General features: G+C 40.2%; 5 non-coding genes across 5 annotated transcripts; 4 read left to right on the top strand and 1 right to left on the bottom strand.

The window, feature by feature from the left end:
• The first annotated feature begins 62,026 nt into the window (after window positions 1-62,026).
• On the top strand, window positions 62,027-62,190 carry LOC135012189 (U1 spliceosomal RNA). The gene has a single exon (XR_010211194.1). It is a non-coding gene; the product is annotated as a U1 spliceosomal RNA (small nuclear RNA).
• Window positions 62,191-62,249: 59 nt separating this feature from the next.
• LOC135012490 (U5 spliceosomal RNA) lies at window positions 62,250-62,366 on the top strand. The gene has a single exon (XR_010211440.1). It is a non-coding gene; the product is annotated as a U5 spliceosomal RNA (small nuclear RNA).
• Window positions 62,367-62,640: 274 nt separating this feature from the next.
• On the top strand, window positions 62,641-62,756 carry LOC135012472 (U5 spliceosomal RNA). Its single transcript, XR_010211423.1, has one exon. It is a non-coding gene; the product is annotated as a U5 spliceosomal RNA (small nuclear RNA).
• Window positions 62,757-63,031: 275 nt separating this feature from the next.
• On the top strand, window positions 63,032-63,147 carry LOC135012484 (U5 spliceosomal RNA). Its single transcript, XR_010211434.1, has one exon. It is a non-coding gene; the product is annotated as a U5 spliceosomal RNA (small nuclear RNA).
• Window positions 63,148-68,529: 5,382 nt separating this feature from the next.
• On the bottom strand, window positions 68,530-68,603 carry TRNAN-AUU (transfer RNA asparagine (anticodon AUU)). Its single transcript has one exon. It is a non-coding gene; the product is annotated as a tRNA-Asn (tRNA).
• Window positions 68,604-71,538: the final 2,935 nt, after the last annotated feature.

Below are 71,538 nucleotides of genomic sequence, written 5' to 3'. Positions count from 1 at the left end.
CTTTCGTTTGGGAGAAAAATGCAAAAGTACAATGCTGCTTTTCCTTGCCGATATCTCTCTTTTGCAAAGAGATAGGCATTGGAAAATTCAGGGCTATTACGTGTAGATGAAGCACTAACAGGAGGCTTTAAAATTTTCATTCTAGTGTCCTTCGTTTGGGAGAAAAATGCAAAGGTACAATACAGCTTTTCCTTGCCAATATCTCTCTTTTGCAAAGAGCTAGGCATTGGAAAATTCAGGGCTATTACGTGTAGATGAAGCACTAACAGGAGGCTTTAAAATTTTCATTCTAGTGTCTTTCGTTTGGGAGAAAAATGCAAAGGTACAATACAGCATTTCCTTGCCGATATCTCTCTTTTGCAAAGAGATAGGCATTGGAAAATTCAGGGCTATTACGTGTAGATGAAGCACTAAAAGGAGGCTTTAAAATTTTCATTCTAGTGTCTTTCGTTTGGGAGAAAAATGCAAAAGTACAATGCAGCTTTTCCTTGCCGATATCTCTCTTTTGCAAAGAGATAGGCATTGGAAAATTCAGGGCTATAACGTGTAGATGAAGCACTAACAGGAGGCTTTAAAATTTTCATTCTAGTGTCTTTCGTTTGGGAGAAAAATTTAAAAGTACAATGCAGCTTTTCCTTGCCGATATCTCTCTTTTGCAAAGAGATAGGCATGAGAAAATTCAGGGCTATAACGTGTATATGAAGCACTAACAGGAGGCTTTAAAATTTTCATTCTAGTGTCTTTCGTTTGGGAGAAAAATGCAAAGGTACAATACAGCTTTTCCTTGCCGATATCTCTCTTTTGCTAAGAGATAGGCATTGGAAAATTCAGGGCTATAACGTGTAGATGAAGCACTAACAGGAGGCTTTAAAATTTTAATTCTAGTGTCCTTCGTTTGGGAGAAAAATGCAAAGGTACAATACAGCTTTTCCTTGCCGATATCTCTCTTTTGCAAAGAGATAGGCATTGGAAAATTCAGGGCTATAACGTGTAGATGAAGCACTAATAGGAGGCTTTAAAATTTTCATTCTAGTGTCCTTCGTTTGGGAGAAAAATGCAAAGGTACAATACAGCTTTTCCTTGCCGATATCTCTCTTTTGCAAAGAGATAGGCATTGGAAAATTCAGGGCTATAACGTGTAGATGAAGCACTAACAGGAGGCTTTAAAATTTTCATTCTAGTGTCTTTCGTTTGGGAGAAAAATGCAAAGGTACAATACAGCTTTTCCTTGCCGATATCTCTCTTTTGCAAAGAGCTAGGCATTGGAAAATTCAGGGCTATAACGTGTAGATGAAGCACTAACAGTAGACTTTAAAATTTTCATTCTAGTGTCTTTCGTTTGGGAGAAAAATGCAAAGGTACAATACAGCTTTTCCTTGCCAATATCTCTCTTTTGCAAAGAGCTAGGCATTGGAAAATTCAGGGCTATAACGTGTAGATGAAGCACTAACAGGAGGCTTTAAAATTTTCATTCTAGTGTCTTTCGTTTGGGAGAAAAATGCAAAGGTACAATACAGTTTTTCCTTGCCGATATCTCTCTTTTGCAAAGAGATAGGCATTGGAAAATTCAGGGCTATAACGTTTAGATGAAGCACTAACAGGATGCTTTAAAATTTTCATTCTAGTGTCTTTCGTTTGGGAGAAAAATGCAAAGGTACAATACAGCTTTTCCTTGCCGATATCTCTCTTTTGCAAAGAGATAGGCATTTGAAAATTCAGGGCTATAACGTGTAGATGAAGCACTAACAGGAGGCTTTAAAATTTTCATTCTAGTGTCCTTCGTTTGGGAGAAAAATGCAAAGGTACATTACAGCTTTTCCTTGCCGATATCTCTCTTTTGCAAAGAGATAGGCATTGGAAAATTCAGGGCTATAACGTGTAGATGAAGCACTAACAGGAGGCTTTAAAATTTTCATTCTAGTGTCTTTCGTTTGGGAGAAAAATGCAAAGGTACAATACAGCTTTTCCTTGCCAATATCTCTCTTTTGCAAAGAGCTAGGCATTGGAAAATTCAGGGCTATAACGTGTAGATGAAGCACTAACAGGAGGCTTTAAAATTTTCATTCTAGTGTCTTTCGTTTGGGAGAAAAATGCAAAGGTACAATACAGCATTTCCTTGCCGATATCTCTCTTTTGCAAAGAGATAGGCATTGGAAAATTCAGGGCTATTACGTGTAGATGAAGCACTAAAAGGAGGCTTTAAAATTTTCATTCTAGTGTCTTTCGTTTGGGAGAAAAATGTAAAAGTACAATGCAGCTTTTCCTTGCCGATATCTCTCTTTTGCAAAGAGATAGGCATTGGAAAATTCAGGGCTATTACGTGTAGATGAAGCACTAAAAGGAGGCTTTAAAATTTTCATTCTAGTGTCCTTCGTTTGGGAGAAAAATGCAAAGGTACAATACAGCTTTTCCTTGCCGATATCTCTCTTTTGCAAAGAGATAGGCATTGGAAAATTCAGGGCTATAACGTGTAGATGAAGCACTAATAGGAGGCTTTAAAATTTTCATTCTAGTGTCCTTCGTTTGGGAGAAAAATGCAAAGGTACAATACAGCTTTTCCTTGCCGATATCTCTCTTTTGCAAAGAGATAGGCATTGGAAAATTCAGGGCTATAACGTGTAGATGAAGCACTAACAGGAGGCTTTAAAATTTTCATTCTAGTGTCTTTCGTTTGGGAGAAAAATGCAAAGGTACAATACAGCATTTCCTTGCCGATATCTCTCTTTTGCAAAGAGATAGGCATTGGAAAATTCAGGGCTATTACGTGTAGATGAAGCACTAAAAGGAGGCTTTAAAATTTTCATTCTAGTGTCTTTCGTTTGGGAGAAAAATGTAAAAGTACAATGCAGTTTTTCCTTGCCGATATCTCTCTTTTGCAAAGAGATAGGCATTGGAAAATTCAGGGCTATAACGTGTAGATGAAGCACTAATAGGAGGCTTTAAAATTTTCATTCTAGTGTCCTTCGTTTGGGAGAAAAATGCAAAGGTACAATACAGCTTTTACTTGCCGATATCTCTCTTTTGCAAAAAGATAGGCATTGGAAAATTCAGGGCTATAACGTGTAGATGAAGCACTAACAGGAGGCTTTAAAATTTTCATTCTAGTGTCTTTCGTTTGGGAGAAAAATGCAAAGGTACAATACAGCTTTTCCTTGCCGATATCTCTCTTTTGCAAAGAGATAGGCATTGGAAAATTCAGGGCTATAACGTGTAGATGAAGCACTAACAGGAGGCTTTAAAATTTTCATTCTAGTGTCTTTCGTTTGGGAGAAAAATGCAAAGGTACAATACAGCATTTCCTTGCCGATATCTCTCTTTTGCAAAGAGATAGGCATTGGAAAATTCAGGGCTATTACGTGTAGATGAAGCACTAAAAGGAGGCTTTAAAATTTTCATTCTAGTGTCTTTCGTTTGGGAGAAAAATGTAAAAGTACAATGCAGCTTTTCCTTGCCGATATCTCTCTTTTGCAAAGAGATAGGCATTGGAAAATTCAGGGCTATAACGTGTAGATGAAGCACTAACAGGAGGCTTTAAAATTTTCATTCTAGTGTCTTTCGTTTGGGAGAAAAATGCAAAGGTACAATACAGTTTTTCCTTGCCGATATCTCTCTTTTGCAAAGAGATAGGCATTGGAAAATTCAGGGCTATAACGTGTAGATGAAGCACTAATAGGAGGCTTTAAAATTTTCATTCTAGTGTCTTTCGTTTGGGAGAAAAATGCAAAGGTACAATACAGCTTTTCCTTGCCGATATCTCTCTTTTGCAAAGAGATAGGCATTGGAAAATTCAGGGCTATAACGTGTAGATGAAGCACTAACAGGAGGCTTTAAAATTTTCATTCTAGTGTCTTTCGTTTGGGAGAAAAATGCAAAGGTACAATACAGCTTTTCCTTGCCGATATCTCTCTTTTGCAAAGAGATAGGCATGAGAAAATTCAGGGCTATAACGTGTATATGAAGCACTAACAGGAGGCTTTAAAATTTTCATTCTAGTGTCTTTCGTTTGGGAGAAAAATGCAAAGGTACAATACAGCTTTTCCTTGCCGATATCTCTCTTTTGCTAAGAGAGGCATTGGAAAATTCAGGGCTATAACGTGTAGATGAAGCACTAACAGGAGGCTTTAAAATTTTCATTCTAGTGTCCTTCGTTTGGGAGAAAAATGCAAAGGTACAATACAGCTTTTCCTTGCCGATATCTCTCTTTTGCATAGAGATAGGCATTGGAAAATTCAGGGCTATAACGTGTAGATGAAGCACTAATAGGAGGCTTTAAAATTTTCATTCTAGTGTCCTTCGTTTGGGAGAAAAATGCAAAGGTACAATACAGCTTTTCCTTGCCGATATCTCTCTTTTGCAAAGAGATAGGCATTGGAAAATTCAGGGCTATAACGTGTAGATGAAGCACTAACAGGAGGCTTTAAAATTTTCATTCTAGTGTCTTTCGTTTGGGAGAAAAATGCAAAGGTACAATACAGCTTTTCCTTGCCGATATCTCTCTTTTGCAAAGAGCTAGGCATTGGAAAATTCAGGGCTATAACGTGTAGATGAAGCACTAACAGTAGACTTTAAAATTTTCATTCTAGTGTCTTTCGTTTGGGAGAAAAATGCAAAGGTACAATACAGCTTTTCCTTGCCAATATCTCTCTTTTGCAAAGAGCTAGGCATTGGAAAATTCAGGGCTATAACGTGTAGATGAAGCACTAACAGGAGGCTTTAAAATTTTCATTCTAGTGTCTTTCGTTTGGGAGAAAAATGCAAAGGTACAATACAGTTTTTCCTTGCCGATATCTCTCTTTTGCAAAGAGATAGGCATTGGAAAATTCAGGGCTATAACGTTTAGATGAAGCACTAACAGGAGGCTTTAAAATTTTCATTCTAGTGTCTTTCGTTTGGGAGAAAAATGCAAAGGTACAATACAGCTTTTCCTTGCCGATATCTCTCTTTTGCAAAGAGATAGGCATTTGAAAATTCAGGGCTATAACGTGTAGATGAAGCACTAACAGGAGGCTTTAAAATTTTCATTCTAGTGTCCTTCGTTTGGGAGAAAAATGCAAAGGTACATTACAGCTTTTCCTTGCCGATATCTCTCTTTTGCAAAGAGATAGGCATTGGAAAATTCAGGGCTATAACGTGTAGATGAAGCACTAACAGGAGGCTTTAAAATTTTCATTCTAGTGTCTTTCGTTTGGGAGAAAAATGCAAAGGTACAATACAGCTTTTCCTTGCCAATATCTCTCTTTTGCAAAGAGCTAGGCATTGGAAAATTCAGGGCTATAACGTGTAGATGAAGCACTAACAGGAGGCTTTAAAATTTTCATTCTAGTGTCTTTCGTTTGGGAGAAAAATGCAAAGGTACAACACAGCATTTCCTTGCCGATATCTCTCTTTTGCAAAGAGATAGGCATTGGAAAATTCAGGGCTATTACGTGTAGATGAAGCACTAAAAGGAGGCTTTAAAATTTTCATTCTAGTGTCTTTCGTTTGGGAGAAAAATGTAAAAGTACAATGCAGCTTTTCCTTGCCGATATCTCTCTTTTGCAAAGAGATAGGCATTGGAAAATTCAGGGCTATAACGTGTAGATGAAGCACTAACAGGGGGCTTTAACATTTTCATTCTAGTGTCTTTCGTTTGGGAGAAAAATGCAAAGGTACAATACAGTTTTTCCTTGCCGATATCTCTCTTTTGCAAAGAGATAGGCATTGGAAAATTCAGGGCTATAACGTGTAGATGAAGCACTAATAGGAGGCTTTAAAATTTTCATTCTAGTGTCCTTCGTTTGGGAGAAAAATGCAAAGGTACAATACAGCTTTTCCTTGCCGATATCTCTCTTTTGCAAAAAGATAGGCATTGGAAAATTCAGGGCTATAACGTGTAGATGAAGCACTAACAGGAGGCTTTAAAATTTTCATTCTAGTGTCTTTCGTTTGGGAGAAAAATGCAAAGGTACAATACAGCTTTTCCTTGCCGATATCTCTCTTTTGCAAAGAGATAGGCATTGGAAAATTCAGGGCTATAACGTGTAGATGAAGCACTAACAGGAGGCTTTAAAATTTTCATTCTAGTGTCTTTCGTTTGGGAGAAAAATGCAAAGGTACAATACAGCTTTTCCTTGCCGATATCTCTCTTTTGCAAAGAGATAGGCATTGGAAAATTCAGGGCTATAACGTGTAGATGAAGCACTAACAGGAGGCTTTAAAATTTTCATTCTAGTGTCTTTCGTTTGGGAGAAAAATGCAAAAGTACAATGCTGCTTTTCCTTGCCGATATCTCTCTTTTGCAAAGAGATAGGCATTGGAAAATGCAGGGCTATAACATGTAGATGAAGCACTAACAGGAGGCTTTAAAATTTTCATTCTAGTGTCTTTCGTTTGGGAGAAAAATGCAAAAGTACAATGCTGCTTTTCCTTGCCGATATCTCTCTTTTGCAAAGAGATAGGCATTGGAAAATGCAGGGCTATAACGTGCAGATGAAGCACTAACAGGAGGCTTTAAAATTTTCATTCTAGTGTCTTTCGTTTGGGAGAAAAATGCAAAGGTACAATACAGCTTTTCCTTGCCAATATCTCTCTTTTGCAAAGAGCTAGGCATTGGAAAATGCAGGGCTATAACGTGTAGATGAAGCACTAACAGGAGGCTTTACAATTTTCATTCTAGTGTCTTTCGTTTGGGAGAAAAATGCAAAGGTACAATGCTGCTTTTCCTTGCCGATATCTCTCTTTTGCAAAGAGATAGGCATTGGAAAATGCAGGGCTATAACGTGTAGATGAAGCACTAACAGGAGGCTTTTAAATTTTCATTCTAGTGTCCTTCGTTTGGGAGAAAAATGCAAAGGTACAATACAGCTTTTCCTTGCCGATATCTCTCTTTTGCAAAGAGATAGGCATTGGAAAATTCAGGGCTATAACGTGTAGATGAAGCACTAACAGGAGGCTTTAAAATTTTCATTCTAGTGTCTTTCGTTTGGGAGAAAAATGCAAAGGTACAATACAGCTTTTCCTTGCCAATATCTCTCTTTTGCAAAGAGCTAGGCATTGGAAAATTCAGGGCTATAACGTGTAGATGAAGCACTAACAGGAGGCTTTAAAATTTTCATTCTAGTGTCTTTCGTTTGGGAGAAAAATGCAAAAGTACAATGCAGCTTTTCCTTGCCGATATCTCTCTTTTGCAAAGAGATAGGCATTGGAAAATGCAGGGCTATAACGTGTAGATGAAGCACTAACAGTAGGCTTTAAAAATTTCATTCTAGTGTCTTTCGTTTGGGAGAAAAATGCAAAGGTACAATACAGCTTTTCCTTGCCGATATCTCTCTTTTGCAAAGAGATAGGCATTGGAAAATTCAGGGCTATAACGAGTAGATGAAGCACTAACAGGAGGCTTTAAAATTTTCATTCTAGTGTCTTTCGTTTGGGAGAAAAATGCAAAGGTACAATACAGTTTTTCCTTGCCGATATCTCTCTTTTGCAAAGAGATAGGCATTGGAAAATTCAGGGCTATAACGTGTAGATGAAGCACTAATAGGAGGCTTTAAAATTTTCATTCTAGTGTCCTTCGTTTGGGAGAAAAATGCAAAGGTACAATACAGCTTTTCCTTGCCGATATCTCTCTTTTGCAAAGAGATTGGCATTGGAAAATTCAGGGCTATAACGTGTAGATGAAGCACTAACAGGAGGCTTTAAAATTTTCATTCTAGTGTCTTTCGTTTGGGAGAAACATGCAAAGGTACAATACAGCTTTTCCTTGCCGATATCTCTCTTTTGCAAAGAGATAGGCATTGGAAAATTCAGGGCTATAACGTGTAGATGAAGCACTAACAGGAGGCTTTAAAATTTTCATTCTAGTGTCTTTCGTTTGGGAGAAAAATGCAAAGGTACAATACAGCTTTTCCTTGCCGATATCTCTCTTTTGCAAAGAGATAGGCATTGGAAAATTCAGGGCTATAACGTGTAGATGAAGCACTAACAGGAGGCTTTAAAATTTTCATTCTAGTGTCTTTCGTTTGGGAGAAAAATGCAAAGGTACAATACAGCATTTCCTTGCCGATATCTCTCTTTTGCAAAGAGATAGGCATTGGAAAATTCAGGGCTATTACGTGTAGATGAAGCACTAAAAGGAGGCTTTAAAATTTTCATTCTAGTGTCTTTCGTTTGGGAGAAAAATGTAAAAGTACAATGCAGCTTTTCCTTGCCGATATCTCTCTTTTGCAAAGAGATAGGCATTGGAAAATTCAGGGCTATAACGTGTAGATGAAGCACTAACAGGAGGCTTTAAAATTTTCATTCTAGTGTCTTTCGTTTGGGAGAAAAATGTAAAAGTACAATGCAGCTTTTCCTTGCCGATATCTCTCTTTTGCAAAGAGATAGGCATTGGAAAATTCAGGGCTATAACGTGTATATGAAGCACTAACAGGAAGCTTTAAAATTTTCATTCTAGTGTCTTTCGTTTGGGAGAAAAATGCAAAGGTACAATACAGCTTTTCCTTGCCGATATCTCTCTTTTGCTAAGAGATAGGCATTGGAAAATTCAGGGCTATAACGTGTAGATGAAGCACTAAAAGGAGGCTTTAAAATTTTCATTCTAGTGTCCTTCGTTTGGGAGAAAAATGCAAAGGTACAATACAGCTTTTCCTTGCCGATATCTCTCTTTTGCAAAGAGATAGGCATTGGAAAATTCAGGGCTATAACGTGTAGATGAAGCACTAACAGGAGGCTTTAAAATTTTCATTCTAGTGTCTTTCGTTTGGGAGAAAAATGCAAAGGTACAATACAGCATTTCCTTGCCGATATCTCTCTTTTGCAAAGAGATAGGCATTGGAAAATTCAGGGGTATTACGTGTAGATGAAGCACTAAAAGGAGGCTTTAAAATTTTCATTCTAGTGTCTTTCGTTTGGGAGAAAAATGTAAAAGTACAATGCAGCTTTTCCTTGCCGATATCTCTCTTTTGCAAAGAGATAGGCATTGGAAAATTCAGGGCTATAACGTGTAGATGAAGCACTAACAGGAGGCTTTAAAATTTTCATTCTAGTGTCTTTCGTTTGGGAGAAAAATGCAAAGGTACAATACAGCATTTCCTTGCCGATATCTCTCTTTTGCAAAGAGATAGGCATTGGAAAATTCAGGGGTATTACGTGTAGATGAAGCACTAAAAGGAGGCTTTAAAATTTTCATTCTAGTGTCTTTCGTTTGGGAGAAAAATGTAAAAGTACAATGCAGCTTTTCCTTGCCGATATCTCTCTTTTGCAAAGAGATAGGCATTGGAAAATTCAGGGCTATAACGTGTAGATGAAGCACTAACAGGAGGCTTTAAAATTTTCATTCTAGTGTCTTTCGTTTGGGAGAAAAATTTAAAAGTACAATGCAGCTTTTCCTTGCCGATATCTCTCTTTTGCAAAGAGATAGGCATTGGAAAATTCAGGGCTATAACGTGTAGATGAAGCACTAACAGGAGGCTTTAAAATTTTCATTCTAGTGTCTTTCGTTTGGGAGAAAAATGTAAAAGTACAATGCAGCTTTTCCTTGCCGATATCTCTCTTTTGCAAAGAGATAGGCATTGGAAAATTCAGGGCTATAACGTGTATATGAAGCACTAACAGGAAGCTTTAAAATTTTCATTCTAGTGTCTTTCGTTTGGGAGAAAAATGCAAAGGTACAATACAGCTTTTCCTTGCCGATCTCTCTCTTTTGCTAAGAGATAGGCATTGGAAAATTCAGGGCTATAACGTGTAGATGAAGCACTAAAAGGAGGCTTTAAAATTTTCATTCTAGTGTCCTTCGTTTGGGAGAAAAATGCAAAGGTACAATACAGCTTTTCCTTGCCGATATCTCTCTTTTGCAAAGAGATAGGCATTGGAAAATTCAGGGCTATAACGTGTAGATGAAGCACTAACAGGAGGCTTTAAAATTTTCATTCTAGTGTCTTTCGTTTGGGAGAAAAATGCAAAGGTACAATACAGCATTTCCTTGCCGATATCTCTCTTTTGCAAAGAGATAGGCATTGGAAAATTCAGGGGTATTACGTGTAGATGAAGCACTAAAAGGAGGCTTTAAAATTTTCATTCTAGTGTCTTTCGTTTGGGAGAAAAATGTAAAAGTACAATGCAGCTTTTCCTTGCCGATATCTCTCTTTTGCAAAGAGATAGGCATTGGAAAATTCAGGGCTATAACGTGTAGATGAAGCACTAACAGGAGGCTTTAAAATTTTCATTCTAGTGTCTTTCGTTTGGGAGAAAAATGTAAAAGTACAATGCAGCTTTTCCTTGCCGATATCTCTCTTTTGCAAAGAGATAGGCATTGGAAAATTCAGGGCTATAACGTGTAGATGAAGCACTAACAGGAGGCTTTAAAATTTTCATTCTAGTGTCTTTCGTTTGGGAGAAAAATGCAAAGGTACAATACAGCTTTTCCTTGCCGATATCTCTCTTTTGCAAAGAGATAGGCATTGGAAAATTCAGGGCTATAACGTGTAGATGAAGCACTAACAGGAGGCTTTAAAATTTTCATTCTAGTGTCTTTCGTTTGGGAGAAAAATGCAAAGGTACAATACAGCTTTTCCTTGCCGATATCTCTCTTTTGCAAAGAGCTAGGCATTTGAAAATTCAGGGCTATAACGTGTAGATGAAGCACTAACAGTAGACTTTAAAATTTTCATTCTAGTGTCTTTCGTTTGGGAGAAAAATGCAAAGGTACAATACAGCTTTTCCTTGCCGATATCTCTCTTTTGCTAAGAGATAGGCATTGGAAAATTCAGGGCTATAACGTGTAGATGAAGCACTAAAAGGAGGCTTTAAAATTTTCATTCTAGTGTCCTTCGTTTGGGAGAAAAATGCAAAGGTACAATACAGCTTTTCCTTGCCGATATCTCTCTTTTGCAAAGAGGTAGGCATTGGAAAATTCAGGGCTATAACGTGTAGATGAAGCACTAACAGGAGGCTTTAAAATTTTCATTCTAGTGTCCTTCGTTTGGGAGAAAAATGCAAAGGTACAATACAGCTTTTCCTTGCCAATATCTCTCTGTTGCAAAGAGCTAGGCATTGGAAAATTCAGGGCTATAACGTGTAGATGAAGCACTAACAGGAGGCTTTAAAATTTTCATTCTAGTGTCTTTCGTTTGGGAGAAAAATGCAAAGGTACAATACAGCATTTCCTTGCCGATATCTCTCTTTTGCAAAGAGATAGGCATTGGAAAATTCAGGGCTATTACGTGTAGATGAAGCACTAAAAGGAGGCTTTAAAATTTTCATTCTAGTGTCTTTCGTTTGGGAGAAAAATGTAAAAGTACAATGCAGCTTTTCCTTGCCGATAACTCTCTTTTGCAAAGAGATAGGCATTGGAAAATTCAGGGCTATAACGTGTAGATGAAGCACTAACAGGAGGCTTTAAAATTTTCATTCTAGTGTCTTTCGTTTGGGAGAAAAATGTAAAAGTACAATGCAGCTTTTCCTTGCCGATATCTCTCTTTTGCAAAGAGATAGGCATTGGAAAATTCAGGGCTATAACGTGTATATGAAGCACTAACAGGAGGCTTTAAAATTTTCATTCTAGTGTCTTTCGTTTGGGAGAAAAATGCAAAGGTACAATACAGCTTTTCCTTGCCGATATCTCTCTTTTGCTAAGAGATAGGCATTGGAAAATTCAGGGCTATAACGTGTAGATGAAGCACTAAAAGGAGGCTTTAAAATTTTCATTCTAGTGTCCTTCCTTTGGGAGAAAAATGCAAAGGTACAATACAGCTTTTCCTTGCCGATATCTCTCTTTTGCAAAGAGATAGGCATTGGAAAATTCAGGGCTATAACGTGTAGATGAAGCACTAATAGGAGGCTTTAAAATTTTCATTCTAGTGTCCTTCGTTTGGGAGAAAAATGCAAAGGTACAATACAGCTTTTCCTTGCCGATATCTCTCTTTTGCAAAGAGATAGGCATTGGAAAATTCAGGGCTATAACGTGTAGATGAAGCACTAACAGGAGGCTTTAAAATTTTCATTCTAGTGTCTTTCGTTTGGGAGAAAAATGCAAAGGTACAATACAGCTTTTCCTTGCCGATATCTCTCTTTTGCAAAGAGCTAGGCATTGGAAAATTCAGGGCTATAACGTGTAGATGAAGCACTAACAGTAGACTTTAAAATTTTCATTCTAGTGTCTTTCGTTTGGGAGAAAAATGCAAAGGTACAATACAGCTTTTCCTTGCCAATATCTCTCTTTTGCAAAGAGCTAGGCATTGGAAAATTCAGGGCTATAACGTGGAGATGAAGCACTAACAGGAGGCTTTAAAATTTTCATTCTAGTGTCTTTCGTTTGGGAGAAAAATGCAAAGGTACAATACAGTTTTTCCTTGCCGATATCTCTCTTTTGCAAAGAGATAGGCATTGGAAAATTCAGGGCTATAACGTGTAGATGAAGCACTAACAGGAGGCTTTAAAATTTTCATTCTAGTGTCTTTCGTTTGGGAGAAAAATGCAAAAGTACAATGCTGCTTTTCCTTGCCGATATCTCTCTTTTGCAAAGAGATAGGCATTGGAAAATGCAGGGCTATAACGTGTATATGAAGCACTAACAGGAGGCTTTAAAATTTTCATTCTAGTGTCTTTCGTTTGGGAGAAAAATGCAAAGGTACAATACAGCTTTTCCTTGCCGATATCTCTCTTTTGCTAAGAGATAGGCATTGGAAAATTCAGGGCTATAACGTGTAGATGAAGCACTAAAAGGAGGCTTTAAAATTTTCATTCTAGTGTCCTTCGTTTGGGAGAAAAATGCAAAGGTACAATACAGTTTTTCCTTGCCGATATCTCTCTTTTGCAAAGAGATAGGCATTGGAAAATTCAGGGCTATAACGTGTAGATGAAGCACTAATAGGAGGCTTTAAAATTTTCATTCTAGTGTCTTTCGTTTGGGAGAAAAATGCAAAGGTACAATACAGCTTTTCCTTGCCGATATCTCTCTTTTGCAAAGAGATAGGCATTGGAAAATTCAGGGCTATAACGTGTAGATGAAGCACTAACAGGAGGCTTTAAAATTTTCATTCTAGTGTCTTTCGTTTGGGAGAAAAATGCAAAGGTACAATACAGCTTTTCCTTGCCGATATCTCTCTTTTGCAAAGAGATAGGCATGAGAAAATTCAGGGCTATAACGTGTATATGAAGCACTAACAGGAGGCTTTAAAATTTTCATTCTAGTGTCTTTCGTTTGGGAGAAAAATGCAAAGGTACAATACAGCTTTTCCTTGCCGATATCTCTCTTTTGCTAAGAGAGGCATTGGAAAATTCAGGGCTATAACGTGTAGATGAAGCACTAACAGGAGGCTTTAAAATTTTCATTCTAGTGTCCTTCGTTTGGGAGAAAAATGCAAAGGTACAATACAGCTTTTCCTTGCCGATATCTCTCTTTTGCATAGAGATAGGCATTGGAAAATTCAGGGCTATAACGTGTAGATGAAGCACTAATAGGAGGCTATAAAATTTTCATTCTAGTGTCCTTCGTTTGGGAGAAAAATGCAAAGGTACAATACAGCTTTTCCTTGCCGATATCTCTCTTTTGCAAAGAGATAGGCATTGGAAAATTCAGGGCTATAACGTGTAGATGAAGCACTAACAGGAGGCTTTAAAATTTTCATTCTAGTGTCTTTCGTTTGGGAGAAAAATGCAAAGGTACAATACAGCTTTTCCTTGCCGATATCTCTCTTTTGCAAAGAGCTAGGCATTGGAAAATTCAGGGCTATAACGTGTAGATGAAGCACTAACAGTAGACTTTAAAATTTTCATTCTAGTGTCTTTCGTTTGGGAGAAAAATGCAAAGGTACAATACAGCTTTTCCTTGCCAATATCTCTCTTTTGCAAAGAGCTAGGCATTGGAAAATTCAGGGCTATAACGTGTAGATGAAGCACTAACAGGAGGCTTTAAAATTTTCATTCTAGTGTCTTTCGTTTGGGAGAAAAATGCAAAGGTACAATACAGTTTTTCCTTGCCGATATCTCTCTTTTGCAAAGAGATAGGCATTGGAAAATTCAGGGCTATAACGTTTAGATGAAGCACTAACAGGAGGCTTTAAAATTTTCATTCTAGTGTCTTTCGTTTGGGAGAAAAATGCAAAGGTACAATACAGCTTTTCCTTGCCGATATCTCTCTTTTGCAAAGAGATAGGCATTTGAAAATTCAGGGCTATAACGTGTAGATGAAGCACTAACAGGAGGCTTTAAAATTTTCATTCTAGTGTCCTTCGTTTGGGAGAAAAATGCAAAGGTACATTACAGCTTTTCCTTGCCGATATCTCTCTTTTGCAAAGAGATAGGCATTGGAAAATTCAGGGCTATAACGTGTAGATGAAGCACTAACAGGAGGCTTTAAAATTTTCATTCTAGTGTCCTTCGTTTGGGAGAAAAATGCAAAGGTACATTACAGCTTTTCCTTGCCGATATCTCTCTTTTGCAAAGAGATAGGCATTGGAAAATTCAGGGCTATAACGTGTAGATGAAGCACTAACAGGAGGCTTTAAAATTTTCATTCTAGTGTCTTTCGTTTGGGAGAAAAATGCAAAGGTACAATACAGCTTTTCCTTGCCAATATCTCTCTTTTGCAAAGAGCTAGGCATTGGAAAATTCAGGGCTATAACGTGTAGATGAAGCACTAACAGGAGGCTTTAAAATTTTCATTCTAGTGTCTTTCGTTTGGGAGAAAAATGCAAAGGTACAACACAGCATTTCCTTGCCGATATCTCTCTTTTGCAAAGAGATAGGCATTGGAAAATTCAGGGCTATTACGTGTAGATGAAGCACTAAAAGGAGGCTTTAAAATTTTAATTCTAGTGTCTTTCGTTTGGGAGAAAAATGTAAAAGTACAATGCAGCTTTTCCTTGCCGATATCTCTCTTTTGCAAAGAGATAGGCATTGGAAAATTCAGGGCTATAACGTGTAGATGAAGCACTAACAGGAGGCTTTAACATTTTCATTCTAGTGTCTTTCGTTTGGGAGAAAAATGCAAAGGTACAATACAGTTTTTCCTTGCCGATATCTCTCTTTTGCAAAGAGATAGGCATTGGAAAATTCAGGGCTATAACGTGTAGATGAAGCACTAATAGGAGGCTTTAAAATTTTCATTCTAGTGTCCTTCGTTTGGGAGAAAAATGCAAAGGTACAATACAGCTTTTCCTTGCCGATATCTCTCTTTTGCAAAAAGATAGGCATTGGAAAATTCAGGGCTATAACGTGTAGATGAAGCACTAACAGGAGGCTTTAAAATTTTCATTCTAGTGTCTTTCGTTTGGGAGAAAAATGCAAAGGTACAATACAGCTTTTCCTTGCCGATATCTCTCTTTTGCAAAGAGATAGGCATTGGAAAATTCAGGGCTATAACGTGTAGATGAAGCACTAACAGGAGGCTTTAAAATTTTCATTCTAGTGTCTTTCGTTTGGGAGAAAAATGCAAAGGTACAATACAGCTTTTCCTTGCCGATATCTCTCTTTTGCAAAGAGATAGGCATTGGAAAATTCAGGGCTATAACGTGTAGATGAAGCACTAACAGGAGGCTTTAAAATTTTCATTCTAGTGTCTTTCGTTTGGGAGAAAAATGCAAAAGTACAATGCTGCTTTTCCTTGCCGATATCTCTCTTTTGCAAAGAGATAGGCATTGGAAAATGCAGGGCTATAACATGTAGATGAAGCACTAACAGGAGGCTTTAAAATTTTCATTCTAGTGTCTTTCGTTTGGGAGAAAAATGCAAAAGTACAATGCTGCTTTTCCTTGCCGATATCTCTCTTTTGCAAAGAGATAGGCATTGGAAAATGCAGGGCTATAACGTGCAGATGAAGCACTAACAGGAGGCTTTAAAATTTTCATTCTAGTGTCTTTCGTTTGGGAGAAAAATGCAAAGGTACAATACAGCTTTTCCTTGCCAATATCTCTCTTTTGCAAAGAGCTAGGCATTGGAAAATGCAGGGCTATAACGTGTAGATGAAGCACTAACAGGAGGCTTTACAATTTTCATTCTAGTGTCTTTCGTTTGGGAGAAAAATGCAAAGGTACAATGCTGCTTTTCCTTGCCGATATCTCTCTTTTGCAAAGAGATAGGCATTGGAAAATGCAGGGCTATAACGTGTAAATGAAGCACTAACAGGAGGCTTTTAAATTTTCATTCTAGTGTCCTTCGTTTGGGAGAAAAATGCAAAGGTACAATACAGCTTTTCCTTGCCGATATCTCTCTTTTGCAAAGAGATAGGCATTGGAAAATTCAGGGCTATAACGTGTAGATGAAGCACTAACAGGAGGCTTTAAAATTTTCATTCTAGTGTCTTTCGTTTGGGAGAAAAATGCAAAGGTACAATACAGCTTTTCCTTGCCAATATCTCTCTTTTGCAAAGAGCTAGGCATTGGAAAATTCAGGGCTATAACGTGTAGATGAAGCACTAACAGGAGGCTTTAAAATTTTCATTCTAGTGTCTTTCGTTTGGGAGAAAAATGCAAAAGTACAATGCAGCTTTTCCTTGCCGATATCTCTCTTTTGCAAAGAGATAGGCATTGGAAAATTCAGGGCTATAACGTGTAGATGAAGCACTAATAGGAGGCTTTAAAATTTTCATTCTAGTGTCCTTCGTTTGGGAGAAAAATGCAAAGGTACAATACAGCTTTTCCTTGCCGATATCTCTCTTTTGCAAAGAGATTGGCATTGGAAAATTCAGGGCTATAACGTGTAGATGAAGCACTAACAGGAGGCTTTAAAATTTTCATTCTAGTGTCTTTCGTTTGGGAGAAACATGCAAAGGTACAATACAGCTTTTCCTTGCCGATATCTCTCTTTTGCAAAGAGATAGGCATTGGAAAATTCAGGGCTATAACGTGTAGATGAAGCACTAACAGGAGGCTTTAAAATTTTCATTCTAGTGTCTTTCGTTTGGGAGAAAAATGCAAAGGTACAATACAGCTTTTCCTTGCCGATATCTCTCTTTTGCAAAGAGATAGGCATTGGAAAATTCAGGGCTATAACGTGTAGATGAAGCACTAACAGGAGGCTTTAAAATTTTCATTCTAGTGTCTTTCGTTTGGGAGAAAAATGCAAAGGTACAATACAGCATTTCCTTGCCGATATCTCTCTTTTGCAAAGAGATAGGCATTGGAAAATTCAGGGCTATTACGTGTAGATGAAGCACTAAAAGGAGGCTTTAAAATTTTCATTCTAGTGTCTTTCGTTTGGGAGAAAAATGTAAAAGTACAATGCAGCTTTTCCTTGCCGATATCTCTCTTTTGCAAAGAGATAGGCATTGGAAAATTCAGGGCTATAACGTGTAGATGAAGCACTAACAGGAGGCTTTAAAATTTTCATTCTAGTGTCTTTCGTTTGGGAGAAAAATGTAAAAGTACAATGCAGCTTTTCCTTGCCGATATCTCTCTTTTGCAAAGAGATAGGCATTGGAAAATTCAGGGCTATAACGTGTATATGAAGCACTAACAGGAAGCTTTAAAATTTTCATTCTAGTGTCTTTCGTTTGGGAGAAAAATGCAAAGGTACAATACAGCTTTTCCTTGCCGATATCTCTCTTTTGCTAAGAGATAGGCATTGGAAAATTCAGGGCTATAACGTGTAGATGAAGCACTAAAAGGAGGCTTTAAAATTTTCATTCTAGTGTCCTTCGTTTGGGAGAAAAATGCAAAGGTACAATACAGCTTTTCCTTGCCGATATCTCTCTTTTGCAAAGAGATAGGCATTGGAAAATTCAGGGCTATAACGTGTAGATGAAGCACTAACAGGAGGCTTTAAAATTTTCATTCTAGTGTCTTTCGTTTGGGAGAAAAATGCAAAGGTACAATACAGCATTTCCTTGCCGATATCTCTCTTTTGCAAAGAGATAGGCATTGGAAAATTCAGGGGTATTACGTGTAGATGAAGCACTAAAAGGAGGCTTTAAAATTTTCATTCTAGTGTCTTTCGTTTGGGAGAAAAATGTAAAAGTACAATGCAGCTTTTCCTTGCCGATATCTCTCTTTTGCAAAGAGATAGGCATTGGAAAATTCAGGGCTATAACGTGTAGATGAAGCACTAACAGGAGGCTTTAAAATTTTCATTCTAGTGTCTTTCGTTTGGGAGAAAAATGCAAAGGTACAATACAGCATTTCCTTGCCGATATCTCTCTTTTGCAAAGAGATAGGCATTGGAAAATTCAGGGGTATTACGTGTAGATGAAGCACTAAAAGGAGGCTTTAAAATTTTCATTCTAGTGTCTTTCGTTTGGGAGAAAAATGTAAAAGTACAATGCAGCTTTTCCTTGCCGATATCTCTCTTTTGCAAAGAGATAGGCATTGGAAAATTCAGGGCTATAACGTGTAGATGAAGCACTAACAGGAGGCTTTAAAATTTTCATTCTAGTGTCTTTCGTTTGGGAGAAAAATTTAAAAGTACAATGCAGCTTTTCCTTGCCGATATCTCTCTTTTGCAAAGAGATAGGCATTGGAAAATTCAGGGCTATAACGTGTAGATGAAGCACTAACAGGAGGCTTTAAAATTTTCATTCTAGTGTCTTTCGTTTGGGAGAAAAATGCAAAGGTACAATACAGCTTTTCCTTGCCGATATCTCTCTTTTGCAAAGAGATAGGCATTGGAAAATTCAGGGCTATAACGTGTAGATGAAGCACTAACAGGAGGCTTTAAAATTTTCATTCTAGTGTCTTTCGTTTGGGAGAAAAATGCAAAGGTACAATACAGCATTTCCTTGCCGATATCTCTCTTTTGCAAAGAGATAGGCATTGGAAAATTCAGGGCTATTACGTGTAGATGAAGCACTAAAAGTAGGCTTTAAAATTTTCATTCTAGTGTCTTTCGTTTGGGAGAAAAATGTAAAAGTACAATGCAGCTTTTCCTTGCCGATATCTCTCTTTTGCAAAGAGATAGGCATTGGAAAATTCAGGGCTATAACGTGTAGATGAAGCACTAACAGGAGGCTTTAAAATTTTCATTCTAGTGTCTTTCGTTTGGGAGAAAAATGTAAAAGTACAATGCAGCTTTTCCTTGCCGATATCTCTCTTTTGCAAAGAGATAGGCATTGGAAAATTCAGGGCTATAACGTGTATATGAAGCACTAACAGGAAGCTTTAAAATTTTCATTCTAGTGTCTTTCGTTTGGGAGAAAAATGCAAAGGTACAATACAGCTTTTCCTTGCCGATATCTCTCTTTTGCTAAGAGATAGGCATTGGAAAATTCAGGGCTATAACGTGTAGATGAAGCACTAAAAGGAGGCTTTAAAATTTTCATTCTAGTGTCCTTCGTTTGGGAGAAAAATGCAAAGGTACAATACAGCTTTTCCTTGCCGATATCTCTCTTTTGCAAAGAGATAGGCATTGGAAAATTCAGGGCTATAACGTGTAGATGAAGCACTAACAGGAGGCTTTAAAATTTTCATTCTAGTGTCTTTCGTTTGGGAGAAAAATGCAAAGGTACAATACAGCATTTCCTTGCCGATATCTCTCTTTTGCAAAGAGATAGGCATTGGAAAATTCAGGGGTATTACGTGTAGATGAAGCACTAAAAGGAGGCTTTAAAATTTTCATTCTAGTGTCTTTCGTTTGGGAGAAAAATGTAAAAGTACAATGCAGCTTTTCCTTGCCGATATCTCTCTTTTGCAAAGAGATAGGCATTGGAAAATTCAGGGCTATAACGTGTAGATGAAGCACTAACAGGAGGCTTTAAAATTTTCATTCTAGTGTCTTTCGTTTGGGAGAAAAATGTAAAAGTACAATGCAGCTTTTCCTTGCCGATATCTCTCTTTTGCAAAGAGATAGGCATTGGAAAATTCAGGGCTATAACGTGTAGATGAAGCACTAACAGGAGGCTTTAAAATTTTCATTCTAGTGTCTTTCGTTTGGGAGAAAAATGCAAAGGTACAATACAGCTTTCTCTATCGTCCTAGTGGATGCTGGGGTTCATGAAAGGACCATGGGGAATAGCGGCTCCGCAGGAGACAGGGCACAAAAAGTAAAGCTTTTCCGATCAGGTGGTGTGCACTGGCTCCTCCCCCTATGACCCTCCTCCAGACTCCAGTTAGATTTTTGTGCCCGGCCGAGAAGGGTGCAATCTAGGTGGCTCTCCTAAAGAGCTGCTTAGAGAAAGTTTAGCTAGGTTTTTTATGTTACAGTGATTCCTGCTGGCAACAGGATCACTGCAGCGAGGGACTGAGGGGAGAAGGAGTCAACTCACCTGCGTGCAGGATGGATTGGCTTCTTGGCTACTGGACATCAAGCTCCAGAGGGACGATCACAGGTACAGCCTGGATGGTCACCGGAGCCGCGCCGCCGGCCCCCTTGCAGATGCTGAAGACAGAAGAGGTCCAGAATCGGCGGCTGAAGACTCCTGCAGTCTTCTAAAGGTAGCGCACAGCACTGCAGCTGTGCGCCATTTTCCTCTCAGCACACTTCACACGGCAGTCACTGAGGGTGCAGGGCGCTGGGAGGGGGGCGCCCTGGGAGGCAAAATGAGTACCTATAAAGGCTAAAAATACCTCACATATAGCCCTAGAGGCTATATGGAGATATTTAACCCCTGCCTGATTTCTCAAAATAGCGGGAGACGAGCCCGCCGGAAAAGGGGCGGGGCCTATCTCCTCAGCACACGGCGCCATTTCCTCTCACAGCTCCGCTGGTCAGGACGGCTCCCAGGTCTCTCCCCTGCACTGCACTACAGAAACAGGGTAAAACAGAGAGGGGGGGCAAATTTATGGCGATATTTTTATATAACAAAGCAGCTATAGGGGAGCACTTATTATAAGGCTATCCCTGATATATATATAGCGCTTTTGGTGTGTGCTGGCAAACTCTCCCTCTGTCTCCCCAAAGGGCTAGTGGGTCCTGTCTTCATTAGGAGCATTCCCTGTGTGTCTGCTGTGTGTCGGTACGTGTGTGTCGACATGTATGAGGACGATATTGGTGTGGAGGCGGAGCAATTGCCAAATATGGGGATGTCACCTCCTAGGGGGTCGACACCAGAATGGATGCCTTTATTTATGGAACTACGGGATAGTGTCAACACGCTAAAGCAGTCGTTTGACGACATGAGACGGCCGGACAATCAATTAGTGCCTGTCCAGGCGACTCAAACACCGTCAGGGGCTGTGAAACGCCCTTTGCCTCAGTCGGTCGACACAGACCCAGACACAGGCGATGACTCCAGTGGTGACGGTGACGAATCAACCGTATTTTCCAGTAGGGCCACACGTTATATGATTTTGGCAATGAAGGAGGCGTTACATTTAGCTGATACTACAGGTACCACTAAACAGGGTATTATGTGGGGTATGAAAAAACTACCTATAGTTTTTCCTGAATCAGAAGAACTAAATGACGTGTGTAATGAAGCGTGGGTTGCCCCTGATAAAAAGCTGATAATTTCAAAGAAATTATTGGCATTATACCCTTTCCCGCCAGAGGTTAGGGAGCGCTGGGAAACACCTCCTAGGGTGGACAAGGCGCTAACACGCTTATCTAAACAAGTGGCGTTACCCTCTCCTGAGACGGCCGCACTTAAAGATCCATCAGATAGGAGGATGGAAAATATCCAAAAAAGTATATACACACATGCAGGTGTTATACTACGACCAGCTGTAGCAACTGCCTGGATGGGCAGTGCGGGGGTAGTTTGGTCAGAATCCCTGATTGAAAATATTGATACCCTGGACAGGGACAATATTCTACTGTCGTTAGAACAAATAAAGGATGCATTTCTTTATATGCGTGATGCACAGAGGGATATATGCACACTGGCATCACGGGTAAGTGCTATGTCCATTTCGGCCAGAAGAGCTTTATGGACGCGACAGTGGACAGGCGATGCGGATTCAAAACGGCATATGGAAGTTTTGCCGTATAAGGGGGAGGAGTTATTTGGAGTCGGTCTATCAGATTTGGTGGCCACGGCTACAGCCGGGAAATCCACCTTTCTACCTCAAGTCACTCCCCAACAGAAAAAGGCACCGACTTTTCAACCGCAGCCCTTTCGTTCCTTTAAAAATAAGAGAGCAAAGGGCTATTCATATTTGCCACGAGGCAAAGGTCGAGGGAAGAGACAGCAACACGCAGCTCCTTCCCAGGATCAGAAGCCCTCCCCGGCTTCTACAAAAGCCTCAGCATGACGCTGGGGCTTCTCAAGCGGACTCGGGGACGGTGGGCGGTCGTCTCAAAAATTACAGCGCGCAGTGGGCTCACTCGCAAGTAGATCCCTGGATCCTGCAGATAATATCTCAGGGATACAGGTTGGAATTAGAGACAGATCCACCTCGCCGTTTCCTGAGGTCTGCTTTACCAACGTCCCCCTCCGAAAGGGAGACGGTGTTGGAAGCCATTCACAAGCTGTACTCTCAGCAGGTGATAGTCAAGGTACCTCTTCTGCAACAAGGGAAGGGGTATTATTCCACTCTTTTTGTGGTACCGAAGCCGGATGGCTCGGTAAGGCCTATTCTAAATCTGAAGTCCTTGAACCTGTACATAAAGAAGTTCAAGTTCAAAATGGAGTCACTCAGAGCAGTGATAGCGAACCTGGAAGAGGGGAACTTTATGGTATCCTTGGACATCAAGGATGCGTATCTCCACGTTCCAATTTACCCCTCACACCAGGGGTACCTCAGGTTCGTTGTACAAAACTGTCACTATCAGTTTCAGACGCTGCCGTTCGGATTGTCCACGGCACCTCGGATCTTTACAAAGGTAATGGCCGAGATGATGATTCTTCTTCGAAGAAAAGGCGTATTAATTATCCCATACTTGGACGATCTCCTAATAAGGGCGAGGTCCAGAGAACAGCTAGGGATGGGATTAGCACTGTCTCAAGAAGTGCTAAAACAGCACGGGTGGATTCTGAATATTCCAAAATCCCAGTTAATGCCGACAACTCGTCTGCTGTTCCTAGGGATGATTCTGGACACGGTTCAGAAAAAGGTTTTTCTCCCGGAGGAAAAAGCCAAGGAGTTATCCGAGCTTGTCAGGAACCTCCTAAAACCAGGAAAGGTGTCTGTACATCAATGCACAAGAGTCCTGGGAAAAATGGTGGCTTCTTACGAAGCGATTCCATTCGGCAGATTCCACGCAAGAATTTTCCAAAGGGATCTGTTGGACAAATGGTCAGGGTCGCATCTTCAGATGCACCTACGGATAACCCTGTCTCCAAGGACAAGGGTGTCTCTTCTGTGGTGGTTGCAGAGTGCTCATCTATTGGAGGGCCGCAGATTCGGCATACAGGATTGGATCCTGGTGACCACGGACGCCAGCCTGAGAGGCTGGGGACCAGTCACACAAGGAAGAAACTTCCAGGGAGTATGGACGAGCCTGGAAACGTCTCTTCACATAAACATTCTGGAACTAAGAGCAATATACAATGCTCTAAACCAGGCAGAACCTCTGCTTCAGGGAAAACCGGTATTGATCCAGTCGGACAACATCACGGCAGTCGCCCATGTGAACAGACAGGGCGGCACAAGAAGCAGGAGGGCAATGGCAGAAGCTGCAAGGATTCTTCGCTGGGCAGAGAATCATGTGATAGCACTGTCAGCAGTGTTCATCCCGGGAGTGGACAACTGGGAAGCAGACTTCCTCAGCAGACACGATCTTCACCCGGGAGAGTGGGGACTTCATCCAGAAGTCTTCCACATGCTGGTAACCCGTTGGGAAAGACCAATGGTGGACATGATGGCGTCTCGCCTCAACAAAAAACTGGACAGGTATTGCGCCAGGTCAAGAGATCCGCAGGCAATAGCTGTGGACGCGCTGGTAACGCCTTGGGTGTACCAGTCGGTGTATGTGTTTCCTCCTCTGCCTCTCATACCAAAAGTATTGAGAATTATACGGCAAAGAGGCGTAAGAACGATACTAGTGGTTCCGGATTGGCCAAGGAGGACTTGGTACCCGGAACTTCAAGAGATGATCACGGAAGATCCGTGGCCTCTACCTATAAGGAGGGACTTGCTTCAGCAGGGTCCCTGTCTGTTTCAAGACTTACCGCGGCTGCGTTTGACGGCATGGCGGTTGAACGCCGGATCCTAAAGGAAAGAGGCATGCCGGAAGAAGTCATTCCTACTTTGATTAAAGCAAGGAAGGAAGTAACCGTGCAACATTATCACCGAATTTGGCGAAAATATGTTGCGTGGTGCGAAGATCGGAGTGCTCCGACGGAGGAATTTCAACTGGGTCGATTCCTACATTTCCTGCAATCAGGATTGTCAATGGGTCTCAAATTGGGATCTATTAAGGTTCAAATTTCGGCCCTGTCGATTTTCTTTTCAAAAAGAATTGGCTTCAGTCCCTGAAGTCCAGACCTTTGTTAAGGGAGTGCTGCATATACAGCCTCCTGTGGTGCCTCCAGTGGCACCGTGGGATCTAAATGTGGTTTTGGACTTCCTAAAATCTCATTGGTTTGAACCACTAAAAAAGGTGGATTTGAAATATCTCACATGGAAAGTGACCATGCTTCTAGCCCTGGCTTCTGCCAGGAGAGTGTCAGAATTGGCAGCTTTATCTTACAAAAGCCCATATCTGATTTTCCATTCGGACAGGCAAAACTGCGAACTCGTCCGCATTTTCTCCCTAAGGTGGTGTCAGCATTTCATCTGAACCAGCCTATTGTAGTGCCTGCGGCTACACGTGACTTGGAGGACTCCAAGTTACTGGACGTTGTCAGAGCATTAAAAATATATATTGCAAGGACAGCTGGAGTCAGAAAATCTGACTCGTTGTTTATATTGTATGCACCCAACAAGATGGGTGCTCCTGCGTCTAAGCAGACGATTGCTCGTTGGATCTGTAGCACAATCCAACTTGCACATTCTGTGGCAGGCTTGCCACAGCCTAAATCTGTAAAGGCCCACTCCACAAGGAAGGTGGGCTCATCTTGGGCGGCTGCCCGAGGGGTCTCGGCATTACAACTTTGCCGAGCAGCTACGTGGTCAGGGGAGAACACGTTTGTAAAATTTTACAAATTTGATACTCTGGCTAAGGAGGACCTGGAGTTCTCTCATTCGGTGCTGCAGAGTCATCCGCACTCTCCCGCCCGTTTGGGAGCTTTGGTATAATCCCCATGGTCCTTTCAGGAACCCCAGCATCCACTAGGACGATAGAGAAAATAAGATTTTACTTACCGATAAATCTATTTCTCGGAGTCCGTAGTGGATGCTGGGCGCCCATCCCAAGTGCGGATTATCTGCATAAGTTGTACATAGTTATTGTTAACTAATTCGGGTTATTGTTAAAGGAAGCCATCTTTCAGAGGCTCCGCTGTTATCATACTGTTAACTGGGTTTAGATCACAAGTTGTACGGTGTGATTGGTGTGGCTGGTATGAGTCTTACCCGGGATTCAAAATCCTCCCTTATTGTGTACGCTCGTCCGGGCACAGTACCTAACTGGAGTCTGGAGGAGGGTCATAGGGGGAGGAGCCAGTGCACACCACCTGATCGGAAAAGCTTTACTTTTTGTGCCCTGTCTCCTGCGGAGCCGCTATTCCCCATGGTCCTTTCAGGAACCCCAGCATCCACTACGGACTCCGAGAAATAGATTTATCGGTAAGTAAAATCTTATTTTTCCTTGCCGATATCTCTCTTTTGCAAAGAGATAGGCATTGGAAAATTCAGGGCTATAACGTGTAGATGAAGCACTAACAGGAGGCTTTAAAATTTTCATTCTAGTGTCTTTCGTTTGGGAGAAAAATGCAAAGGTACAATACAGCTTTTCCTTGCCGATATCTCTCTTTTGCAAAGAGCTAGGCATTTGAAAATTCAGGGCTATAACGTGTAGATGAAGCACTAACAGTAGACTTTAAAATTTTCATTCTAGTGTCTTTCGTTTGGGAGAAAAATGCAAAGGTACAATACAGCTTTTCCTTGCCGATATCTCTCTTTTGCTAAGAGATAGGCATTGGAAAATTCAGGGCTATAACGTGTAGATGAAGCACTAAAAGGAGGCTTTAAAATTTTCATTCTAGTGTCCTTCGTTTGGGAGAAAAATGCAAAGGTACAATACAGCTTTTCCTTGCCGATATCTCTCTTTTGCAAAGAGGTAGGCATTGGAAAATTCAGGGCTATAACGTGTAGATGAAGCACTAACAGGAGGCTTTAAAATTTTCATTCTAGTGTCCTTCGTTTGGGAGAAAAATGCAAAGGTACAATACAGCTTTTCCTTGCCAATATCTCTCTGTTGCAAAGAGCTAGGCATTGGAAAATTCAGGGCTATAACGTGTAGATGAAGCACTAACAGGAGGCTTTAAAATTTTCATTCTAGTGTCTTTCGTTTGGGAGAAAAATGCAAAGGTACAATACAGCATTTCCTTGCCGATATCTCTCTTTTGCAAAGAGATAGGCATTGGAAAATTCAGGGCTATTACGTGTAGATGAAGCACTAAAAGGAGGCTTTAAAATTTTCATTCTAGTGTCTTTCGTTTGGGAGAAAAATGTAAAAGTACAATGCAGCTTTTCCTTGCCGATAACTCTCTTTTGCAAAGAGATAGGCATTGGAAAATTCAGGGCTATAACGTGTAGATGAAGCACTAACAGGAGGCTTTAAAATTTTCATTCTAGTGTCTTTCGTTTGGGAGAAAAATGTAAAAGTACAATGCAGCTTTTCCTTGCCGATATCTCTCTTTTGCAAAGAGATAGGCATTGGAAAATTCAGGGCTATAACGTGTATATGAAGCACTAACAGGAGGCTTTAAAATTTTCATTCTAGTGTCTTTCGTTTGGGAGAAAAATGCAAAGGTACAATACAGCTTTTCCTTGCCGATATCTCTCTTTTGCTAAGAGATAGGCATTGGAAAATTCAGGGCTATAACGTGTAGATGAAGCACTAAAAGGAGGCTTTAAAATTTTCATTCTAGTGTCCTTCCTTTGGGAGAAAAATGCAAAGGTACAATACAGCTTTTCCTTGCCGATATCTCTCTTTTGCAAAGAGATAGGCATTGGAAAATTCAGGGCTATAACGTGTAGATGAAGCACTAATAGGAGGCTTTAAAATTTTCATTCTAGTGTCCTTCGTTTGGGAGAAAAATGCAAAGGTACAATACAGCTTTTCCTTGCCGATATCTCTCTTTTGCAAAGAGATAGGCATTGGAAAATTCAGGGCTATAACGTGTAGATGAAGCACTAACAGGAGGCTTTAAAATTTTCATTCTAGTGTCTTTCGTTTGGGAGAAAAATGCAAAGGTACAATACAGCTTTTCCTTGCCGATATCTCTCTTTTGCAAAGAGCTAGGCATTGGAAAATTCAGGGCTATAACGTGTAGATGAAGCACTAACAGTAGACTTTAAAATTTTCATTCTAGTGTCTTTCGTTTGGGAGAAAAATGCAAAGGTACAATACAGCTTTTCCTTGCCAATATCTCTCTTTTGCAAAGAGCTAGGCATTGGAAAATTCAGGGCTATAACGTGGAGATGAAGCACTAACAGGAGGCTTTAAAATTTTCATTCTAGTGTCTTTCGTTTGGGAGAAAAATGCAAAGGTACAATACAGTTTTTCCTTGCCGATATCTCTCTTTTGCAAAGAGATAGGCATTGGAAAATTCAGGGCTATAACGTGTAGATTAAGCACTAACAGGAGGCTTTAAAATTTTCATTCTAGTGTCTTTCGTTTGGGAGAAAAATGCAAAAGTACAATGCTGCTTTTCCTTGCCGATATCTCTCTTTTGCAAAGAGATAGGCATTGGAAAATGCAGGGCTATAACGTGTATATGAAGCACTAACAGGAGGCTTTAAAATTTTCATTCTAGTGTCTTTCGTTTGGGAGAAAAATGCAAAGGTACAATACAGCTTTTCCTTGCCGATATCTCTCTTTTGCTAAGAGATAGGCATTGGAAAATTCAGGGCTATAACGTGTAGATGAAGCACTAAAAGGAGGCTTTAAAATTTTCATTCTAGTGTCCTTCGTTTGGGAGAAAAATGCAAAGGTACAATACAGCTTTTCCTTGCCGATATCTCTCTTTTGCAAAGAGATAGGCATTGGAAAATTCAGGGCTATAACGTGTAGATGAAGCACTAACAGGAGGCTTTAAAATTTTCATTCTAGTGTCTTTCGTTTGGGAGAAAAATGCAAAGGTACAATACAGCTTTTCCTTGCCGATATCTCTCTTTTGCAAAGAGCTAGGCATTGGAAAATTCAGGGCTATAACGTGTAGATGAAGCACTAACAGTAGACTTTAAAATTTTCATTCTAGTGTCTTTCGTTTGGGAGAAAAATGCAAAGGTACAATACAGCTTTTCCTTGCCAATATCTCTCTTTTGCAAAGAGCTAGGCATTGGAAAATTCAGGGCTATAACGTGTAGATGAAGCACTAACAGGAGGCTTTAAAATTTTCATTCTAGTGTCTTTCGTTTGGGAGAAAAATGCAAAGGTACAATACAGTTTTTCCTTGCCGATATCTCTCTTTTGCAAAGAGATAGGCATTTGAAAATTCAGGGCTATAACGTGTAGATGAAGCACTAACAGGAGGCTTTAAAATTTTCATTCTAGTGTCTTTCGTTTGGGAGAAAAATGCAAAGGTACAATACAGCTTTTCCTTGCCGATATCTCTCTTTTGCAAAGAGATAGGCATTTGAAAATTCAGGGCTATAACGTGTAGATGAAGCACTAACAGGAGGCTTTAAAATTTTCATTCTAGTGTCTTTCGTTTGGGATAAAAATGCAAAGGTACAATACAGCTTTTCCTTGCCGATATCTCTCTTTTGCAAAGAGATAGGCATTGGAAAATTCAGGGCTATAACGTGTAGATGAAGCACTAACAGGAGGCTTTAAAATTTTCATTCTAGTGTCTTTCGTTTGGGAGAAAAATGCAAAAGTACAATGCAGCTTTTCCTTGCCGATATCTCTCTTTTGCAAAGAGATAGGCATTGGAAAATGCAGGGCTATAACGTGTAGATGAAGCACTAACAGGAGGCTTTAAAATTTTCATTCTAGTGTCTTTCGTTTGGGAGAAAAATGCAAAGGTACAATACAGCATTTTCTTGCCGATATCTCTCTTTTGCAAAGAGATAGTCATTGGAAAATTCAGGGCTATAACGTGTAGATGAAGCACTAACAGTAGGCTTTAAAATTTTCATTCTAGTGTCTTTCATTTGGGAGAAAAATGCAAAGGTACAATACAGCTTTTCCTTGCCGATATCTCTCTTTTGCAAAGAGCTAGGCATTGGAAAATTCAGGGCTATAACGTGTAGATGAAGCACTAATAGGAGGCTTTAAAATTTTCATTCTAGTGTCCTTCGTTTGGGAGAAAAATGCAAAGGTACAATACAGCTTTTCCTTGCCAATATCTCTCTTTTGCAAAGAGCTAGGCATTGGAAAATTCAGGGCTATAACGTGTAGATGAAGCACTAACAGGAGGCTTTAAAATTTTCATTCTAGTGTCTTTCGTTTGGGAGAAAAATGCAAAGGTACAATACAGCTTTTCCTTGCCGATATCTCTCTTTTGCAAAGAGCTAGGCATTGGAAAATTCAGGGCTATAACGTGTAGATGAAGCACTAACAGTAGGCTTTAACATTTTCATTCTAGTGTCTTTCGTTTGGGAGAAAAATGCAAAGGTACAATACAGCTTTTCCTTGCCGATATCTCTATTTTGCAAAGAGATAGGCATTGGAATTTTCAGGGCTATAACGTGTAGATGAAGCACTAACAGGAGGCTTTACAATTTTCATTCTAGTGTCTTTCGTTTGGGAGAAAAATGCAAAAGTACAATGCAGCTTTTCCTTGCCGATATCTCTCTTTTGCAAAGAGATAGGTATTGGAAAATTCAGGGCTATAACGTGTAGATGAAGCACTAACAGGAGGCTTTAAAATTTTCATTCTAGTGTCTTTCGTTTGGGAGAAAAATGCAAAGGTACAATACAGCTTTTCCTTGCCGATATCTCTCTTTTGCAAAGAGCTAGGCATTGGAAAATTCAGGGCTATAACGTGTAGATGAAGCACTAACAGGAGGCTTTAAAATTTTCATTCTAGTGTCTTTCGTTTGGGAGAAAAATGCAAAGGTACAATACAGCTTTTCCTTGCCGATATCTCTCTTTTGCAAAGAGATAGGCATTGGAAAATTCAGGGCTATAACGTGTAGATGAAGCACTAACAGGAGGCTTTAAAATTTTCATTCTAGTGTCTTTCGTTTGGGAGAAAAATGCAAAAGTACAATGCAGCTTTTCCTTGCCGATATCTCTCTTTTGCAAAGAGATAGGCATTGGAAAATGCAGGGCTATAACGTGTAGATGAAGCACTAACAGGAGGCTTTAAAATTTTCATTCTAGTGTCTTTCGTTTGGGAGAAAAATGCAAAGGTACAATACAGCATTTTCTTGCCGATATCTCTCTTTTGCAAAGAGATAGGCATTGGAAAATTCAGGGCTATAACGTGTAGATGAAGCACTAACAGTAGGCTTTAAAATTTTCATTCTAGTGTCTTTCGTTTGGGAGAAAAATGCAAAGGTACAATACAGTTTTTCCTTGCCGATATCTCTCTTTTGCAAAGAGATAGGCATTGGAAAACTCAGGGCTATAACGTGTAGATGAAGCACTAACAGGAGGCTTTAAAATTTTCATTCTAGTGTCCTTCGTTTGGGAGAAAAATGCAAAGGTACAATACAGCTTTTCCTTGCCAATATCTCTCTTTTGCAAAGAGCTAGGCATTGGAAAATTCAGGGCTATAACGTGTAGATGAAGCACTAACAGTAGGCTTTAAAATTTTCATTCTAGTGTCTTTCGTTTGGGAGAAAAATGCAAAGGTACAATACAGCTTTTCCTTGCCGATATCTCTCTTTTGCAAAGAGATAGGCATTGGAAAATTCAGGGCTATAACGTGTAGATGAAGCACTAACAGGAGGCTTTAAAATTTTCATTCTAGTGTCTTTCGTTTGGGAGAAAAATGCAAAAGTACAATACACTCTTCCTTGCCGATATCTCTCTTTTGCAAAGAGATAGGCATTGGAAAATTCAGGGCTATAACGTGTAGATGAAGCACTAATAGGAGGCTTTAAAATTTTCATTCTAGTGTCCTTCGTTTGGGAGAGAAATGCAAAGGTACAATACAGCTTTTCCTTGCCGATATCTCTCTTTTGCAAAGAGATAGGCATTGGAAAATTCAGGGCTATAACGTGTAGATGAAGCACTAACAGGAGGCTTTAAAATTTTCATTCTAGTGTCTTTCGTTTGGGAGAAAAATGCAAAGGTACAATACAGCTTTTCCTTGCCGATATCTCTCTTTTGCAAAGAGCTAGGCATTGGAAAATTCAGGGCTATAACGTGTAGATGAAGCACTAACCGTAGGCTTTAAAATTTTCATTCTAGTGTCTTTCGTTTGGGAGAAAAATGCAAAGGTACAATACAGCTTTTCCTTGCCGATATCTCTCTTTTGCAAAGAGATAGGCATTGGAAAATTCAGGGCTATAACGTGTAGATGAAGCACTAACAGGAGGCTTTTAAATTTTCATTCTAGTGTCCTTCGTTTGGGAGAAAAATGCAAAGGTACAATACAGCATTTCCTTGCCGATATCTCTCTTTTGCAAAGAGATAGGCATTGGAAAATTCAGGGCTATAACGTGTAGATGAAGCACTAACAGGAGGCTTTAAAATTTTCATTCTAGTGTCTTTCGTTTGGGAGAAAAATGCAAAGGTACAATACAGTTTTTCCTTGCCGATATCTCTCTTTTGCAAAGAGATAGGCATTGGAAAATTCAGGGCTATAACGTGTAGATGAAGCACTAACAGGAGGCTTTAAAATTTTCATTCTAGTGTCCTTCGTTTGGGAGAAAAATGCAAAGGTACAATACAGCTTTTCCTTGCCAATATCTCTCTTTTGCAAAGAGCTAGGCATTGGAAAATTCAGGGCTATACCGTGTAGATGAAGCACTAACAGGAGGCTTTTAAATCTTCATTCTAGTGTCTTTCGTTTGGGAGAAAAATGCAAAGGTACAATACAGCTTTTCCTTGCCGATATCTCTCTTTTGCAAAGAGCTAGGCATTGGAAAATTCAGGGCTATAACGTGTAGATGAAGCACTAACAGGAGGCTTTAAAATTTTCATTCTAGTGTCTTTCGTTTGGGATAAAAATGCAAAGGTACAATACAGCTTTTCCTTGCCGATATCTCTCTTTTGCAAAGAGATAGGCATTGGAAAATTCAGGGCTATAACGTGTAGATGAAGCACTAACAGGAGGCTTTAAAATTTTCATTCTAGTGTCTTTCGTTTGGGAGAAAAATGCAAAAGTACAATGCAGCTTTTCCTTGCCGATATCTCTCTTTTGCAAAGAGATAGGCATTGGAAAATGCAGGGCTATAACGTGTAGATGAAGCACTAACAGGAGGCTTTAAAATTTTCATTCTAGTGTCTTTCGTTTGGGAGAAAAATGCAAAGGTACAATACAGCATTTTCTTGCCGATATCTCTCTTTTGCAAAGAGATAGTCATTGGAAAATTCAGGGCTATAACGTGTAGATGAAGCACTAACAGTAGGCTTTAAAATTTTCATTCTAGTGTCTTTCATTTGGGAGAAAAATGCAAAGGTACAATACAGCTTTTCCTTGCCGATATCTCTCTTTTGCAAAGAGCTAGGCATTGGAAAATTCAGGGCTATAACGTGTAGATGAAGCACTAATAGGAGGCTTTAAAATTTTCATTCTAGTGTCCTTCGTTTGGGAGAAAAATGCAAAGGTACAATACAGCTTTTCCTTGCCGATATCTCTCTTTTGCAAAGAGCTAGGCATTGGAAAATTCAGGGCTATAACGTGTAGATGAAGCACTAACAGTAGGCTTTAACATTTTCATTCTAGTGTCTTTCGTTTGGGAGAAAAATGCAAAGGTACAATACAGCTTTTCCTTGCCGATATCTCTATTTTGCAAAGAGATAGGCATTGGAATTTTCAGGGCTATAACGTGTAGATGAAGCACTAACAGGAGGCTTTACAATTTTCATTCTAGTGTCTTTCGTTTGGGAGAAAAATGCAAAAGTACAATGCAGCTTTTCCTTGCCGATATCTCTCTTTTGCAAAGAGATAGGTATTGGAAAATTCAGGGCTATAACGTGTAGATGAAGCACTAACAGGAGGCTTTAAAATTTTCATTCTAGTGTCTTTCGTTTGGGAGAAAAATGCAAAGGTACAATACAGCTTTTCCTTGCCGATATCTCTCTTTTGCAAAGAGCTAGGCATTGGAAAATTCAGGGCTATAACGTGTAGATGAAGCACTAACAGGAGGCTTTAAAATTTTCATTCTAGTGTCTTTCGTTTGGGAGAAAAATGCAAAGGTACAATACAGCTTTTCCTTGCCGATATCTCTCTTTTGCAAAGAGATAGGCATTGGAAAATTCAGGGCTATAACGTGTAGATGAAGCACTAACAGGAGGCTTTAAAATTTTCATTCTAGTGTCTTTCGTTTGGGAGAAAAATGCAAAAGTACAATGCAGCTTTTCCTTGCCGATATCTCTCTTTTGCAAAGAGATAGGCATTGGAAAATGCAGGGCTATAACGTGTAGATGAAGCACTAACAGGAGGCTTTAAAATTTTCATTCTAGTGTCTTTCGTTTGGGAGAAAAATGCAAAGGTACAATACAGCATTTTCTTGCCGATATCTCTATTTTGCAAAGAGATAGGCATTGGAAAATTCAGGGCTATAACGTGTAGATGAAGCACTAACAGTAGGCTTTAAAATTTTCATTCTAGTGTCTTTCGTTTGGGAGAAAAATGCAAAGGTACAATACAGTTTTTCCTTGCCGATATCTCTCTTTTGCAAAGAGATAGGCATTGGAAAACTCAGGGCTATAACGTGTAGATGAAGCACTAACAGGAGGCTTTAAAATTTTCATTCTAGTGTCCTTCGTTTGGGAGAAAAATGCAAAGGTACAATACAGCTTTTCCTTGCCAATATCTCTCTTTTGCAAAGAGCTAGGCATTGGAAAATTCAGGGCTATAACGTGTAGATGAAGCACTAACAGTAGGCTTTAAAATTTTCATTCTAGTGTCTTTCGTTTGGGAGAAAAATGCAAAGGTACAATACAGCTTTTCCTTGCCGATATCTCTCTTTTGCAAAGAGATAGGCATTGGAAAATTCAGGGCTATAACGTGTAGATGAAGCACTAACAGGAGGCTTTAAAATTTTCATTCTAGTGTCTTTCGTTTGGGAGAAAAATGCAAAAGTACAATACACTCTTCCTTGCCGATATCTCTCTTTTGCAAAGAGATAGGCATTGGAAAATTCAGGGCTATAACGTGTAGATGAAGCACTAATAGGAGGCTTTAAAATTTTCATTCTAGTGTCCTTCGTTTGGGAGAGAAATGCAAAGGTACAATACAGCTTTTCCTTGCCGATATCTCTCTTTTGCAAAGAGATAGGCATTGGAAAATTCAGGGCTATAACGTGTAGATGAAGCACTAACAGGAGGCTTTAAAATTTTCATTCTAGTGTCTTTCGTTTGGGAGAAAAATGCAAAGGTACAATACAGTTTTTCCTTGCCGATATCTCTCTTTTGCAAAGAGATAGGCATTGGAAAATTCAGGGCTATAACGTGTAGATGAAGCACTAACAGGAGGCTTTAAAATTTTCATTCTAGTGTCCTTCGTTTGGGAGAAAAATGCAAAGGTACAATACAGCTTTTCCTTGCCAATATCTCTCTTTTGCAAAGAGCTAGGCATTGGAAAATTCAGGGCTATACCGTGTAGATGAAGCACTAACAGGAGGCTTTTAAATCTTCATTCTAGTGTCCTTCGTTAGGGAGAAAAATGCAAAGGTACAATACAGCTTTTCCTTGCCGATATCTCTCTTTTACAAAGAGATAGGCATTGGAAAATTCAGGGCTTATAACGTGTAGATGAAGCACTAACAGGAGGCTTTAAAATTTTCATTCTAGTGTCTTTCGTTTGGGAGAAAAATGCAAAGGTACAATACAGCTTTTCCTTGCCGATATCTCTCTTTTGCAAAGAGCTAGGCATTGGAAAATTCAGGGCTATAACGTGTAGATGAAGCACTAACAGGAGGCTTTAAAATTTTCATTCTAGTGTCTTTCGTTTGGGAGAAAAATGCAAAAGTACAATGCTGCTTTTCCTTGCCGATATCTCTCTTTTGCAAAGAGATAGGCATTGGAAAATGCAGGGCTATAACGTGTAGATGAAGCACTAACAGGAGGCTTTAAAATTTTCATTCTAGTGTCTTTCGTTTGGGAGAAAAATGCAAAGGTACAATACAGCATTTCCTTGCCGATATCTCTCTTTTGCAAAGAGATAGGCATTGGAAAATTCAGGGCTATAACGTGTAGATGAAGCACTAACTGGAGGCTTTAAAATTTTCATTCTAGTGTCTTTCGTTTGGGAGAAAAATGCAAAGGTACAATACAGTTTTTTCTTGCCGATATCTCTCTTTTGCAAAGAGATAGGCATTGGAAAATTCAGGGCTATAACGTGTAGATGAAGCACTAACAGGAGGCTTTAAAATTTTCATTCTAGTGTCCTTCGTTTGGGAGAAAAATGCAAAGGTACAATACAGCTTTTCCTTGCCAATATCTCTCTTTTGCAAAGAGCTAGGCATTGGAAAATTCAGGGCTATACCGTGTAGATGAAGCACTAACAGGAGGCTTTTAAATCTTCATTCTAGTGTCCTTCGTTTGGGAGAAAAATGCAAAGGTACAATACAGCTTTTCCTTGCCGATATCTCTCTTTTGCAAAGAGATAGGCATTGGAAAATTCAGGGCTATACCGTGTAGATGAAGCACTAACAGGAGGCTTTTAAATCTTCATTCTAGTGTCCTTCGTTTGGGAGAAAAATGCAAAGGTACAATACAGCTTTTCCTTGCCAATATCTCTCTTTTGCAAAGAGCTAGGCATTGGAAAATTCAGGGCTATAACGTGTAGATGAAGCACTAACAGGAGGCTTTAAAATTTTCATTCTAGTGTCTTTCGTTTGGGAGAAAAATGCAAAGGTACAATACAGCTTTTCCTTGCCGATATCTCTCTTTTGCAAAGAGCTAGGCATTGGAAAATTCAGGGCTATAACGTGTAGATGAAGCACTAACAGTAGGCTTTAACATTTTCATTCTAGTGTCTTTCGTTTGGGAGAAAAATGCAAAGGTACAATACAGCTTTTCCTTGCCGATATCTCTCTTTTGCAAAGAGATAGGCATTGGAAATTTCAGGGCTATAACGTGTAGATGAAGCACTAACAGGAGGCTTTAAAATTTTCATTCTAGTGTCTTTCGTTTGGGAGAAAAATGCAAAAGTACAATGCAGCTTTTCCTTGCCGATATCTCTCTTTTGCAAAGAGATAGGTATTGGAAAATTCAGGGCTATAACGTGTAGATGAAGCACTAACAGGAGGCTTTAAAATTTTCATTCTAGTGTCTTTCGTTTGGGAGAAAAATGCAAAGGTACAATACAGCTTTTCCTTGCCGATATCTCTCTTTTGCAAAGAGCTAGGCATTGGAAAATTCAGGGCTATAACGTGTAGATGAAGCACTAACAGGAGGCTTTAAAATTTTCATTCTAGTGTCTTTCTTTTGGGATAAAAATGCAAAGGTACAATACAGCTTTTCCTTGCCGATATCTCTCTTTTGCAAAGAGATAGGCATTGGAAAATTCAGGGCTATAACGTGTAGATGAAGCACTAACAGGAGGCTTTAAAATTTTCATTCTAGTGTCTTTCGTTTGGGAGAAAAATGCAAAAGTACAATGCAGCTTTTCCTTGCCGATATCTCTCTTTTGCAAAGAGATAGGCATTGGAAAATGCAGGGCTATAACGTGTAGATGAAGCACTAACAGGAGGCTTTAAAATTTTCATTCTAGTGTCTTTCGTTTGGGAGAAAAATGCAAAGGTACAATACAGCATTTTCTTGCCGATATCTCTCTTTTGCAAAGAGATAGTCATTGGAAAATTCAGGGCTATAACGTGTAGATGAAGCACTAACAGTAGGCTTTAAAATTTTCATTCTAGTGTCTTTCATTTGGGAGAAAAATGCAAAGGTACAATACAGCTTTTCCTTGCCGATATCTCTCTTTTGCAAAGAGCTAGGCATTGGAAAATTCAGGGCTATAACGTGTAGATGAAGCACTAACAGGAGGCTTTAAAATTTTCATTCTAGTGTCTTTCGTTTGGGAGAAAAATGCAAAGGTACAACACAGCATTTCCTTGCCGATATCTCTCTTTTGCAAAGAGATAGGCATTGGAAAATTCAGGGCTATTACGTGTAGATGAAGCACTAAAAGGAGGCTTTAAAATTTTCATTCTAGTGTCTTTCGTTTGGGAGAAAAATGTAAAAGTACAATGCAGCTTTTCCTTGCCGATATCTCTCTTTTGCAAAGAGATAGGCATTGGAAAATTCAGGGCTATAACGTGTAGATGAAGCACTAACAGGAGGCTTTAACATTTTCATTCTAGTGTCTTTCGTTTGGGAGAAAAATGCAAAGGTACAATACAGTTTTTCCTTGCCGATATCTCTCTTTTGCAAAGAGATAGGCATTGGAAAATTCAGGGCTATAACGTGTAGATGAAGCACTAATAGGAGGCTTTAAAATTTTCATTCTAGTGTCCTTCGTTTGGGAGAAAAATGCAAAGGTACAATACAGCTTTTCCTTGCCGATATCTCTCTTTTGCAAAAAGATAGGCATTGGAAAATTCAGGGCTATAACGTGTAGATGAAGCACTAACAGGAGGCTTTAAAATTTTCATTCTAGTGTCTTTCGTTTGGGAGAAAAATGCAAAGGTACAATACAGCTTTTCCTTGCCGATATCTCTCTTTTGCAAAGAGATAGGCATTGGAAAATTCAGGGCTATAACGTGTAGATGAAGCACTAACAGGAGGCTTTAAAATTTTCATTCTAGTGTCTTTCGTTTGGGAGAAAAATGCAAAGGTACAATACAGCTTTTCCTTGCCGATATCTCTCTTTTGCAAAGAGATAGGCATTGGAAAATTCAGGGCTATAACGTGTAGATGAAGCACTAACAGGAGGCTTTAAAATTTTCATTCTAGTGTCTTTCGTTTGGGAGAAAAATGCAAAAGTACAATGCTGCTTTTCCTTGCCGATATCTCTCTTTTGCAAAGAGATAGGCATTGGAAAATGCAGGGCTATAACATGTAGATGAAGCACTAACAGGAGGCTTTAAAATTTTCATTCTAGTGTCTTTCGTTTGGGAGAAAAATGCAAAAGTACAATGCTGCTTTTCCTTGCCGATATCTCTCTTTTGCAAAGAGATAGGCATTGGAAAATGCAGGGCTATAACGTGCAGATGAAGCACTAACAGGAGGCTTTAAAATTTTCATTCTAGTGTCTTTCGTTTGGGAGAAAAATGCAAAGGTACAATACAGCTTTTCCTTGCCAATATCTCTCTTTTGCAAAGAGCTAGGCATTGGAAAATGCAGGGCTATAACGTGTAGATGAAGCACTAACAGGAGGCTTTACAATTTTCATTCTAGTGTCTTTCGTTTGGGAGAAAAATGCAAAGGTACAATGCTGCTTTTCCTTGCCGATATCTCTCTTTTGCAAAGAGATAGGCATTGGAAAATGCAGGGCTATAACGTGTAGATGAAGCACTAACAGGAGGCTTTTAAATTTTCATTCTAGTGTCCTTCGTTTGGGAGAAAAATGCAAAGGTACAATACAGCTTTTCCTTGCCGATATCTCTCTTTTGCAAAGAGATAGGCATTGGAAAATTCAGGGCTATAACGTGTAGATGAAGCACTAACAGGAGGCTTTAAAATTTTCATTCTAGTGTCTTTCGTTTGGGAGAAAAATGCAAAGGTACAATACAGCTTTTCCTTGCCAATATCTCTCTTTTGCAAAGAGCTAGGCATTGGAAAATTCAGGGCTATAACGTGTAGATGAAGCACTAACAGGAGGCTTTAAAATTTTCATTCTAGTGTCTTTCGTTTGGGAGAAAAATGCAAAAGTACAATGCAGCTTTTCCTTGCCGATATCTCTCTTTTGCAAAGAGATAGGCATTGGAAAATGCAGGGCTATAACGTGTAGATGAAGCACTAACAGTAGGCTTTAAAAATTTCATTCTAGTGTCTTTCGTTTGGGAGAAAAATGCAAAGGTACAATACAGCTTTTCCTTGCCGATATCTCTCTTTTGCAAAGAGATAGGCATTGGAAAATTCAGGGCTATAACGAGTAGATGAAGCACTAACAGGAGGCTTTAAAATTTTCATTCTAGTGTCTTTCGTTTGGGAGAAAAATGCAAAGGTACAATACAGTTTTTCCTTGCCGATATCTCTCTTTTGCAAAGAGATAGGCATTGGAAAATTCAGGGCTATAACGTGTAGATGAAGCACTAATAGGAGGCTTTAAAATTTTCATTCTAGTGTCCTTCGTTTGGGAGAAAAATGCAAAGGTACAATACAGCTTTTCCTTGCCGATATCTCTCTTTTGCAAAGAGATTGGCATTGGAAAATTCAGGGCTATAACGTGTAGATGAAGCACTAACAGGAGGCTTTAAAATTTTCATTCAAGTGTCTTTCGTTTGGGAGAAAAATGCAAAGGTACAATACAGCTTTTCCTTGCCGATATCTCTCTTTTGCAAAGAGATAGGCATTGGAAAATTCAGGGCTATAACGTGTAGATGAAGCACTAACAGGAGGCTTTAAAATTTTCATTCTAGTGTCTTTCGTTTGGGAGAAAAATGCAAAGGTACAATACAGCTTTTCCTTGCCGATATCTCTCTTTTGCAAAGAGATAGGCATTGGAAAATTCAGGGCTATAACGTGTAGATGAAGCACTAACAGGAGGCTTTAAAATTTTCATTCTAGTGTCTTTCGTTTGGGAGAAAAATGCAAAGGTACAATACAGCATTTCCTTGCCGATATCTCTCTTTTGCAAAGAGATAGGCATTGGAAAATTCAGGGCTATTACGTGTAGATGAAGCACTAAAAGGAGGCTTTAAAATTTTCATTCTAGTGTCTTTCGTTTGGGAGAAAAATGTAAAAGTACAATGCAGCTTTTCCTTGCCGATATCTCTCTTTTGCAAAGAGATAGGCATTGGAAAATTCAGGGCTATAACGTGTAGATGAAGCACTAACAGGAGGCTTTAAAATTTTCATTCTAGTGTCTTTCGTTTGGGAGAAAAATGTAAAAGTACAATGCAGCTTTTCCTTGCCGATATCTCTCTTTTGCAAAGAGATAGGCATTGGAAAATTCAGGGCTATAACGTGTAGATGAAGCACTAACAGGAAGCTTTAAAATTTTCATTCTAGTGTCTTTCGTTTGGGAGAAAAATGCAAAGGTACAATACAGCTTTTCCTTGCCGATATCTCTCTTTTGCTAAGAGATAGGCATTGGAAAATTCAGGGCTATAACGTGTAGATGAAGCACTAACAGGAGGCTTTAAAATTTTCATTCTAGTGTCTTTCGTTTGGGAGAAAAATGCAAAGGTACAATACAGCATTTCCTTGCCGATATCTCTCTTTTGCAAAGAGATAGGCATTGGAAAATTCAGGGGTATTACGTGTAGATGAAGCACTAAAAGGAGGCTTTAAAATTTTCATTCTAGTGTCTTTCGTTTGGGAGAAAAATGTAAAAGTACAATGCAGCTTTTCCTTGCCGATATCTCTCTTTTGCAAAGAGATAGGCATTGGAAAATTCAGGGCTATAACGTGTAGATGAAGCACTAACAGGAGGCTTTAAAATTTTCATTCTAGTGTCTTTCGTTTGGGAGAAAAATGCAAAGGTACAATACAGCATTTCCTTGCCGATATCTCTCTTTTGCAAAGAGATAGGCATTGGAAAATTCAGGGGTATTACGTGTAGATGAAGCACTAAAAGGAGGCTTTAAAATTTTCATTCTAGTGTCTTTCGTTTGGGAGAAAAATGTAAAAGTACAATGCAGCTTTTCCTTGCCGATATCTCTCTTTTGCAAAGAGATAGGCATTGGAAAATTCAGGGCTATAACGTGTAGATGAAGCACTAACAGGAGGCTTTAAAATTTTCATTCTAGTGTCTTTCGTTTGGGAGAAAAATGTAAAAGTACAATGCAGCTTTTCCTTGCCGATATCTCTCTTTTGCAAAGAGATAGGCATTGGAAAATTCAGGGCTATAACGTGTAGATGAAGCACTAACAGGAGGCTTTAAAATTTTCATTCTAGTGTCTTTCGTTTGGGAGAAAAATGCAAAGGTACAATACAGCTTTTCCTTGCCGATATCTCTCTTTTGCAAAGAGATAGGCATTGGAAAATTCAGGGCTATAACGTGTAGATGAAGCACTAACAGGAGGCTTTAAAATTTTCATTCTAGTGTCTTTCGTTTGGGAGAAAAATGCAAAGGTACAATACAGCATTTCCTTGCCGATATCTCTCTTTTGCAAAGAGATAGGCATTGGAAAATTCAGGGCTATTACGTGTAGATGAAGCACTAAAAGGAGGCTTTAAAATTTTCATTCTAGTGTCTTTCGTTTGGGAGAAAAATGTAAAAGTACAATGCAGCTTTTCCTTGCCGATATCTCTCTTTTGCAAAGAGATAGGCATTGGAAAATTCAGGGCTATAACGTGTAGATGAAGCACTAACAGGAGGCTTTAAAATTTTCATTCTAGTGTCTTTCGTTTGGGAGAAAAATGTAAAAGTACAATGCAGCTTTTCCTTGCCGATATCTCTCTTTTGCAAAGAGATAGGCATTGGAAAATTCAGGGCTATAACGTGTATATGAAGCACTAACAGGAAGCTTTAAAATTTTCATTCTAGTGTCTTTCGTTTGGGAGAAAAATGCAAAGGTACAATACAGCTTTTCCTTGCCGATATCTCTCTTTTGCTAAGAGATAGGCATTGGAAAATTCAGGGCTATAACGTGTAGATGAAGCACTAAAAGGAGGCTTTAAAATTTTCATTCTAGTGTCCTTCGTTTGGGAGAAAAATGCAAAGGTACAATACAGCTTTTCCTTGCCGATATCTCTCTTTTGCAAAGAGATAGGCATTGGAAAATTCAGGGCTATAACGTGTAGATGAAGCACTAACAGGAGGCTTTAAAATTTTCATTCTAGTGTCTTTCGTTTGGGAGAAAAATGCAAAGGTACAATACAGCATTTCCTTGCCGATATCTCTCTTTTGCAAAGAGATAGGCATTGGAAAATTCAGGGGTATTACGTGTAGATGAAGCACTAAAAGGAGGCTTTAAAATTTTCATTCTAGTGTCTTTCGTTTGGGAGAAAAATGTAAAAGTACAATGCAGCTTTTCCTTGCCGATATCTCTCTTTTGCAAAGAGATAGGCATTGGAAAATTCAGGGCTATAACGTGTAGATGAAGCACTAACAGGAGGCTTTAAAATTTTCATTCTAGTGTCTTTCGTTTGGGAGAAAAATGTAAAAGTACAATGCAGCTTTTCCTTGCCGATATCTCTCTTTTGCAAAGAGATAGGCATTGGAAAATTCAGGGCTATAACGTGTAGATGAAGCACTAACAGGAGGCTTTAAAATTTTCATTCTAGTGTCTTTCGTTTGGGAGAAAAATGCAAAGGTACAATACAGCTTTTCCTTGCCGATATCTCTCTTTTGCAAAGAGATAGGCATTGGAAAATTCAGGGCTATAACGTGTAGATGAAGCACTAACAGGAGGCTTTAAAATTTTCATTCTAGTGTCTTTCGTTTGGGAGAAAAATGCAAAGGTACAATACAGCTTTTCCTTGCCGATATCTCTCTTTTGCAAAGAGCTAGGCATTTGAAAATTCAGGGCTATAACGTGTAGATGAAGCACTAACAGTAGACTTTAAAATTTTCATTCTAGTGTCTTTCGTTTGGGAGAAAAATGCAAAGGTACAATACAGCTTTTCCTTGCCGATATCTCTCTTTTGCTAAGAGATAGGCATTGGAAAATTCAGGGCTATAACGTGTAGATGAAGCACTAAAAGGAGGCTTTAAAATTTTCATTCTAGTGTCCTTCGTTTGGGAGAAAAATGCAAAGGTACAATACAGCTTTTCCTTGCCGATATCTCTCTTTTGCAAAGAGGTAGGCATTGGAAAATTCAGGGCTATAACGTGTAGATGAAGCACTAACAGGAGGCTTTAAAATTTTCATTCTAGTGTCCTTCGTTTGGGAGAAAAATGCAAAGGTACAATACAGCTTTTCCTTGCCAATATCTCTCTGTTGCAAAGAGCTAGGCATTGGAAAATTCAGGGCTATAACGTGTAGATGAAGCACTAACAGGAGGCTTTAAAATTTTCATTCTAGTGTCTTTCGTTTGGGAGAAAAATGCAAAGGTACAATACAGCATTTCCTTGCCGATATCTCTCTTTTGCAAAGAGATAGGCATTGGAAAATTCAGGGCTATTACGTGTAGATGAAGCACTAAAAGGAGGCTTTAAAATTTTCATTCTAGTGTCTTTCGTTTGGGAGAAAAATGTAAAAGTACAATGCAGCTTTTCCTTGCCGATAACTCTCTTTTGCAAAGAGATAGGCATTGGAAAATTCAGGGCTATAACGTGTAGATGAAGCACTAACAGGAGGCTTTAAAATTTTCATTCTAGTGTCTTTCGTTTGGGAGAAAAATGTAAAAGTACAATGCAGCTTTTCCTTGCCGATATCTCTCTTTTGCAAAGAGATAGGCATTGGAAAATTCAGGGCTATAACGTGTATATGAAGCACTAACAGGAGGCTTTAAAATTTTCATTCTAGTGTCTTTCGTTTGGGAGAAAAATGCAAAGGTACAATACAGCTTTTCCTTGCCGATATCTCTCTTTTGCTAAGAGATAGGCATTGGAAAATTCAGGGCTATAACGTGTAGATGAAGCACTAAAAGGAGGCTTTAAAATTTTCATTCTAGTGTCCTTCCTTTGGGAGAAAAATGCAAAGGTACAATACAGCTTTTCCTTGCCGATATCTCTCTTTTGCAAAGAGATAGGCATTGGAAAATTCAGGGCTATAACGTGTAGATGAAGCACTAATAGGAGGCTTTAAAATTTTCATTCTAGTGTCCTTCGTTTGGGAGAAAAATGCAAAGGTACAATACAGCTTTTCCTTGCCGATATCTCTCTTTTGCAAAGAGATAGGCATTGGAAAATTCAGGGCTATAACGTGTAGATGAAGCACTAACAGGAGGCTTTAAAATTTTCATTCTAGTGTCTTTCGTTTGGGAGAAAAATGCAAAGGTACAATACAGCTTTTCCTTGCCGATATCTCTCTTTTGCAAAGAGCTAGGCATTGGAAAATTCAGGGCTATAACGTGTAGATGAAGCACTAACAGTAGACTTTAAAATTTTCATTCTAGTGTCTTTCGTTTGGGAGAAAAATGCAAAGGTACAATACAGCTTTTCCTTGCCAATATCTCTCTTTTGCAAAGAGCTAGGCATTGGAAAATTCAGGGCTATAACGTGGAGATGAAGCACTAACAGGAGGCTTTAAAATTTTCATTCTAGTGTCTTTCGTTTGGGAGAAAAATGCAAAGGTACAATACAGTTTTTCCTTGCCGATATCTCTCTTTTGCAAAGAGATAGGCATTGGAAAATTCAGGGCTATAACGTGTAGATGAAGAACTAACAGGAGGCTTTAAAATTTTCATTCTAGTGTCTTTCGTTTGGGAGAAAAATGCAAAAGTACAATGCTGCTTTTCCTTGCCGATATCTCTCTTTTGCAAAGAGATAGGCATTGGAAAATGCAGGGCTATAACGTGTATATGAAGCACTAACAGGAGGCTTTAAAATTTTCATTCTAGTGTCTTTCGTTTGGGAGAAAAATGCAAAGGTACAATACAGCTTTTCCTTGCCGATATCTCTCTTTCTCCAACGTCCTAGTGGATGCTGGGAACTCCGTAAGGACCATGGGGAATAGCGGGCTCCGAAGGAGGCTGGGCACTCTAGAAAGATCTTAGACTACCTGGTGTGCACTGGCTCCTCCCACTATGACCCTCCTCCAAGCCTCAGTTAGATTTCGTGCCCGGCCGAGGTTGGATGCACACTAGGGGCTCTCCTGAGCTCTTAGAAAGTTATAGTCTTAGAATTTGTTATTTTCAGTGAGACCTGCTGGCAACAGGCTCACTGCAGCGAGGGACTAAGGGGAGAAGAAGCGAACTCGCCTGCTTGCAGCCGGATTGGGCTTCTTAGGCTACTGGACACCATTAGCTCCAGAGGGATCGACCGCAGGCCCAGCCTTGATGTTCGGTCCCGGAGCCGCGCCGCCGTCCCCCTTACAGAGCCAGAAGCAAGAAGATGGTCCGGAAAATCGGCGGCATGAAGACTCTGTCTTCACCAAGGTAGCGCACAGCACTGCAGCTGTGCGCCATTGCTCCTCTCACACACTTCACACTCCGGTCACTGAGGGTGCAGGGCGCTGGGGGGGGCGCCCTGAGGCAGCAATAAAAACACCTTGGCTGGCTAAAATACCTCAATATATGGCCCCAGGGGCTATATATGAAGTAAATACCCCTGCCAGAATTCCATAAAAAACGGGAGAATAGGCCGCGAAAAAGGGGCGGAGCCTATCTCCTCAGCACACTGGCGCCATTTTTCCCTCACAGCTCGGCTGGAGGGAAGCTCCCTGGCTCTTCCCTGCACAGCAAGAGGGAAAAGAGAGGGGGGGCATTAAAATTGGCAATGTATACAGTATATTATATAAAAGCTATTAGGGACATAACTCAGTTAGTCCCTGTATATATATAGCGCTCTGGTGTGTGCTGGCATACTCTTACTCTGTCCCCCCAAAGGGCTTTTGTGGGTCCTGTCCTCGTTTAGAGCATTCCCTGTGTGTCTGCGGTGTGTCGGTACGGCTGTGTCGACATGTTGAATGAGGAGGCTTATATGGTGACAGAACAGAGGCCGATATATGTGATGTCGCCCCCTGTGGGGCCGACACCAGAGTGGATGGATAGGTGAAAGGTATTAACCGACAGTGTCAACTCCTTACATAAAAGGGTGGATGACGTAACAGCTGTGGGACAGCCGGCTTCGCAGCCCGCGCCTGCCCAGGCGTCTCAAAGGCCATCAGGGGCTCAAAAACGCCCGCTCTCTCAGATGGCAGACACAGATGTCGACACGGAGTCTGACTCCAGTGTCGACAAGGTGGAGACATATACACAATCCACTAAGAACATCCGTGACGTGATCCCGGCAATAAAAAATGTGTTATACATTTCTGACTTTAACCCAAGCACCTCTAAAAATGGGTTTTAGGTTTGGGGAGAAAAAACAGGCAGTGTTTTGTTCCCCCATCAGATGAATAAATGAAGTGTGTGAAAGCGTGGGTTCCCCCGTTAAGAAACTGGTAATTTATAAAAAGTTACTGATGGCGTACCCTTTCCCGCCAGGTGGATAAGTTACGCTGGGAGATATCCCCTAGGGTGGATAAGGCGCTCACACGTTTGTCAAAAAAGGTGGCACTGCCGTCTTAGGATACGGCCACTTTAATAGGTACCTGTTGATAAAAAACAGGAGGCTATCCTGAAGTCTGTATTTACACACTCAGGTACTAGACTGACACCTGCAGATAGTGCTGCTGCAGCGTGGTCGGTGACCCTGTCAAACAGGGATACTAGTTGGCAAACATAAAAACATATTAAAGACGTCGTCTTATATATGGGGGATGCACAGAGGGATATTTTGCCGGCTGGCATCCAAAATAAATGTAATGTCCATTCTGTCAGGAGGGTATTAGAGACCTGTCACTGGACAGGTGATGCTGACTTAAAAAGCGCATAGAGAGCCTTATAAGGGTGAGGAATTATTTGGGGATGGTCTCTGGGACCTCGTATCCACAGCAACTGCTGGGAAGAAATAATTTTACCTCAGGTTTCCTCACAGACAAAGGTACAGTCCTTTCGGCTTCAGAAAAGCAAGCGGGTCAAATGGCGCTTCCTTTCTGTACAGAGACAAGGGTAGAGGGAAAAAAGCTGCACCAGTCAGCCTGTTCCCAGAATCAAGATTCTTCCCCCGCCTCCTGTGAGGCCACACCATGACGCGGGTGCTCCACTGGTGTAGCCAGGTACGGTGGGGGGCCGTCTCAAAAATGTCAGCAATTAGTGGGCTCGCTCACAGGTGGATCCCTGTTTCTTTCAAGTAGTATTTCAGGGGTACAAGCTGGAATTCGAGATGTCTCCCCCCAGCCGTTTCCTAAAATATGCCTTGCTGACAACTCCCTCAGGCAGGGAGGCTGTGCTAGAGGCAATTAATAAGTGGTATTCCCAGCAGGTAATACTCAAGGTGCCCCTACTTCAACAAGGACGGGGTTACTATTCCACACGGGTTGGGGTACCGAAACCGCATGGTTCGGTGTGACCCATTTTATATTTAAAATCCTTGAACACAAAAATTCAAGTTCAAGATGGAATCGCTCAGGGCGGTTATTCCAAGCCTGGACGAGGGGGATTACATGGTATCCTGGGACATCAAGGATGCTTACCTGCATGTCCCCATTTACCATCCTCGCCAGGAGTACCTCAGATTTGTGGTACAGGATTACCATTACCAAGTCCAGACACTGCCGTTTGGACTGTACATGGCACCGAGGGTGTTTTATCAAGGTAATGGCCGAAATGTTGATACTCCTTCAAAAAAAGGGAGTTGTAATTATCCCGTACTTGGACAATCTCGTTGTAAGGGCGAAGTCCAAGGAGCAGTTGGTAGTCGGGGTAGCACTATTTTGGAAAGTGCTACAACAGCATGGTTGGATTCTAAACAGTCCAAAGTCACAGCTGGTTCCTATGACACGTCTACTGTTCCTGGGGATGGTTCTGGACATAAACCAGAAATAGTGTTTCTCCCGGAGGAGAAAGCCAAGGAGTTGTCATCTCTAGTCAGAGACCTCCTGAAGCCAAAATAGGTAGCGGTGCATCATTGCACGCGAGTCCTGGGAAAAATGGTAGCTTCCTACGAAGCAATCCCATTAGGCAGGTTCCATACAAGAACTTTTCAGAGGGACCTGTTGGACAAGTGGTCCGGATCGCATCTTCCGATGCATAGGCTGATAACCCTGTCTCCAAGGACCAGGGTATCTCTACTGTGGTGGCCGCAGAGTGCCCATCTTCAAGAGGGCCGCAGGTTCGGCATACAGGACTAGGTCCTAGTGACCATGGATTCCAGCCTTTGAGGCTGGGAGGCAGTCACACAGGGAAGAAATTTCCAGGGACTTTGGTCAAGTCAGGTTATTTCCCTACACATAAATATTCTGGACCTGAGGGCCATTTACAATGCCCTGAGGCCGGCAAGGCCTCTGCTTCAAAACCAGCCGGTACTGATCCAATCAGACAACATCACGGCAGTCGCCCATGTAAACCAACAGGGCGGCACAAGAAGCAGGATGGCGATGGCAGAAGCCACAAGGATTCTCCGATAGGCGGAAAATCATGTGTTAGCACTGTCAGCAGTGTTCATTCCCGGAGTGGACAACTGGGAAGCAGATCTTCTCAACAGACACGACCTCCACCCGGGAGAATGGGGACTTCCTCCAGAAGTCTTCCAATAGGATTGTACACCATTGGGAAAGGCCACAGGTGGACATGATGGCGTCCCGCCTCAACAAAAAGCTATAAAAGATATTGCACCGGGTCAAGGGACCCTCAGGCGATAGCTATGGACGCTCTGGTAACACCGTGGGTGTACCAGTCGGTTTATGTGTTCTCCCCTCTGCCTCTCATACCAAAGGTACTGAGAATAATAAGAAGGCGAGGAGTAAGAACGATACTCGTGGATGGCCAAGAAGAGCTTGGTACCCAGAACTTCAAGAATTTATATCAGAGGACCCATGGCCTCTGCCACTCAGACAGGACCTGCGGCAGCAGGGGCCCTGTCTGTTCCAAGACTTACCGCAGCTGCGTTTGTCGGCATGGCGGTTGAACGCCGGATCCTGAAGGAAAAGGGCATTCCGGAGGAAGTCATTCCTACGCTTACTAAAGCCAGGAAAGAGGTTACAGCAACTCATTATCACCGCATATGGCGAAAATATGTTGCATGGTGTGAGGCCGAAAGGGCCCCAACAGAGGAATTTCAACTAGGTCGATTTCTGCATTTCCTGCAAGCAGGAGTGACTATGGGCCTTAAATTGGGTTCCATTAAGGTACAGATCTCGGCTCTGTCGATTTTCTTTCAAAAAGAACTAGCTTCAGTACCTGAAGTTCAGACATTTATAAAAGGAGTGCTGCAGAGTCAGCCCCCGTTTGTGCCTCCTGTGGCACCTTGGGTTCTCAACGTGGTGTTGAGTTTCTTAAAATCACATTGGTTTGAACCACTAAAAACCGTGGATCTGAAATATCTCACGTGGAAGGTGGTTATGTTATTGGCCTTGGCTTCTGCCAGGCGAGTATCAAAGTTGGCGGCTTTGTCTTGTAAAAGCCCTTATTTGGTTTTCCATATGGATAGGGCAGAATTGAGGACTCGTCCCCAGTTTCTCCCAAAGGTGGTGTCAGCGTTTCACCTGAACCAGCCTATTGTGGTGCCTAGGTTACTAGGGACTTGGAGGACTCCAAGTTGCTAGACGTTGTCAGGGCACTGAAAATATATGTTTCCAGAACGGCTAGAGTCAGAAAATCTGACTCGCTGTTTATCCTATATGCACCTAACAAGCTGGGTGCTCCTGCTTCTAAGCAGACTATTGCTCGTTGGATTTGTAGTACAATTCAGCTTGCACATACTGTGGCAGGCCTGCCACAGCCAAAATCTGTCAATGCCCATTCCACAAGGAAGGTGGGCTCATCTTGGGCGGCTGCCCGAGAGGTCTCGGCTTTACAACTTTGCCGAGCAGCTACTTGGTCAGGGGCAAACACGTTTGCAAAAATTCTACAAATTTGATACCCTGGCTGAGGAGGACCTGGAGTTCTCTCATTCAGTGCTGCAGAGTCATCCGCACTCTCCCGCCCGTTTGGGAGCTTTGGTATAATCCCCATGGTCCTTACGGAGTTCCCAGCATCCACTAGGACGTTGGAGAAAATAAGAATTTACTCACCGGTAATTCTATTTCTCGTAGTCCGTAGTGGATGCTGGGCGCCCATCCCAAGTGCGGTTTATCTGCAATACTTGTACATAGTTATGGTTAACTAAATCGGGTTATTGTTGAGCCATCTGTTGAGAGGCTCTATTGTTTCATACTGTTAACTGTGTTTCATATCACGAGTTGTACGGTGTGATTGGTGTGGCTGGTATGAGTCTTACCCGGGATTCAAAATCCTTCCTTATTGTGTACGCTCGTCCGGGCACAGTACCTAACTGAGGCTTGGAGGAGGGTCATAGTGGGAGGAGCCAGTGCACACCAGGTAGTCTAAGATCTTTCTAGAGTGCCCAGCCTCCTTCGGAGCCCGCTATTCCCCATGGTCCTTACGGAGTTCCCAGCATCCACTACGGACTACGAGAAATAGAATTACCGGTGAGTAAATTCTTATTTTTGCTAAGAGATAGGCATTGGAAAATTCAGGGCTATAACGTGTAGATGAAGCACTAAAAGGAGGCTTTAAAATTTTCATTCTAGTGTCCTTCGTTTGGGAGAAAAATGCAAAGGTACAATACAGCTTTTCCTTGCCGATATCTCTCTTTTGCAAAGAGATAGGCATTGGAAAATTCAGGGCTATAACGTGTAGATGAAGCACTAACAGGAGGCTTTAAAATTTTCATTCTAGTGTCTTTCGTTTGGGAGAAAAATGCAAAGGTACAATACAGCATTTCCTTGCCGATATCTCTCTTTTGCAAAGAGATAGGCATTGGAAAATTCAGGGGTATTACGTGTAGATGAAGCACTAAAAGGAGGCTTTAAAATTTTCATTCTAGTGTCTTTCGTTTGGGAGAAAAATGTAAAAGTACAATGCAGCTTTTCCTTGCCGATATCTCTCTTTTGCAAAGAGATAGGCATTGGAAAATTCAGGGCTATAACGTGTAGATGAAGCACTAACAGGAGGCTTTAAAATTTTCATTCTAGTGTCTTTCGTTTGGGAGAAAAATGTAAAAGTACAATGCAGCTTTTCCTTGCCGATATCTCTCTTTTGCAAAGAGATAGGCATTGGAAAATTCAGGGCTATAACGTGTATATGAAGCACTAACAGGAGGCTTTAAAATTTTTCATTCTAGTGTCTTTCGTTTGGGAGAAAAATGCAAAGGTACAATACAGCTTTTCCTTGCCGATATCTCTCTTTTGCAAAGAGATAGGCATTGGAAAATTCAGGGCTATAACGTGTAGATGAAGCACTAACAGGAGGCTTTAAAATTTTCATTCTAGTGTCCTTCGTTTGGGAGAAAAATGCAAAGGTACAATACAGCTTTTCCTTGCCAATATCTCTCTGTTGCAAAGAGCTAGGCATTGGAAAATTCAGGGCTATAACGTGTAGATGAAGCACTAACAGGAGGCTTTAAAATTTTCATTCTAGTGTCTGTCGTTTGGGAGAAAAATGCAAAGGTACAATACAGCATTTCCTTGCCGATATCTCTCTTTTGCAAAGAGATAGGCATTGGAAAATTCAGGGCTATTACGTGTAGATGAAGCACTAAAAGGAGGCTTTAAAATTTTCATTCTAGTGTCTTTCGTTTGGGAGAAAAATGTAAAAGTACAATGCAGCTTTTCCTTGCCGATATCTCTCTTTTGCAAAGAGATAGGCATTGGAAAATTCAGGGCTATAACGTGTAGATGAAGCACTAACAGGAGGCTTTAAAATTTTCATTCTAGTGTCTTTCGTTTGGGAGAAAAATGTAAAAGTACAATGCAGCTTTTCCTTGCCGATATCTCTCTTTTGCAAAGAGATAGGCATTGGAAAATTCAGGGCTATAACGTGTATATGAAGCACTAACAGGAGGCTTTAAAATTTTCATTCTAGTGTCTTTCGTTTGGGAGAAAAATGCAAAGGTACAATACAGCTTTTCCTTGCCGATATCTCTCTTTTGCTAAGAGATAGGCATTGGAAAATTCAGGGCTATAACGTGTAGATGAAGCACTAAAAGGAGGCTTTAAAATTTTCATTCTAGTGTCCTTCGTTTGGGAGAAAAATGCAAAGGTACAATACAGCTTTTCCTTGCCGATATCTCTCTTTTGCAAAGAGATAGGCATTGGAAAATTCAGGGCTATAACGTGTAGATGAAGCACTAATAGGAGGCTTTAAAATTTTCATTCTAGTGTCCTTCGTTTGGGAGAAAAATGCAAAGGTACAATACAGCTTTTCCTTGCCGATATCTCTCTTTTGCAAAGAGATAGGCATTGGAAAATTCAGGGCTATAACGTGTAGATGAAGCACTAACAGGAGGCTTTAAAATTTTCATTCTAGTGTCTTTCGTTTGGGAGAAAAATGCAAAGGTACAATACAGCTTTTCCTTGCCAATATCTCTCTTTTGCAAAGAGCTAGGCATTGGAAAATTCAGGGCTATAACGTGTAGATGAAGCACTAACAGTAGACTTTAAAATTTTCATTCTAGTGTCTTTCGTTTGGGAGAAAAATGCAAAGGTACAATACAGCTTTTCCTTGCCAATATCTCTCTTTTGCAAAGAGCTAGGCATTGGAAAATTCAGGGCTATAACGTGTAGATGAAGCACTAACAGGAGGCTTTAAAATTTTCATTCTAGTGTCTTTCGTTTGGGAGAAAAATGCAAAGGTACAATACAGTTTTTCCTTGCCGATATCTCTCTTTTGCAAAGAGATAGGCATTGGAAAATTCAGGGCTATAACGTGTAGATGAAGCACTAACAGGAGGCTTTAAAATTTTCATTCTAGTGTCTTTCGTTTGGGAGAAAAATGCAAAGGTACAATACAGCTTTTCCTTGCCGATATCTCTCTTTTGCAAAGAGATAGGCATTTGAAAATTCAGGGCTATAACGTGTAGATGAAGCACTAACAGAAGGCTTTAAAATTTTCATTCTAGTGTCCTTCGTTTGGGAGAAAAATGCAAAGGTACAATACAGCTTTTCCTTGCCGATATCTCTCTTTTGCAAAGAGATAGGCATTGGAAAATTCAGGGCTATAACGTGTAGATGAAGCACTAATAGGAGGCTTTAAAATTTTCATTCTAGTGTCCTTCGTTTGGGAGAAACATGCAAAGGTACAATACAGCTTTTCCTTGCCGATATCTCTCTTTTGCAAAGAGATAGGCATTGGAAAATTCAGGGCTATAACGTGTAGATGAAGCACTAACAGGAGGCTTTAAAATTTTCATTCTAGTGTCTTTCGTTTGGGAGAAAAATGCAAAGGTACAATACAGCTTTTCCTTGCCGATATCTCTCTTTTGCAAAGAGCTAGGCATTGGAAAATTCAGGGCTATAACGTGTAGATGAAGCACTAATAGGAGGCTTTAAAATTTTCATTCTAGTGTCTTTCGTTTGGGAGAAAAATGCAAAAGTACAATGCTGCTTTTCCTTGCCGATATCTCTCTTTTGCAAAGAGATAGGCATTGGAAAATTCAGGGCTATAACGTGTAGATGAAGCACTAACAGGAGGCTTTAAAATTTTCATTCTAGTGTCCTTCGTTTGGGAGAAAAATGCAAAGGTACAATACAGCTTTTCCTTGCCAATATCTCTCTTTTGCAAAGAGCTAGGCATTGGAAAATTCAGGGCTATAACGTGTAGATGAAGCACTAACAGGAGGCTTTAAAATTTTCATTCTAGTGTCTTTCGTTTGGGAGAAAAATGCAAAGGTACAATACAGCTTTTCCTTGCCGATATCTCTCTTTTGCAAAGAGATAGGCATTTGAAAATTCAGGGCTATAACGTGTAGATGAAGCACTAACAGAAGGCTTTAAAATTTTCATTCTAGTGTCCTTCGTTTGGGAGAAAAATGCAAAGGTACAATACAGCTTTTCCTTGCCGATATCTCTCTTTTGCAAAGAGATAGGCATTGGAAAATTCAGGGCTATAACGTGTAGATGAAGCACTAACAGTAGGCTTTAAAAATTTCATTCTAGTGTCTTTCGTTTGGGAGAAAAATGCAAAGGTACAATACAGCTTTTCCTTGCCGATATCTCTCTTTTGCAAAGAGATAGGCATTGGAAAATGCAGGGCTATAACGTGTAGATGAAGCACTAACAGTAGGCTTTAAAAATTTCATTCTAGTGTCTTTCGTTTGGGAGAAAAATGCAAAGGTACAATACAGCTTTTCCTTGCCGATATCTCTCTTTTGCAAAGAGATAGGCATTGGAAAATTCAGGGCTATAACGTGTAGATGAAGCACTAACAGGAGGCTTTAAATTTTTCATTCTAGTGTCTTTCGTTTGTGAGAAAAATGCAAAGGTACAATACAGTTTTTCCTTGCCGATATCTCTCTTTTGCAAAGAGATAGGCATTGGAAAATTCAGGGCTATAACGTGTAGATGAAGCACTAACAGGAGGCTTTAAAATTTTCATTCTAGTGTCTTTCGTTTGGGAGAAAAATGCAAAGGTACAATACAGCATTTCCTTGCCGATATCTCTCTTTTGCAAAGAGATAGGCATTGGAAAATTCAGGGCTATTACGTGTAGATGAAGCACTAAAAGGAGGCTTTAAAATTTTCATTCTAGTGTCTTTCGTTTGGGAGAAAAATGTAAAAGTACAATGCAGCTTTTCCTTGCCGATATCTCTCTTTTGCAAAGAGATAGGCATTGGAAAATGCAGGGCTATAACGTGTAGATGAAGCACAAACAGGAGGCTTTAAAATTTTCATTCTAGTGTCTTTCGTTTGGGAGAAAAATGCAAAAGTACAATGCAGCTTTTCCTTGCCGATATCTCTCTTTTGCAAAGAGATAGGCATTGGAAAATTCAGGGCTATAACGTGTATATGAAGCACTAACAGGAGGCTTTAAAATTTTCATTCTAGTGTCTTTCGTTTGGGAGAAAAATGCAAAGGTACAATACAGCTTTTCCTTGCCGATATCTCTCTTTTGCTAAGAGATAGGCATTGGAAAATTCAGGGCTATAACGTGTAGATGAAGCACTAAAAGGAGGCTTTAAAATTTTCATTCTAGTGTCCTTCGTTTGGGAGAAAAATGCAAAGGTACAATACAGCTTTTCCTTGCCGATATCTCTCTTTTGCAAAGAGATAGGCATTGGAAAATTCAGGGCTATAACGTGTAGATGAAGCACTAACAGGAGGCTTTAAAATTTTCATTCTAGTGTCTTTCGTTTGGGAGAAAAATGCAAAGGTACAATACAGCATTTCCTTGCCGATATCTCTCTTTTGCAAAGAGATAGGCATTGGAAAATTCAGGAGTATTACGTGTAGATGAAGCACTAAAAGGAGGCTTTAAAATTTTCATTCTAGTGTCTTTCGTTTGGGAGAAAAATGTAAAAGTACAATGCAGCTTTTCCTTGCCGATATCTCTCTTTTGCAAAGAGATATGCATTGGAAAATTCAGGGCTATAACGTGTAGATGAAGCACTAACAGGAGGCTTTAAAATTTTCATTCTAGTGTCTTTCGTTTGGGAGAAAAATGTAAAAGTACAATGCAGCTTTTCCTTGCCGATATCTCTCTTTTGCAAAGAGATAGGCATTGGAAAATTCAGGGCTATAACGTGTATATGAAGCACTAACAGGAGGCTTTAAAATTTTCATTCTAGTGTCTTTCGTTTGGGAGAAAAATGCAAAGGTACAATACAGCTTTTCCTTGCCGATATCTCTCTTTTGCAAAGAGATAGGCATTGGAAAATTCAGGGCTATAACGTGTAGATGAAGCACTAACAGGAGGCTTTAAAATTTTCATTCTAGTGTCTTTCGTTTGGGAGAAAAATGCAAAGGTACAATACAGCTTTTCCTTGCCGATATCTCTCTTTTGCAAAGAGCTAGGCATTTGAAAATTCAGGGCTATAACGTGTAGATGAAGCACTAACAGTAGACTTTAAAATTTTCATTCTAGTGTCTTTCGTTTGGGAGAAAAATGCAAAGGTACAATACAGCTTTTCCTTGCCGATATCTCTCTTTTGCTAAGAGATAGGCATTGGAAAATTCAGGGCTATAACGTGTAGATGAAGCACTAAAAGGAGGCTTTAAAATTTTCATTCTAGTGTCCTTCGTTTGGGAGAAAAATGCAAAGGTACAATACAGCTTTTCCTTGCCGATATCTCTCTTTTGCAAAGAGATAGGCATTGGAAAATTCAGGGCTATAACGTGTAGATGAAGCACTAACAGGAGGCTTTAAAATTTTCATTCTAGTGTCCTTCGTTTGGGAGAAAAATGCAAAGGTACAATACAGCTTTTCCTTGCCAATATCTCTCTTTTGCAAAGAGCTAGGCATTGGAAAATTCAGGGCTATAACGTGTAGATGAAGCACTAACAGGAGGCTTTAAAATTTTCATTCTAGTGTCTTTCGTTTGGGAGAAAAATGCAAAGGTACAATACAGCATTTCCTTGCCGATATCTCTCTTTTGCAAAGAGATAGGCATTGGAAAATTCAGGGCTATTACGTGTAGATGAAGCACTAAAAGGAGGCTTTAAAATTTTCATTCTAGTGTCTTTCGTTTGGGAGAAAAATGTAAAAGTACAATGCAGCTTTTCCTTGCCGATATCTCTCTTTTGCAAAGAAATAGGCATTGGAAAATTCAGGGCTATAACGTGTAGATGAAGCACTAACAGGAGGCTTTAAAATTTTCATTCTAGTGTCTTTCGTTTGGGAGAAAAATGCAAAGGTACAATACAGCTTTTCCTTGCCGATATCTCTCTTTTGCAAAGAGCTAGGCATTGGAAAATTCAGGGCTATAACGTGTAGATGAAGCACTAACAGTAGACTTTAAAATTTTCATTCTAGTGTCTTTCGTTTGGGAGAAAAATGCAAAGGTACAATACAGCTTTTCCTTGCCAATATCTCTCTTTTGCAAAGAGCTAGGCATTGGAAAATTCAGGGCTATAACGTGTAGATAAAGCACTAACAGGAGGCTTTCAAATTTTCATTCTAGTGTCTTTCGTTTGGGAGAAAAATGCAAAAGTACAATGCTGCTTTTCCTTGCCGATATCTCTCTTTTGCAAAGAGATAGGCATTGGAAAATTCAGGGCTATAACGTGTAGATGAAGCACTAACAGGAGGCTTTAAAATTTTCATTCTAGTGTCCTTCGTTTGGGAGAAAAATGCAAAGGTACAATACAGCTTTTCCTTGCCAATATCTCTCTTTTGCAAAGAGCTAGGCATTGGAAAATTCAGGGCTATAACGTGTAGATGAAGCACTAACAGGAGGCTTTAAAATTTTCATTCTAGTGTCTTTCGTTTGGGAGAAAAATGCAAAGGTACAATACAGCATTTCCTTGCCGATATCTCTCTTTTGCAAAGAGATAGGCATTGGAAAATTCAGGGCTATTACGTGTAGATGAAGCACTAAAAGGAGGCTTTAAAATTTTCATTCTAGTGTCTTTCGTTTGGGAGAAAAATGTAAAAGTACAATGCAGCTTTTCCTTGCCGATATCTCTCTTTTGCAAAGAGATAGGCATTGGAAAATTCAGGGCTATAACGTGTAGATGAAGCACTAACAGGAGGCTTTAAAATTTTCATTCTAGTGTCTCGTTTGGGAGAAAAATGTAAAAGTACAATGCAGCTTTTCCTTGCCGATATCTCTCTTTTGCAAAGAGATAGGCATTGGAAAATTCAGGGCTATAACGTGTATATGAAGCACTAACAGGAGGCTTTAAAATTTTCATTCTAGTGTCTTTCGTTTGGGAGAAAAATGCAAAGGTACAATACAGCTTTTCCTTGCCGATATCTCTCTTTTGCTAAGAGATAGGCATTGGAAAATTCAGGGCTATAACGTGTAGATGAAGCACTAAAAGGAGGCTTTAAAATTTTCATTCTAGTGTCCTTCGTTTGGGAGAAAAATGCAAAGGTACAATACAGCTTTTCCTTGCCGATATCTCTCTTTTGCAAAGAGATAGGCATTGGAAAATTCAGGGCTATAACGTGTAGATGAAGCACTAATAGGAGGCTTTAAAATTTTCATTCTAGTGTCCTTCGTTTGGGAGAAACATGCAAAGGTACAATACAGCTTTTCCTTGCCGATATCTCTCTTTTGCAAAGAGATAGGCATTGGAAAATTCAGGGCTATAACGTGTAGATGAAGCACTAACAGGAGGCTTTAAAATTTTCATTCTAGTGTCTTTCGTTTGGGAGAAAAATGCAAAGGTACAATACAGCTTTTCCTTGCCGATATCTCTCTTTTGCAAAGAGCTAGGCATTGGAAAATTCAGGGCTATAACGTGTAGATGAAGCACTAATAGGAGGCTTTAAAATTTTCATTCTAGTGTCTTTCGTTTGGGAGAAAAATGCAAAAGTACAATGCTGCTTTTCCTTGCCGATATCTCTCTTTTGCAAAGAGATAGGCATTGGAAAATGCAGGGCTATAACGTGTAGATGAAGCACTAACAGGAGGCTTTTAAATTTTCATTCTAGTGTCCTTCGTTTGGGAGAAAAATGCAAAGGTACAATACAGTTTTTCCTTGCCGATATCTCTCTTTTGAAAAGAGATAGGCATTGGAAAATTCAGGGCTATAACGTGTAGATGAAGCACTAACAGGAGGCTTTAAAATTTTCATTCTAGTGTCTTTCGTTTGGGAGAAAAATGCAAAGGTACAATACAGCTTTTCCTTGCCAATATCTCTCTTTTGCAAAGAGCTAGGCATTGGAAAATTCAGGGCTATAACGTGTAGATGAAGCACTAACAGGAGGCTTTAAAATTTTCATTCTAGTGTCTTTCGTTTGGGAGAAAAATGCAAAAGTACAATGCAGCTTTTCCTTGCCGATATCTCTCTTTTGCAAAGAGATAGGCATTGGAAAATGCAGGGCTATAACGTGTAGATGAAGCACTAACAGTAGGCTTTAAAAATTTCATTCTAGTGTCTTTCGTTTGGGAGAAAAATGCAAAAGTACAATGCAGCTTTTCCTTGCCGATATCTCTCTTTTGCAAAGAGATAGGCATTGGAAAATTCAGGGCTATAACGTGTAGATGAAGCACTAATAGGAGGCTTTAAAATTTTCATTCTAATGTCCTTCGTTTGGGAGAAAAATGCAAAGGTACAATACAGCTTTTCCTTGCCGATATCTCTCTTTTCCAAAGAGATAGGCATTGGAAAATTCAGGGCTATAACATGTAGATGAAGCACTAACAGGAGGCTTTAAAATTTTCATTCTAGTGTCTTTCGTTTGGGAGAAAAATGCAAAGGTACAATACAGCTTTTCCTTGCCGATATCTCTCTTTTGCAAAGAGATAGGCATTGGAAAATTCAGGGCTATAACGTGTAGATGAAGCACTAACAGGAGGCTTTAAAATTTTCATTCTAGTGTCCTTCGTTTGGGAGAAAAATGCAAAGGTACAATACAGCTTTTCCTTGCCGATATCTCTCTTTTGCAAAGAGATAGGCATTGGACAAATTCAGGGCTATAACGTGTAGATGAAGCACTAACAGGAGGCTTTAAAATTTTCATTCTAGTGTCTTTCGTTTGGGAGAAAAATGCAAAGGTACAATACAGCTTTTCCTTGCCGATATCTCTCTTTTGCAAAGAGCTAGGCATTGGAAAATTCAGGGCTATAACGTGTAGATGAAGCACTAACAGGAGGCTTTAAAATTTTCATTCTAGTGTCTTTCGTTTGGGAGAAAAATGCAAAGGTACAATACAGCTTTTCCTTGCCAATATCTCTCTTTTGCAAAGAGCTAGGCATTGGAAAATTCAGGGCTATAACGTGTAGATGAAGCACTAACAGGAGGCTTTAAAATTTTCATTCTAGTGTCTTTCGTTTGGGAGAAAAATGCAAAGGTACAATACAGTTTTTCCTTGCCGATATCTCTCTTTTGCAAAGAGATAGGCATTGGAAAATTCAGGGCTATAACGTGTAGATGAAGCACTAACAGGAGGCTTTAAAATTTTCATTCTAGTGTCCTTCGTTTGGGAGAAAAATGCAAAGGTACAATACAGCTTTTCCTTGCCAATATCTCTCTTTTGCAAAGAGCTAGGCATTGGAAAATTCAGGGCTATACCGTGTAGATGAAGCACTAACAGGAGGCTTTTACATTTTCATTCTAGTGTCCTTCGTTTGGGAGAAAAATGCAAAGGTACAATACAGCTTTTCCTTGCCGATATCTCTCTTTTGCAAAGAGCTAGGCATTGGAAAATTCAGGGCTATAACGTGTAGATGAAGCACTAACAGGAGGCTTTAAAATTTTCATTCTAGTGTCTTTCGTTTGGGAGAAAAATGCAAAGGTACAATACAGTTTTTCCTTGCCGATATCTCTCTTTTGCAAAGAGATAGGCATTGGAAAATTCAGGGCTATAACGTGTAGATGAAGCACTAACAGGAGGCTTTAAAATTTTCATTCTAGTGTCCTTCGTTTGGGAGAAAAATGCAAAGGTACAATACAGCTTTTCCTTGCCAATATCTCTCTTTTGCAAAGAGCTAGGCATTGGAAAATTCAGGGCTATACCGTGTAGATGAAGCACTAACAGGAGGCTTTTACATTTTCATTCTAGTGTCCTTCGTTTGGGAGAAAAATGCAAAGGTACAATACAGCTTTTCCTTGCCGATATCTCTCTTTTGCAAAGAGATAGGCATTGGAAAATTCAGGGCTATAACGTGTAGATGAAGCACTAACAGGAGGCTTTAAAATTTTCATTCTAGTGTCTTTCGTTTGGGAGAAAAATGCAAAGGTACAATACAGCTTTTCCTTGCCGATATCTCTCTTTTGCAAAGAGATAGGCATTTGAAAATTCAGGGCTATAACGTATAGATGAAGCACTAACAGGAGGCTTTAAAATTTTCATTCTAGTGTCCTTCGTTTGGGAGAAAAATGCAAAGGTACAATACAGCTTTTCCTTGCCGATATCTCTCTTTTGCAAAGAGATAGGCATTGGAAAATTCAGGGCTATAACGTGTAGATGAAGCACTAATAGGAGGCTTTAAAATTTTCATTCTAGTGTCCTTCGTTTGGGAGAAAAATGCAAAGGTACAATACAGCTTTTCCTTGCCGATATCTCTCTTTTGCAAAGAGATAGGCATTGGAAAATTCAGGGCTATAACGTGTAGATGAAGCACTAACAGGAGGCTTTAAAATTTTCATTCTAGTGTCTTTCGTTTGGGAGAAAAATGCAAAGGTACAATACAGCTTTTCCTTGCCGATATCTCTCTTTTGCAAAGAGCTAGGCATTGGAAAATTCAGGGCTATAACGTGTAGATGAAGCACTAATAGGAGGCTTTAAAATTTTCATTCTAATGTCCTTCGTTTGGGAGAAAAATGCAAAGGTACAATACAGCTTTTCCTTGTCGATATCTCTCTTTTGCAAAGAGATAGGCATTGGAAAATTCAGGGCTATAACGTGTATATGAAGCACTAACAGGAGGCTTTAAAATTTTCATTCTAGTGTCTTTCGTTTGGGAGAAAAATGCAAAGGTACAATACAGCTTTTCCTTGCCGATATCTCTCTTTTGCAAAGAGCTAGGCATTGGAAAATTCAGGGCTATAACGTGTAGATGAAGCTCTAACAGTAGACTTTAAAATTTTCATTCTAGTGTCTTTCGTTTGGGAGAAAAATGCAAAGGTACAATACAGCTTTTCCTTGCCAATATCTCTCTTTTGCAAAGAGCTAGGCATTGGAAAATTCAGGGCTATAACGTGTAGATGAAGCACTAACAGGAGGCTTTAAAATTTTCATTCTAGTGTCTTTCGTTTGGGAGAAAAATGCAAAGGTACAATACAGCTTTTCCTTGCCGATATCTCTCTTTTGCAAAGAGATAGGCATTGGAAAATTCAGGGCTATAACGTGTAGATGAAGCACTAACAGGAGGCTTTAAAATTTTCATTCTAGTGTCTTTCGTTTGGGAGAAAAATCAGCTTGAATGCTTCAGGGGCTGGGGCATAGCCAACATGAGCCCCACACCGAAGGAGGGTGGAGGTGTTTAATGCAAACTAGGGGTCAGACAAGCGCCGCAAAAGGCCACCATGCCCTGCACGCCCCTTTTCTGTTTTCATATGCAGACGAGGGTTGAAGCCAACTTTGACCCACTGCTTGGATGACATCACCATATGCAAATCCATCTGCGGCAGGCCTTCCCCCAGGAATGCTTGCACTAGTTGTTGCATTTGGTTTGTTGTTTGGGGGTGCTTCAGTATTAGGCAGCCTTCTGCCCTCCCATGTTCATCTGAAAATATGTGTTCTCCCTGCAGTTGTTGTCCCCAGATGAGAGTTCCCTTGTGCTGCCTCAGTTGAATCTCCTTAACTTGACAGAGATGTGCCTGAGCAGCGGCCCTCCCCAGCTCTATCCCAAATCATACTTATTTTGCATAGGAGATACCATGGTCATGAAGATTATTCTCCCAGGGTGAGGTTCATTCATTGCATTCTGGGTATGCTGACCCCTGTGATTTCCCCAAATGTGGGAAACTCGACTGCTTTATTTGTGGTAGTGGGGGACTGTGTTTGTGTTTTCCTCTGGTCAGCTCTGGTAAAAGTCAGATTTCTTTGTTTCAGAGCCTTGTTCTTCTTTTGAGAGTTCCCTTGTGCTAGTTCTTCAGAACGAACAAATCTTTTGCTTTTTACTAAAGATTTCCGTGGAGAGGAGCAAAACTGAGTTTTATCTCAATTTTTGCATGCCCCGTCTTATTGGGGTTTCTTTTATCAGTTTAAAGATAGAACGAGTGTGCTTTAATGTAAGCTAATTTGCGTAGAAATGACAGTAAATGTTTGTTTCTTTTCAAACAGAACTTTCTTGACTATACTAATTGCTTGAAAGATCTGGGAGCACATGGAAAAGAGTACAAACCATGTTTATAGCAAGGGGAAGCCTGGTGAGAAATCTGCTTTCTTTCTTTCAAATTGGGTGCTCACTTTGAGCTGAATGAGGACTGCTGGCATGGCACTCAGGCGACAGGTAGAATCTTGGTCATGCTGTGGTTTCTCTTCAGAACGAACAAATCTTTCGCCTTTTACTAAAGATTTCCGTGGAGAGGAGCAAAACTGAGTTTTATCTCAATTTTTGCATGCCCCATCTTATTGGGGTTTTATTTTATTGGTTTAAAGATAGAACGAGTGTGCTTTAATGTAAGCTCATTTGCATAGAAATGACAGTAAATGTTTGTTTCTTTTCAAACAGAACTTTCTTGACCACACTAATTGTTTGAAAGATCTGGGAGCACATGGAAAAGAGTACAAACCATGTTTATAGCAAGGGGAAGCCTGGTGAGAAATCTGCTTTCTTTCATTCAAATTGGGTGCTCACTTTGAGCTGAATGAGAACTGCTGGCATGGCACTCAGGCGACAGGTGGAATCTTGGTCATGCTCTGGTTTCTCTTCAGAACTAACAAATATTTCGCCTTTTATTAAAGATTTCCGTGGAGAGGAGCAAAACTGAGTTTTATCTCAATTTTTGCATGCCCCATATTATTGGGGTTTCTTTTATCAGTTTAAAGACAGAACGAGTGTGCTTTCTTGTTAGCTTTAATGTAAGTTTATTTGCATAACAATGACAGTAAATGTTTGTTTCTTTTCAAACAGAACTTTCTTGACCATGCTACTTGCTTGAAAGATCTGGGAGCACATGGAAAACAGTACAAACCATGCAGTATCACAAGAGCCTTTATTTGATCTTTCATGAAGATAGAGCAGAATTGAGGACACGTCAACAATTTCTGCCGAAGGTGGTTCATCTTTCCACATGGTGCCTTTGGCCACTGACACCTTCGTTGAGTCAAAGTCTCTGGCTGTGGTCAGAACTTTGAAAATTTATGTCACCAGAACGGTTCAGATTAGGAAAACAGAGGCTCTGTTTGTCCTGTATGCTCCCAACATGATTGGGTGTCCTGCTTCCATGCAGACCATTATGCGCTGGATCTGTGGTAAAATTCAGCATGCTCATTCCACGGCAGGATTGCCGTTACTGAATTAGGTGAAGACCCATTCTACTAGAAAGGTGGGTTCATCCTGGGCAGCTGGTCGGGGAGTCTCGGCATTGCAACTTTGCCGAGCAGCTATTTAGTAAACACTTTTGCTAAGTTTTACAAGTTTGATACCTTGGCTGATGATAACCTCAAGTTGGGTCATTCGGTGCTGCAGAGTCGTACGCACTCTCCCACCCGTTCAAGAGCTTTGGTATAACCCCATGGTTCTTAATGTGACCCCAGCATCCTCTAGGTCGTATGAGAAAATAGGATTTTAATACCTACCGGTAAATCCTTTTCTCTTAGTACGTAGAGGATGCTGGGCACCCGTCCCAGTCCATACTGTGTCTGCAGTTATTACTTGTGGTTATACACATGTTGTGTTACGGTTCTGGTCAGCTTTTTGCTGCAATTGTTCATGCCGTTGGCTTGTGTTCTGTTGAATGCCACGTTCTGCGGCATGCTTAAGGTGTGAGCTGGTAAGATGCTCACCTTAGTTTAACAATAAATCCTTTCCTCGAAATGTCCGTCTCCCTGGGCACAGTTCCTATAACTGGAGTCTGGAGGAGGGGCATAGAGGGAGGAGCCAGTTCACACCCTTTGAAAGTCTTAAAGTGCCCATGTCTCTTGCGGATCCCGTCTATACCCCATGGTTCTTAATGTGACCCCAGCATCCTCTACGGACTAAGAGAAAAGGATGCCCTTGTGTACTATCCTGACTTCTCCTCCCGTCTGCTTACTTTGTGCCTTCCAACGCACAATGCGAACTACAGGTGGTGCTGCAGGGCCCACACCCTTTTACTTGCCTTACAGAGCAGCTCTGGAGCTGTTACAGTGCCCAGCTGCTGCAAGAAATCAGCATGAATGCTTCAGGGGATGGGGCATGGCCAACATGAGCCCCACACCAAAGGAGGGTGGGGGTGTTTAATGCGAACTAGGGGTCATCCAAGCACTGCAAAAGGCCGCCATGCCCTGCATGCCCCTTTTCTCTTTTTATATGCAGATGAGGGTTCCAGCCAACTTTGGCCCACTGCTTGGATGACATCACCGTATGCAAATCCGTCTGCTGCAGACCTTCCCCCAGGAATGCTGTTACTAGTTGTTGGATATGGTTTGATATTTGATGGTGCTTCAGTATTAGGCAGCCTTCCGCCATCCCATGTTCATCTGAAAAGATGTGGTCTCCCTGCAGTTGTTGTCCCCAGACGAGAGTTCCCTTGTGCTTCCTCAGTTGAATCTCCTTAACTTGACGGGGGAGGGGCTGCCCGAGCTGCCACCCTCCCCAGCCCTATCCCAACTCATACTTATTTTACATATTAGATCTCTTGATCATGAAGATTGTTCTCACAGGGTGAGGTTCATCCATTATATTTTAAAATAGGAAGGTACAAATTACATATTTGAATTGCATCTATGTGCTGGATTCAAATGTCCCCCCCCCTTCCTTTCTCAATTGTGCCCGTCAGCAGCTATTCTAAGGTTGCTGCCAATGGGTGTGACACATTAATTTCTTCTGTGGGGTACACTGGACTCCACAAGGATTCACATTGGGGTGTAGAGTAGGATCTTGATCTGAGGCACCAACCGGCTCAAAGCTTTTGACTGTTCCCAAGAAGCTCAGTGCATTCTCCTCTATAACCCCGCTTCCATGAACAGGGAGCTCAGTTTGTAGTTGGTGCCTTCAGTAGCAGGCCAATTAACAGGGGCCTGCCTCAGGCAGCCTATTCTTAGCTATTAATTTTGACAAGAAAAGAAGAACTTGTTTTATGAGAATCTACAAGGGCTGCAGCAGGCTAGGTCTAATAGACATCTTTACTGCAGCTTCATCACTCCCAGCGGCGCTATATACTCCCGTGCCCTGGTTGCTGGGTCACTGCAGCGGAGGCTCCGGTTTCATCCTAAGGTCAGTCACACACACACCACCCTTCCGGATCACGAGGCCGCTGATGAAGGGGAGCGAGGCCGTAGGGGGTGGGCCGTGTGCGCACTGCGGTGGACACTGATTACTGGGCAGCCGCTCCACTAGCCACCAGGTACAGTTAAGGAGCACAGGTCTGGGGGTTTTTCTCCTATATTAACCCAATTTTGTACTGCCCGCAGCGCATTGTGATAGGTAATAGGGCCTGATTCAGGTTGGATTGCAATCACAATAAGCGATCCAACTGCAAAAATTGCTAAGAGCATACGCATGTGCCTGCATTTTCTGCGGCACCCCGCAGAGAATGTGATCGCCTCTGCCTGTCAATCGGGGTGGGGAAGGGGGGGAGAGGTGGGTCAGCAACACTCCATTTCCAAGTCAGGGATGGAGCGGTGCGGGGGCAAGGCTTCAAAATGGGGTCTGCAACGGAGGAGACACAGGGGGCGTGGTCACAGCGGCTGTATGACATCACATTCAGCCGCTGTGATCACAAAAATGGTGGCGGCTTCCTGCGCGCACATACAGTCTGCACCAGCAGGAGCCTACACCATTTTTTATGATCACGCTGAACTGCAGTGCGACTGCAATTACAGCATGGTCAAGAAGGGAGGCGTCATGCTGGGTGGCCATGCCCTGTCACTGTGCAGGAGCCAGCACCGCTCACACACTAGTCCCCGGGTGCAGCCCCCAACCCCCGGGACACCCGGAGCAACAAAATGTAGATTCAGGCCACCAGGCCACGCCCCTACCTATGAAACCATGCCTCCTTTTTACCATTGCGCTGCTTATCTGCGCGCACTGCATTACAATCTCCCTCGCCACCTCTCTGTGTGTCACCAGTGATAGTGACACCTCTGCCATGCTTGTAGCAGCTGGTCCTAAGATCTACGCCTCAAACCCTGAGTGTTTGCCCTTGTGACTTGTTGATCATCATAGCGAAGCAGATGCTTACAGAAAACTGCAGGGGCTTAGATTGAAAATAAAAAAATTGATGGGTATAAGGTAGAGAGGAGCGGGTTCGGTTCTCCGAGAACCGAATTCCCCACGAACTCCACGTGGTTTACACTGGTCCGAGGCAGGCTCGGTTGTTCCCGCCTGACTCGGAAAACCTGAACAAGGGAAAATGTCATCATCCCGCTGTCGGATTCTCGCGAGATTCGGATTCCATATAAAGAGCTGCGCGTTGCTGCCATTTTTACTCGTGCATTGAAGAGAGAGCGGAGAGGACGTGGCTATGTTCTCTCAGTGGAAATCTCAATATCAGTGCTCAGTATCAGTGGTTACTTATTGCTGCTCAGTAATACTAGTAGTGTGTCTCTCCTGCTCAGTGTCAGTTCTCAGTAGTATCCTCATCAGTGCTCAGTATCACTGATCATTGTCTTGTGCTGCATTGTGGTGCTCAGCATACTACAGTACATTACTAATAGTCCAGTGCTGCATCTTGCTGCTCAGTGTCAGTTCTAGTATCCTCATCAGTGCTCACTATCACTGCTCATTGCATTGTGGTGTTCTGTATACTACAATAACATAGTAATATAGTAACATAGTTTTTGAGGTTGAATAGAGGCAAATTGCCCATCGTGTTCAACCTGTTTTAAGTTGTGATGATTCTACATACTTGCTGAATAATGTTTTATGACTAGTTAGCTACTATAACTCATGTTACCCCCGGATTAACCATGTTGATATTTTAAGTATTATAACCTTGGATAGCTTTTTCATTCAGAAATGTATCCATTCCTTTTTTAAATCCAATTACAGAGTCCGCCATTACCACCTTCCCTGGCAGGGAATTCCACATCCTGATTGCCCTAACAGTGAAGAAACCTTTCCTCCATTGCGTTCTGAACTTTCCTCCAGTCGCAGCGAGTGACCACGTGTTCTTTTAATAAATAATTCCTCTGATAACTCTTTGTTATGTATCTTTACATATTTGAAGATATTAATAATATCTCCTCTTAGGCACCTCTTTTCTAGTGTATAAATATTCAGCCTAGTAAGTCTTTCCTTATAGTCCAGTACTTTTAGGCCTTTAATCAATTTAGTCTTCAGGATCTCTTACACTTCCATGAGCAGCAGAGTAGTGCAATGGAAGCATGCTGGGCCCATAACCCAGAGGTCGATTGATCGAAACTATCCTCTGCTATGTGCATTTTTTTTTTTATAATTAAAGTAATCAAAAACTGGGATTGATATTTTGGCTCTTTTATTTTTACTTAAAGTACAATAACTTTTATCATTTTAATTTGTTTTAATAGTATATTGACAGCATTGTTTTCTTTAAAAAATCCACTTAATTTTCTTTACCCTATTACTGAAATGGTAATTGACAAAAACAAACTACATTGTCACCAGAAGAGCAATGCAAAATGTACAAGTGATATATGAAAATCATCTTCCATCTTGAATTTCAATGATGCATTGGGACAACAATTTGTGAGAAACATCTTCACCCACAAAGAAAGATTTTCTTAATTCCTTACCTGTGTGCTGATTAGATATCACCTTGTTTTCACATTAAACAGACTTCCCCGTGAGGAAGCAGCAAGGATGCAGTGACGTTTCCTGGTGTCAACCTGTATTATTTCAGTAGACATTGAAATGAGGATGCATCTTTGATGCCTTTCCAATGAAGCAAGTTTATTTCAGTAATAGGTGAAAAACCATTCCTACAAAGGTGTTAATCAGAGACTTGGCTTTGTGGACACTTTTCAGAGAGCAAATTTGTTAGCATAAACATAAAATCAGAAAATGAAGAGCTGTTTAATCACTCAATTGGACTTTTCTGCCAGCATATTTTTTTTCTCTGCAACCCACTGCTAAATTGTGCTTCCTAGCTGTTTTTTTATAAAATCACTTAATCAAATCTAACTCTGATTACATCAGAGAAGGCCAGGTACCCTACACCATAAGGGGGTTTTTTGAAATTTTGACTTGTCTACTTAAAGATCACCAAAATCTGATTACAAGGTCAATTACATCCCTGGGTGGGATTGAACCACCAACCTTTTGGTTAATAGCCAAACATGCTAACCGATTGCGCCACAGAGACACCTTGCAAAAGTCAATACTGACAAAGGCTAATAATCATTCATCTAGAACGTTTCCTAGAAAAACTTTAAAAAGTCAATAATCTGGAGAATTTTTGTAAGAAACACATTGGTACTTTCCCATGATGAGTGAGTGCTTCAGGATTTCTTGCACTTACATGGGCTATTAACCAAAAGGTTGGTGGTTCAATCCCACCCAGGGATGTAATTGACCTTGTCATCAGATTTTGGTGATCTTTAAGTAGACAAGTCAAAATTTCAAACCCCCTCTTATGGTGTAGGGTACCTGGCCTTCTCTGACGTAATCAGAGTTAGATTTAATTAAGTGATTTTATAAAAAACAGCTAGGAAGCACAATTTAGCAGTGGGTTGCAGAGAAAAAAATAACATTTTAAACCTACCGGTAATTTTTTTTTCTCGTAGTCCGTAGAGGATGATGGGGACTCCGTAAGGACCATGGGGGATAGACGGGCTCCGCAGCAGACATGGGCACTTTAAGAAAGACTTTAGATCTGGGTGTGCACTGGCTCCTCCCTCTATGCCCCTCCTCCATACCTCAGTTAGAGAAACTGTGCCCAGAGGAGACAGACAGTTCGAGGAAAGGATTTTTGTTAATCCAAGGTCAAGATTCATACCAGCCACACCAATCACACCGTATAACTTGTGATATACTACCCAGTTAACAGTATGAATCAAATCTAACTCTGATTACATCAGAGAAGGCCAGGTACCCTACACCATAACAGGGGTTTTCGAAATTTTGACTTGTCTACTTAAAGATCAACAAAATCTGATTACAAGTTCAATTACGTCCCTGGGTGGGATTGAACCACCAACCTTTTGGTTAATAGCCGTACACACTAACTGATTGCGCCACAGCGAAACTTTGCAAAAGTACATACTGACAAAGGCTAATAAGCATTCATCTAGAACGATTCCTAGAAAAACTTTAAAAAGTCAATAATCTGGAGAGTTTTTGTAAGATGTTTCTTCCAGCAACCAATGAAGAAACACATTGGTACTTTCGCATGATGAGTGAGTGCTTCAGGATCTCTTGCACTTACATGTGCAGCAGAGTACTGTAATGGAAGCATGCTGGGTCCATAACCCAGAGGTAGGCAGATTGAAACTATCCTCTGCTATATGACTTGTCTACTTAAATATTACCAAAATTTGATGACAAGGTCAATTACGTCCCTGGATGGGATTGAACCACCAACCTTTTGATTAATAGCTGAACACACTAACCGATTGCGCCACAGAGACACTTTGCAAAAAGTACATACTGACAAAGACTAATAAGCATTCATCTAGAACGTTTCCTAGAAAAACTTTAAAAAGTCAATAATCTGGAGAGTTTTTGTAAGATGTTTCTTCCAGCAACCAATGAAGAAACACATTGGTACTTTCCCATGATGAGTGAGTGCTTCAGGATCTCTTGCACTTACATGTGCAGCAGAGTACTGCAATGGAAGCATGCTGGGCCCATAACCCAGAGGTAGGCAGATTGAAACTATCCTTTGCTATATGCATTTTTTTTTTGTTCATTAAAGTAATCCAAAACTGGGATTGATATTTTAGCTTTTATTTTTACTTAAAGTACAATAACTTTTACCATTTTAATTTGTTTTAATAGTATATTGACAGTGTTGTTTTCTTTCAAAAATCCAATTAATTTTCTTTACCCGATTATTAAAATGGTAATTGACAAAAACAAACTACATTGTCACCAGAAGAGCAATACAAAATGTACAAGTGATATATTAAAATCATCTTTCCAGCTTGAATTTCAATGATGCATTGGGGCAACGATTTTGTGAGAAACATCTTCACCCTTAAATAAAGATTTTCTTTATTCCTTACCTGTGTGCTAATTAGATATCACCTTGTTTTCACATTAAACAGACTTCCACATGAGAAAGCAGCAAGGATGCAGTGGCGTTAATGTTTCCTGGTGTCAACCTGTATTATTTCAGTAGATATTGAAATGAGGATGCATCTTGCTGCCTTTCCAATGAAGCAAGTTTAATTTAGTAATAGGTGAAAAACCATCCCTACAAATATGTTAATCAGATACTTGGCTTTGTGGACACTTTTCAGAGAACAAATTAGTTAGCATAAAAATAAAGCCAGAAAATGAAGAGCTGTTTAATCACTCAATTGGATTTTTCTGCCAGCATATTTCTTTTTCTCTGCAACCCACTGCTAAATTGTGCTTCCTAGCTGTTTTTTTATAAAATCACTGATTCAAATCTAACTCTGATTACATCAGAGTAGGCCAGGTACCCTACACCATAAGAAGGGGGTTTGAAATTTTGACTTGTCTACTTAAAGATCACCAAAATCTGATAACAAGGTCAATTACATCGTTGGGTGGGATTGAACCACCAACCCTTTGATTAATAACCAAACACACTAACCGATTGCGCCACAGAGACACTTTACAAACATACATACTGACAAAGGCTAATAAGCATTCATCTAGAACGTTTCCTAGAAAAACTTTAAAAAGTCAATAATCTGGAGAGTTTTTGTAAGATGTTTCTTCCATCAACCAACGAAGAAACACATTGGTACTTTCCCATGATGAGTGAGTGCTTCAGGATCTCTTGCACTTACATGTGCAGCAGAGTACTGCAATGGAAACATGCTGGGCCCATAACCCAGAGGTAGGCAGATTGAAACTATCCTCTGCTATATGCATTTTTTTTTGTTAATTAAAGTAATCCAAAACTGGGATTGATATTTTTGCTCTTTTATTTTTACTTAAAGTACAATAACTTTTACCATTTTAATTTGTTTTAATAGTATATTGACAGTATTGTTTTCTTTCAAAAATCCACTTAATTTTCTTTACCCTATTATTAAAATGGTAATTGACAAAAACAAACTACATTGTCACCAGAAGAGCAATACAAAATGTACAAGTGATATATT

The sequence above is a fragment of the Pseudophryne corroboree genome, unplaced genomic scaffold (assembly GCF_028390025.1).
Source record: "Pseudophryne corroboree isolate aPseCor3 unplaced genomic scaffold, aPseCor3.hap2 scaffold_253, whole genome shotgun sequence".
NCBI lineage: Eukaryota > Metazoa > Chordata > Amphibia > Anura > Myobatrachidae > Pseudophryne > Pseudophryne corroboree.
The sequence above is the reverse complement of the archived record's forward strand: the minus strand, read 5'-3'. Positions and strand labels throughout refer to the sequence as shown.